Genomic DNA, 72,089 nt, shown 5'->3' with positions numbered 1-72,089 from the left:
TATAATATGTTTTTGATGTACTTTTATATTTTATATACAGTATAAAATATATATTTGGTGTACTTTGATATTTTATGTTCAGTATGAAATATTAATTGTAATTTGATATTTTATGTCCGGTACATAATATACATTTGTGCTACTTTTATATTTTAGGTACTGTGTATAATATATATTTGGTATACATTGATATTTTATGTACAGTATATAATATACATTTGGTGTACTTTGATATTTTATTTACAGTGTATAATATATATTTGGTGTACTTTGATATTTTATGTACAGTGTAGAAAATATATTTGGTGAAATTTGATATTTTATGTTCAGTATATAATATTTATTTGGTGTACTTTGATATTGTATGTACAGTCTTTAATATATATTTGGAGTACTTTGATATTTTATGTACTGTATAAAATATTCATTTGGTGTAATTTGATATTTTATGTGCAGTATATAATATATATTTCACGTTCTTTGATATTTTATGTACAATATATAATATGTATTTGCTGTATTTTGATATTTTATGTAAAGTATATAACATATATTTGGTGAATTTTGATATTTTACGTGCAGTATATAATATATATTTAGTGTATTTTGATATTTTATGTACAGTATATATTTGGTGTACTTTGTTTTTTGTACAGTATAAAATACATGTTTGGTGTACTTAGACATTTTATGTACATTAAGTAATATATATTTGGTGTACTTTGATATTTTATTTTCAGTACATACTGTATATTTGCTGTTCTGTGATATGTGTACAGTATATAATACATATTTGGTGTCCTTTGATATTTTATATAGAGTATGTAATATATATTTTGTGTACTTTGAGATTTTATGTACAGTCTTTAATATATATTTGGAGTACTTTGATATTTTATGTAAGTATATACATTTGGGGTAATTTGATGTTTTATCTACAGTATATAATATATATTTGGTGTACTTTGATATATGATGTGCAGTGTATATTATATATTTGGTGTACTGTGATATTATATGTACCGTATATATCTTTGGTGTAGTCTGATATTTTATGTGCAGTATATTGTATACATTTGGTGTAATTTGATAATTTATGTAAAGTATATAATATATATTTGGTGTACTTTGATATTTTATGTACAGTATATAAATTTGGTGTACTTTGATATTTTATGTACCGTATATTATATATATTTGGTGTACTGTTATATTTAAAGTACATTACATAATATATATTTGGTGTACTTTGATATTTCATGTACAGTAATATAATATACATTTGGGGTACTTTTTTTTTAGGTACTGTATATAATATATATTTGGTATACTTAGATATTTTATGTACAGTATAAAATATACATTTGGTGTAATTTGATATTTTATATACAGTGTATAATATATATTTGGTGTTGATATTTTATGTACAGTATATAATATATATTAGTTGTACTTTGATATTTTACAAATAGTATATAGTATTCATTTGGTGTGCTTTGATATTTCATGTACAGTCTTAAATATATATTTGGAGTACTTTGATATTTTATGTCAGTATATAATATTCATTTGGTGTACTTTGATATTTTATCTACAGTATTTAATATATATTTGGTGTACTGTGATATTTTATGTGCAGTATATAATATATATTTGGTGTACTTTTTTATTTTAAGTACAATGTATAATACATGTTTTTTGTACTTTCATATTTTATGAACAGTATTTAATATATATTTTGTATACTTTGATATTTTATGTACAGTATATAATACATATTTGGTGTATTTTGTTATTATAAGTTCAGTATATAATATATATTTGTTGTACTTTCATATTTTATGTACAGTATTTAATATATATTTCGTGTATTTTGATATTTTATGTAGAGTATTTAATATTCATTTGGTGTACTATAACATTTTATCTACAGTATACAATATATATTTGGTGAAGTTTGATATTTTATGTGGAATATTTAATATATATCGTGTATTTTTATATTTTATGCAAAGTATATAATATATATTTGTGTACTTTGATATTTTATGAACAATACATAAGATATAATTTGTGTATTTTTAAATTTTAAATACTATATGTAATATATATTTTGTGAAATTTCATGTTTTATGTAAAATATATAATATATATTGTGTGTATTTTGATATTTTATGTACAATATATAATACATATTTTGTGAACTTTTTGATATTTTATGTAAAATACATAATATATATTTTGTGTACTTTGATAGTTGATGTACAATATATAATATATATTTTGGGTAATTTTTGATTCTTTATGTAAACTATATAATATATACTTTGTGTATTTTCATATTTTATGTTCAATATATAATACATATTTTGTGTACTTTCATATTTTATCTACAATATATATCATAATTTGTGTTCTTTAATATTTTATGTACAATATATAATATATATTTTGTGTACTTTGATATTTTATGTACAATATATAATATACATTTTGTGTGCTTTCATATTTTATTTACAATATATAATATACATTTTGTGTATTTGATATTTTATGTACAATATATAACATATATTTTTTGTTCTTTGATATTTTATGTAGAATACATAATATATATTTTGTGTACTTTGATATTTTATGTACAATATTTAACAAGCATTTCGTGTGCTTTGATATTTTATATACAATATACAATATCTCTTTTGTGTACTTTGATATTTTATGTAAAATATAAAATATATATTTTGTCTACTTTGATATTTTATATACCATATATAATCTATAATTAGTGTACTTTGATATTTTGTGTACAGTATATAAAACATATTTTGTGTACTTTGATATTTTGTGTACAATATATAATATATATTTTGTGTACTTTGATATTTTATGTACAATATATAATATACATTTTGTGTGCTTTCATATTTTATTTACAATATATAATATACATTTTGTGTATTTGATATTTTATGTACAATATATAACATATATTTTTTGTTCTTTGATATTTTATGTAGAATACATAATATATATTTTGTGTACTTTGATATTTTATGTACAATATTTAACAAGTATTTCGTGTGCTTTGATATTTTATATACAATATACAATATCTCTTTTGTGTACTTTGATATTTTATGTAAAATATAAAATATATATTTTGTCTACTTTGATATTTTATGTACCATATATAATCTATAATTAGTGTACTTTGATATTTTGTGTACAGTATATAAAACATATTTTGTGTACTTTGATATTTTGTGTACAATATATAATATATATTTTGTGTACTTTGATATTTTATGAACAATATATATTTTTTGTGTAAATTCATATTTTATGTACAATATAAAATATACATATTGAGTAGTCTGATATTTTGTGTACAATATATAATATATATTTTGTGTACTTTGATATTTTATGTACAATATATATGTTTTCTGTACTTTTATATATTATGTACAATATATAAAAATATTGTGTATCTTGATATTTTATGTATGATATGCTATCATATATTACATAATAATATGTATCATATATTACTTATATCATACATTTTATGTTATACATATCATATATTATGGGTTATATATCATAAATATATATTATATGTTATATATCATATATATCATATATAGTGTACTTTGATATTTTATGTAGAATATATAAGATACATTTTGTGTAGTTTGATATTTTATGTACAATATGTAAGATATAATTTGTGTACTTTGGTATTTTAGGTAGAATATATAAGATATATATTGTGTACTTTGATATTTTATGTACCATATATAAGATGTATTTTGTGTACTTTTTTATTTTATGGACAATATATAAGATATATTTTGTGTACTTTTATATTTTATGTACAGTATATAAAATATAGTTTGTGTACTTTGATGTTTTATGTACAATATAGTAGATATAGTTTGTGTACTTTGATATTTTATGTACAATATATAAGTTATAGCTTGTGTACTTTGATATTTTATGTACAACTAGATATAGTTTGTGTACTGTCATATTTTATGTACACTATATAAGATATAGTTTCTTTACTTTGATATTTTATGTACAATATAGACGATATAATTTGTGTACTTTGATATTTTATTTACAATATATGAGATATGGTTTGTGTACTTTCATATTTTACGTACAATATATAAGAAATATTGTGTGTACTTCCGTATTTTATGTACTATATATAAGATATAGTTTGTGTACTTTGATATTTTATGTAAAATATATAAGATATAGTTTGTGTACTTTGATATTTTATGTAAAATATGTAACCTATGGTTTGTGTACTTTCATAATTTATGCACAACATATAATATATATTTTTTATTTGATATTTTATGTACAATATAATACCTATTTTGTGTACTTTGATATTTTATGTACACTATATAACATATATTTTGTGTAATTTGATAAGTTATGTACAATATATAATATATGTTTTGTGTACATTGATATTTTATTTATGATATATAAATATCATGTTATATGTAATATGTATCATATATTACATATATCTTACATTTTTTGTAATATCTATGATATACTATATATTATATATCATATATTATCAATAATATATATGATATGTTCAAGGTAATATATATCATACATTATATAATATATAGCTTATGTTATAAAATATATTATATATTATATAGCATATATTACATAATATATATTATATATCATATTATATACCACATATCATATAATAGACATCATATATTAAATTATATATATCTTATGTAATATAATATATGTGATATATTATATTATAGCCAGTATATATTACCTATAATATATTATTTACTTATCATATAATGTATAATTTGAATATTATATATTATATATTTTGTTTAACATATAATATATAAAGAGTATATTTTATTTTTTTATATGATATATTAATATATCATATATACAATATATGATATATATGTAAAATATATATAATATATATCTTATATAAATAATATATATTATATCATATATAATATAATATATATATAAATATACATGTCATAAAATATATTTTTTAGATCATTATATTATACACATTATATATTAGTTAAAATATATAACATATATTCTATATATTATATATAATATAAATAATATATATTATACGTGATATATAATGTCATACAATATATATTATACATTATATGTTATAAATAATATATATAATATATAATATAGGTAATATGACATGATATTTTTATGTATATTGTGACATATTATTTATTATATATTACAGATATATTATATAATATATAATGCATATATATTATATATATTATATATATAACTGTTTTTATACAGAGTCTTGTTCTGTTGCACAGACTGGGGTGCATTGGCACCATCTTGGCTGACTGCAACCTCTGCCTCATGGGTTCAAACGATTGTCCTGCCTCAGCCTCCCAGGTAGCTGGGACTACACCATACTGGGACTACTCCAGCTGCCACCATGCCTGGCTGATTTTTTTTAGTTTTAGTAGAGACAGGATTTCACTGTATTGCCCAGGATGGTCTTGATCTCCTCACGTTGTGATCCTCTTGCCTTGGCCCCCCAAAGTGCTGGGATTAGAGGCCTGAGCCAAGATACATATTTTTTAAATGAAGAAAAATTTCAACGGTACTCTGCTTGGTACAACAATCAAACATATAAATAGAGGAATAAAAAGTTAACCTTGAAACATATTGATAACTGCATATGGAAAATACAGAAGATAATGTTTTAAATAACATATTTGGAAAGCTCTAATAATTTGTAGAGTTTGCATTTGACAGGCCAGCTTGAACATACCTTGAATTCAGCAACACAGGTTCCACATGAGAAAAATCAAAATCAAGGAAAATGAAACCAAAAAAGGTTCTATCTGCTCTGAGCTTTGAAAAACTCAGCACAGACAGAGGCACTTAGGACTAAGGGCAGGAGATCCCTAATCCCATTACCATGGTGATAGGACACAAACATTCCAGGGTGAAGGCACAGTCCACATTATGAGGTCCAACTGCTGCCAGGCAGTCAGGAGTGCTTTTACATGTACAGGAAGGTCATTGAAGTCTCAGTGTTTTGTTTAAAAACTGAATCCCAAGCCCACACATTACTAGGCTGTACTTCTTCAAATAAGTTATGAGGTGGGAAATAGGGCACCCCCAAATGTATATATATATGTGTGTGTATATATATACATTATTTACATAATGTAATATATATAACTTATATAATATGTATAACATATATATAATTATATTTTACATCCTGCATCCTTATATTTAATATGTGTAATATAATATATAATGACATGTTATTATTATATACTATATAATGCACATAATAATACATAATTATTTCATATAACATAATACATAATTATATATAATTTTACAATTATATATATAATTATATATACCATAATAATATATAATATATAATATATTATAAAATGAAGAATATCATATGTATAATATATTATATAATATAAAATCTTTATAATATATATAATGTATTATATATTACATATAATATGTAATATATTATACATAATATATAATATATTATATATTATATAATATATAATATACTATATATTATATTTTATACATTATATAACATATTACATATTATATATCACAGTATTATATATTATAATAATATATATGACACATATTAGATAAAATATTATATAATATAATACATTATGTTTAATAATATAATATAATATATAATACATTCTGTTTAATAATATAATATAATATATAATACATTCTATGTTATATGTAATATATTATAATATATATCATTTATTAAGTTATTTTATATATAACATAAAATATAATCTTATATAATAGAATATTATATATAATATATAACATATATATTTCATAAATCATATATAATATGTATCATGTATTATGTATCATATATTATATATAAAAAGTATCATATATTACATATATCTTACATTTCATGTAATATATATCATATATTATGTTATATATCATATATTATATTTTACATATCATTTATTATCAATAATATATGTCATATGTTCAATGTAATATATATCATACATTATATAGTATATAGCATATGTTATAAAATATATATAGTATATCATATAATATATTGCATATACTATATAATATATATCATATATATTATATACCTTGTATCATACAATATACATCATGCATTATATTATATATATAATATGTTATATAATATATGTCATATATTATATTTATTAAAGATGGTATATATTACCTCTAATACATTATTTACATATCATATATTTTATAATTTAAATATTATATGACATATCACATATTTTAACATATAATATATACTATGTATATACTATATATTTTATATATGATAAATTTAATATAATATATATAATCTATTATATATTATATATAATATACTGTATATAATATATACATGTCATAAAATATAATATATATTATAGATCATTATATAATTCACCTATTATATATTAGATTATATATAATACATATAATATATATCTTATATATAAAACATATATTATATATTATAATGTAAATAATATATGTTATGTGTTATATACAAGTCATATATATTATATATTATATGTAATATATAATGTATATAATATGTATTATAAATAATATGACATATTTTTATGTATATTATGTGATATTATATATTATATACTATATATTACACTTATAACATATTATATAATATATAATGCATATATATAATACATATTATATATGTAATTGTTTTTAGACAGAGTCTTCTTCTGTTGCACAGACTGGGGTGCAATGGCACCATGTTGGCTCACTGCAACCTCTGCCCCACGGGTTCAAGCGATTGTCCTGCCTCAGCCTCCAGGTAGCGGGGACTACACCATACTGGGACTTCTCCAGCTGTCACCATGCCTGGCTGAATTTTTTGAGTTTTAGTAGAGACAGGATTTCACTGTACTGGCCAGGAAGGTCTTGATCTCCTCACCTTGTGATCCTCTTGCCTTGGCCTCCCAAAGTGCTGGGATTAGAGGCCTGAGCCAAGATACATATTTTTTCAATGAAGAAAAATTTCAAAGCTACTCTGCTTGGTACGATAATCAAACATATAAATTGAGGGATAAAACATAACCATGAAACATATCGATAACTGCATATGGAAAATACAGAGGATAATGTTTTAAATAACATATTTGGAAAGCACTAACTAATAATTTGAAGAGTTTGCATTTGACAGGCCAGTATGAACATACCTTGAATGCAGCAACACAGGTTCCACATGAGAAAAATCGAAATCAGGGAAAATGAAACCACAAAGGTTCAATCTGCTCTGAGCTTTGAAAAACTCAGCACAGACAGTGGCACTTAGGACCAAGGGCAGGAGATCCCTAATCCCATCACAACGGCGATAGGGCATAAACATTCCAGGGTGAAGGCACAATCCACATTGTGAGGTCCAACTGCTGCCAGGCAGTCAGGAGTGCTTTCACATGTACAGGACGGTCATTGAAGGCTCAGTGTTTTGTTTCAAAAACTGAATCCCAAGCCCACACATTACCATGCTGTACTTCTTAAAGTAAGTTATGAGACGGGAAATGGGGCACAACCAAATATATGTATATGTGTGTATATATATATAATTATATATTATGTAATATATATAAAATATACAATATGTATAACATATATATAATTTCCTTTTACATCCAGCACACTTATATTATTTATAATATATTATGTATAATATAATATATAATGATACATATTTATTATTCTCATTATAAAACATAAAAATATGTAATTTTTATATATAATATAATATATAATTATATATATTATATAATTAGATGTATAAATATATTTAACATAATTATGTATATTATAAATATTATAATTATATGTAATATATATAATATATAATATCTATTATATAACATATTTTATAATGTAGAATATCATATGTATAATATATGATAAATTATATGATATTTAATATATAATATAATATAAGATGTATTATATATTACATATAATATGTAATATATTATACATAATATTTAATATATTAGATATTATAAATTATTCAATGTATTACATATTATATATTATGAATGGTATAACATATCATATTATATAATAATATAATATATATTATAATATATACGTGACATATTGGATTAAATATTATATAATATATTACATTATGTACAGTAATAATATAATAAAATATATAATATATTATGATATATATATAATATATTATGATATATTACATATATATTAAGTTATATTACATATAATATACAAAAAAATCATTTATGATAGAATATTATATAATTATATATAATATATAACATATGTAATATATATCATATATAATACATATTTTATTTACAGTATAGAATATATATTTTCTGTACATTGACATTTTAAGTACAGTATAGAATATGTATTTCCTGTACTTTGATATTTTATGTATAGTATAGAACATATATTTTGGGTACTTTGATATTTTCTGTGCAGTATAGAATATATATTTGGTGTACTTTGATATTTTATGTACAGTGTAGAATATATATTTGACATACATTGATATTTTAAGTACAGTGTAGAATATATATTTGGGGTACTTTGATATTTAATGTACAGAATAAAATATATATTTGGGGTACTGTGACATTTTAGGTACAGGACAGAATACATATTTTGTGAACTTTTATATTTTATGTCCAGTACAAAATATATATTTGGTGTACTTTCATATTTTATGTACAGTATACAATATATATTTGGTGTATTTTGGTATATTGTGTAGAGTATGGAATATATATTTGGAATACTTTGATATTTTATGTACAGTATAGAATATATATGTCGTGTACTTTGATATTTTATGTACAGTATACAATATATATTTGGTGTAGTTTGATATTTTATGTACAGTATTGAATATATATTTGGTGTACTTTGATATTTTATGTACAGTATATTATATATATGGTGTTCTTTGATATTTTATGTACAGTATAGAATATATATTTTGTGTAGTTTGATATTTTATGTACACTGTGGAATGTATATTTGTTATACTATGATATTTTATGTATAGTATATAATATATATTTGGTGCACTTTGATATTGTATGCACAGTAAAGAATATATATTTTGGGGACTTTGATATTTTATGCACAGTATAGATAACATAATTTGGGTACTTTGAAATTTTATGTCCAGTATAGAATACATATTTTGGGTATTTTGATATTTTCTGTAGAGTATAGAATATAGATTGTGTACTTTGATATTTTATGTACAGTACATAATATATAGTTTGGGTACTTTGATATTTTATGTACAGTATGGAATATATATTTTGGGTAGTTTGTTATTTTATGTACAGTATTGAATATATATTTTGGGTACTTTGATATTTTATTATTATATATATAATTGTTTTTAGACAGGGTCTTGTTCTGTTGCACAGACTGTTGTGCAATGGCACCGTCTTGACTCACTGCAATCTCTGCCTCACGGGTTCAAGCGATTGCCCTGCCTCAGCATCCCAGGCTGGGACTATTAGGACTACTGGGACATACTGGGACTACTCCAGCTGCCACCATGCCTGGCTAATTTTTTTAGTGTTAGTAGAGACAGGATTTCACTGTATTGGCCAGGATGGTCTTGATCTCCTCACGTTGTGATCCTCTTGCCTTGGCCTTCCAAAGTGCTTGGATTAGAGTCCTGAGCCAAGATACATATTTTTTAAATGAAGAAAAATTTCAAAGGTACTCTGCTTGGTACAATAATCAAATATATAAATTGAGGAATAAAACATAATCATGAAACATATTGATAACTGCATATGGAAAATACAGAGGATAATGTTTTAAAAAACATATTTGGAAAGCACTAACTAATAATTTGAAGAGTTTGCATTTGACAGGCCAGTATGAACGTACCTTGAATGCAGCAACACAGATTCCACATGAGAAAAATCAAAATCAGGGAAAATGAAACCACAAAGGTTCAATCTGCTCTGAGCTTTGAAAAACTCAGCACAGACAGTGGCACTTAGGACCAAGGTCGGGAGATCCCTAATCCCATCACCACGGCGATAGGGCATAAACATTCCAGGGTGAAGGCACAATCCACATTGTGAGGTCCAACTGCTGCCAGGCAGTCAGGAGTGCTTTCACATGTACAGGAAGGTCATTGAAGGCTCAGTGTTTTGTTTCAAAAACTGAATCCCAAGCCCACATTTTACTATGCCGTACTTCTTAAAATAAGTTATGAGATGGGAAATAGGGCACCCCAAAAACATATATATATATATGTCTGTATATATATATAATTTATATAATGTAATATATATAACTTATGTAGTATGTATAACATATATATAATTTTCTTTTACATCCTGCATCCTTATATTATATACGATGTCTTATGTATAATATAAAATATAATGATGTGTTATTATTATATACAATATAATACATGTAATAATATCTAATTTTTACATATAACAAAATATATAATTAGATACATATACAGTTATATATAATTATATAGAATATAATAATATACAGTATATATAATATATATCTAATATATCATGTTATATAATATAGCATATCATATGTATAACACAGTATATATTTATGATATGATATAATATATAATGTATTATATATTACATATAATATATAATGTATTATGTATTACATATAATATATAATGTATTATATATTACATGTAATATATAATATTCATAATAGATACTATATTAGATATAAATTATACAGTATATTGTACATTATATATTATGTGTTATATAACATATCATATATTATATAGGAATATATTATATATTATATTATATACATGACATATATTACATAAAATATTATATAATATATTACATTATGTACAGTAATATAATAAAATATATAATATATTATGATATGTTATATATAATATATCGTGATATATTATATATTATATTATATATTATATTATATATTATATATAATATATTATGATATAATATATATTATATATTAAGACATATTATATATAATATACAGTATAATCATATATAATAGATTATATAATTATATATAATATATAACATATGTAATATGTCATATAACATATATAATATTTTATGTACAGTATAGAATATATATTTTCTCTATATTGATATTTTATGTACAGTGTAGAATATATATTTCGTGTACTTGGATATTTTATGTACATTATAGAACATATATTTGGTGTACACTTGTATTTTATGTACAGTATAGAATATATATTTGGTGGACTTTGATATTTTCTGTACAGTATAGGATATATATTTGGTGTAATTTGATATTTTATGTACAGCATACAGAATATATTTGTTGTACTTTGATATTTTATGTACAGTATAGAATATATATTTGGGGTATTTTAATATTTATTGTACAGTATAAAACACATATTTGCGGTACTGTGATATTTTATGTACAGGATAGAATATATATTTTGTGTGCTTTTATATTTTATGTACAGTATAGAATATATATTTGGTGTAATTTGATATTTTATGTACAGTATAGAATATATATTTGGAGTACATTGATATTTTATGCACAGTATAGAATATATGTGGTGTATATTGATATTTTATGTACAGTATAGAATATATATTTGTTGTACTTTGACATTTTATGTACAGTATAGAATACATATTTGGTGTACTTTGATATTTTATGTACAGTATAAAATATGTATTTGATGTACTTTGATACTTTATGTACAGTATAGAATATATATTAGGTATAGTTTGATATTTTATGTACAGTATTGAATATATAGTTTGGGTAATTTGATGTTTTATGTACAGTTCATAACATATAGTTTGGCTACTTTGATATTTTATATACAGTACAAAATATATACATTGTGTACTTTGAAATTTTATGTACAGTACATAATATATATTTTGGGTGCTTTGATATTTATGTACAGTACATAATATATAGTTTGGGAACTTTGATTTTTTATGTACAGTAGATAATATATAGGATGGGTACTTTGATATTTTATGTGCAGTATAGTATATATATTTTGTGTACTTTGATATTTTATGTACAGTATAGTATGTATATTTTGGGTACTTTGACATTTTATGTACAGTATAGAATATATACTTTGCATAATTTGATATTATATGTACAGTATATAGTATACATGTGGTGTACTTTGATATTTTATGTACAGCATAGACTATATATTTGATGTAGTTTGATATATTATGTACAGTATAGAATATATATTTGGTGTACTTTGATATTTTATGTGCAGTATTGGATACACATTTGTTGTAGTTTGATATTTTATGTACAGTATATGATACATGTTTGCTGTACTTTGATATTTTATGTACAGTATATGATACATATGTGGTGTATTTTGATATTTCATCTACAGTATGTGATACATATTTGGTGTATTTTGATATTTTATGTACAGTATATGATACATATTTGTTGTACTTTGATATTTTATGTACAGTATATGATACATATTTGCTGTACTTTGATATTTTATGTAAAGTATATGATACATATTTGGTGTATTTCGATATTTTATCTACAGTATGTGATACATATTTGGTGTATTTTGATATTTTACGTACCGTATATAATATATATTTGGTGTAATTTGACATTTTAATTACAGTATATAATATATATTTGGTTTACTTTGATATTTTATATACAGTATATAATATATGTATTGTGTACTTTGATACTTTATGTTCTGTGTATAATATTTATACAGTGTAGTTTGATATTTTATGTACGGTATATAGTGCGTGTTTGGTGAAATTTGGTATTTTATGTATAGTATATATGTTTGGTGTACTTTGATATTTTATATACAGTATACGATACATATTTGGTGTAATTTGACATTTTAGGTACAATATATTGTACGTATTTTGTGTATTTTGTTATTTGTACGGTATATGATACATATTTGGTGTACTTTGATATTTTTTGTACAGTATATGATACATATTTGGCATACTTTGTTATTTTATGTACAGTATATGATACATATTTTGGGTACTTTGATAGTTTATGTACAGTATATGATACATATTTGGTGTACTTTGACATTTTATGCGCACTCTACGATATTTGATGTACTTTGATATTTTATGTACAGAGTATAATATAAATATTGTGTAGTTTGATATTTTATGTACTGTATATATTAGGAGTACTTTGATATTTTCTGTACAGTATATGATATATATTTGGTGTACATTGATATTTTATGTACAGAGTATAATATATATGTGGTGTACTTTGATATTTTATGTACAGTATATAATACATATTTTGTGTACTTTGATATTTTATGTACAGTATATGATACATATTTGGTGTACTTTGATATTTTATATCCAGTATATGATACATATTTGGTGTACCTTTGTATTTTATGTACACTACATGATTCCTTTTTGGTGTACTTTGATATTTTTTCTACATTTATGATACATATTTGCTGTACTTTGATATTTTATGTACAGTACATGATACATATTTGGTGAAATTTGATATTTTATGTACGGTATATGATACATATTTGGTGCACTTTGATATTTTATGTACAGTATGACACATATGTGGTGTACTTTCAGAGTTTAGGTACAGTGTATAATACATATTTGGTGTGCTTTGATATTTTATGTAGAGAATATGACACATATTTGGTGTACTTTGATATTTTATGTACAATATATGATTCATGTTTGGTGTAGTTTGATATTTTATGTATAATATATGATACATATTTCTTGTACTTTGATATTTTATGTACAGTATATAAAACATATTTCTTGCACTTTGATATTTTATGTTCAGTATAAAATATATGTTTGGTGTTATTTGATATTTTATGTATAGCATATAATATATGCTTGTTGTACTTTGATATTTTATGTATAGTATACAATACATGTTTGGTGTACTTTGATATTTTATGTACAGTCTATGATACATATTTGGTGTACTGTGATATTTTATGTACAGTATATAAAATGTATTTGGTGTATTTTGATATTTTATGTACAGTATATAATATATATTTCGTTTACTTTGATATTTTATGTACAGTACATAATATATATTTGGTGTTCTTTGATGTTTCATGTAAAGTAAATAATACATGTTTGTTGTGCTTTGATATTTTATGTATGGTATATTATATATATTTGGTGTGATTTGATATTTTATATACAGTATATAATCTATTTTTGGTGTGCTTTGATATTTTATATTCAGTATATAATATATATTTGGTGTGCTTTGATTTTTTTTACAGTTTATATGTTTGGTGTGCTTTGATATTTTATGTACAGTATATTATATATATTTGGTGTTCCTTGATATTTTAGGAACAGTATATGATAAACATTTGGTGTGCTTTGGTATTTTACATACAGTAAATGATTCATATATGCTGTGCATTGATATTTTATGTACAGAGTATGATACACTTTTGGTGTACTTTTATATTTTACATACAGTATATGATACATATTTGGTGTAATTTGATATTTCATATGCAGTTTATAATACATATTTTGTATACTTTGATATTTCATGTACAGTACATGATACATATTTGGTGTAGGTTGATATTACCTGTAAAATATATGATACATATTTGGTGTACTTTGATATTTTATGTACAGTGTATAATATATATTTTGTGTACTTTTTTATTTTATGTACAGTATATGATACATATTTTGTGTACTTTGATATTTTATGTACATTATATAATATATATTTTATGTACTGTGATATGTGTACAGTATACAATTTATATTTGGTGTACTTTGATATTTTATGTGCAGTATATATGTTTGGTGTACTTTGACCTTTTATGTACAGTGTATAATATACATTTGGTGTACTTTGATATTTTATGTACAGTATATGATACATATTTGGTGTATTTTGATATTTTATGTTCAGTGTATGATACATATTTGGTGTACTTTTATAATTTATGTACAGTATATGATACATATTTGGTGTACTTTGTTATTTTATGTATAGTATATGATACATATTTGGTGTAATTTATTATTTTATGTACAGTATATATTTTTGGTGTATTTTAATATTTTATGTACAGCATATGATACAAATTTGGCATACTTTGATATTTTATGTACAATATACAATACATATCTGGTGTATTTTGATATTTTATGTATAGTATAAGATACATATTTGCTGTAGTTTGATATTTTATATACAGCCTATAAATTTGGTGTACTTTGATATTTCATGTACAGTATATAGTATATATTTGGTGTACTTTGATATTTTATGTACAGTATATAATATACATTTGGTGTACTTTGATATTTTATGTACAGTATATAATATATATTTGGTGTACTTTGACATTTTACATACAGTGTATAATATATATTTGTTGTACTTTGAAATTTTATGTACAGTATATATTTGCTATACTTTGATATTTTATGTACAATATATATTATATATGGTGTACTTTGATATTTTATGTACAGTATATATGTTTGCTGTATTTTGATATTTTATGTACAGTGCATAATATATATTTGGTGTACTTTGATACTTTATGTACACTATATATTATAGATTTGTTGTACTTTGATATTTTATGTACAGTAATATAATATATATTATGTATACTTTGATATTTTATGTACAGTATATAATATATATTTGGTCTACTTTGATATCTTCTATGCAGTATAAAATATATATTATTTTGTATTTTGCTATTTTCTGTACACTATATAAGATATATTTGGTGTACACACACACACACACACTCACTCCTTCATTCTGCTGGTTAGGAACTTAGTAGGGGTCTCTGGGAGCTGCAGGTTTCCTAATCATGTCTGCACCTAAGAACATAAGGTCTTGTCTGGCTCTTCTTATGAACGGTCCCCCAGCCCGGACTCCGTAAGATCCATGCTAGCCTCACCCAGCTTCTCCCTCTTCCCTCTCAGAAACTCAGACTTAAGTGGAAGCTCCTCACCAGGGATCCGGAGCTACCATTCACCATCCCCTAGGGCTCCACCACACTCACCTCTGTCATCGCCCGTATCCCACAATCTCCCATTTCCCTGTCCTCTCCGTGATGGGCAATCAATGAAGCCATTGGTCTCTCCCGTGTCCTCCTCTGAGGATTCTTCAGAGTCACCACGTTCATCAGTAATATACCACATGTTCCTACTGCCATCACCCAGCAGCTCACCCCCAGCTCTCGGGAAGTCTCCTGGGTCTCCCAGCTACTCTCCAAACAACCCCAGATTTCAGCTGGAGTCAGCCCCCCACACCCAGGAGTCACCTACAAACTCACGAGCCTCACGGTGCTCCTCCCCTGTGTCTTTCATCTCTTCACCCCCAGACCTCAGGGACTCTCCTGTGGCTCCCAGTTACTCTCAAGCCATCCCCAGGTTCCTGCGGGAATCAGCAACATGCACCCAGGAGTCCCCCAGAGACTCACAGGTTTCGGGAGCATATGAGCGGTCCCCCAGCCCTGACTCCTCAAGATTCATGCCTGCCTCACCCAGCATCTACCTCTCCCCTACCAGGATCTCAGACCCAAGGGGCAGCTCCTCACAAGGGATGTGGAAGTACTCTACATCATCCCGCAGGGCTTCACCACTCTCACATCCGTCATCGACAGAATTCCACAACTTTACATTTCCCTTTCCTAACCAAGAAGGACAATCACTCATGTCATTGTGTTCTCCCGTGTCCTCCTCGGGAGATTCCTCACAGTCACCCCATTCATTAATAATATACCATATGTTCTTACTGCCATCATCCAGCAGCCCACCCCAGCCACCAATGACTCTTCTGTCTGTCCCAGCTACGCCAAGATTTCAGCGGGCATCGGTATCCCACACCCAAGAAACACCTACAAACTCAGAGACCTCAGTGAGATCCTCGCCAGTCTCTCTCACGTCTTCACCCCCAGCCCTTACGGACCCTCCAGTCTCTACCAGCTACTCTCCAACCACCCCCACATTTCAGCTGGAGTCAGTTCCTGGCACCCCGGAGTCACCACCAAACTCACCAGTTTCACTGAGTTACTCCCCGGTCTGTCTCATGTCTTCACTTCCAACCCTCAGGGATTCTCCTGTCTGTCCCAGCTACTCTCCAACCACGCCCACATTTCAGCGGGAGTCCGTTGCAGGCACCCAGAAATCACCACCAAACTCACCAATTTCACTGCGTTACTCCCCAGTCTCTCTCATGTCTTCACCAGCCCTCAGGGACTCTCCTGTCTGTCCCAGCTACTCTCCAACAACGCCCAGATTTCAGCTGGAAGCAGTTCCTTGCACCCCGGAATCAACACCAAACTCACCAATTTCACTCAATTACTCTCCAGTCTCTCTCATGTCTTCAGCAGCCCTCAGGGACTCTCCTGTCTGTCCCAGCTACTCTCCAACCACCCCCACATTTCAGCTGGAGTCAGTTCCTGGCACCCCGGAGTCACCACCAAACTCACCAGTTTCACTGAGTTACTCCCCGGTCTGTCTCATGTCTTCACCTCCAGCCCTCAGGGACTCTAGTGTGTGTCCCAGCTACTCTCCAACCACGCCCACAGTTCAGCAGGAGTCCGTTCCAGGCACCCAGGAATTACATACAAACTCAGCAGTTTCACTGCGTTACTCCCCAGTCTCTCTCATGTCTTCATCCCCAGCCCCCTGGGACTCTCATGTCTGTCCCAGCTACTCTACCACCACGCCCAGATTTCAGAGGGAGTCAGCCTCCCACACTCCGGAATCACCTACAGACTCACAGACTTCACTGAGGTCCTCCCTGGTCTCTCTCAGGTCTTTGCCCTCAGCCCACAGGGACTCTTGTGTCTCTTTCAGCTACTCTCAAAACTTCTCTAGATTCCAGCTTTCCAGCTGGACTCAGTTCCAGGCACCCACGACACACCACCGAACTCACGAATTTCGCTGACTTACTCCCCAGTCTCTCTCATGTTCTCACCCCCAGCCCTCAGGGACTCTTCTGTCTCTCTCAGCTACTCTTCAACCATCTCCACATTACACCTGGGGTCAGCTTCCCACACCCAGGTATCACCTACAAACTCACGGACCTTGCTGCAACCCTCCCCCATTTCTTTCACCTCTTCACCCCCTGCCTTCAGGGACTCTCCTGTGTCTCCCAGATTCTCTCCAGCCTTCCCCAGATTTCTGCCACAGTCAGCCCCAGGCACCCAGGGGAACCCTGGACACTCACAGGCCTCACCAGGCTACCTCCCAATGACCTGTATCTATACAGGGATGGCTCCCACGCTTCCCTCAGGGACCCCAAACCCATCTCCACTTACACTCAGACACTCCCAGGGCCTGACAGCTACTCCCCGTTATTGTCCTTCAGTTCGAAGCCCTGGCCAATCTACTAGCCAACATGATGCAGCTACCTGGCCATGTCTCCACATTTCTGGGGAGGGACCCACACCCAGCCGCAGAAGAGCCCCTCCTGCATTCCGTCCTCACACACAGGCCTTTCCATCCACTTGCTACTGTCACACTGTTGCCAGAAGAAGAGGCCCCTGTAATGGCCGATATCACCGCACAGTCTATCCTCACCCCACAGCTGTGCAGCGGGACCCTCCTGCTGCCCCACGTGGCTGCCAGAGCCCATGCTGGCACGACACTCCAGCATGTCGGCGTCCCTGAGGGCCACGCTACCGGTGACATGGCTCGCATGACCCTCCTTCCTGGCAGTGACACTGCTGATGTGAACCCCAGTTTCACAGCTGTCATTTGTAAATAGGACCATTTTCCCTTTTCTCTCTCCCTTCCATTCACAGGGCTTCTCATTCTCTCTGTTTCTGCCTCTGTTTCAGAGATTTACTCACCTTTTTCTCTCTCACTATGTCTGCCGTGGTCTCCAGAAGAGTGTGCCAGATAAAATTGCCCCATTAAAAGTCATGAATTGAGTGGATTTTAGTATATTTGTGCTTGTGCACATTCAATTTTAATTCGCAATCCATTTTAGAAGGTTTTATCACCCCCGACCAGAGAAAAACCCTGTGGACATTAGTCACTCCTCATTCTGTCTCAAACCCTCTCCCTGACCCTCAGCCCTAGGTAACAACTGCATAGAGCGATCAACCCCATATGCATAGATTTCCACATTGTGGACATTTCCTATAAACGGAATTGCACAATACGTGAGCTTTTATGACTGACATAACACTTTTAGCACAATATTTTCAAGATTCATCCACATTGCAGTCTTACCCACAGGGGGAAACCGCATTTTGTGGTTTCAGTAACACCGGGTGTTTTCTCCTTCCTTCCGTCTTTCTTTCCGTCTTTCCTTCCTTCCTTCCTTCCTTCCTTCCTTCCTTTCCTTCCTCCTATTTCTCTCTTATTCCCTCTGCCCTCTCTCTTTCATATGCCTTAGGTGCATCCTACGTCCTGCGTCCTTTGGGGGAATCCTCAACAGGTGCTGGAAAATTGTGTTATTGTGATTATTTACCGCTATCTCTCTTTCATGGTTCTCCATCAGTTGTAAGAATCTATTGGTTTATCCCAGGTCACTAAGTATATTTTAATTAGGTACACCTGTTTTTCTTTATACACCTGTTTCTGGAGTATAGGGTCGCATACTCATAAACCCAGTGTATCTCAGAAACGCATATAATATTCCAATAAACACATCATAACGTTGAAAAACCATAAATCAAACCAACATAAGTCACGGTTTGTCAGTGGATATGGGCTCCATCAATTCCATTGTCTTCAATAATGCTGTACACCATTAAGAATCGCAGACTGATTGGGCGTGGATGTGGATAACATTATAAAAATCAGTTATTAGAGGGATACTTTAACCTGACTGAAGAGCTGATCTAATGGTATTAGTACAGTGCATGCTTATGTGAGATGTTTTGAGACAGAGTAGTACATTTGTGTATGAAATTCTGTGGCTTTTTTCACTTAGTAGGAACCATTGTGTGTGGAAAACTGAGAAAATTGCTTTCTGCTGTAGAATCTGACATTCACTGTAGATTAAAGCTTATTTTTCTGGAAGTAAATCTTATTCAATAAAATACTACTCTTTATAATAAAAAACAGAGACACTGGTGATGTGAAGTCATTATCCTCAGCAAACCAATCCAGGAACAGAAAACCAAACGCCACATTCTCACTTATAATGGGAGCTGAAAAATGGGATCACATGGACACAGGAAGGGGAACAACACACACTGGGGCCTTTTGGGAGGCAGAGCGTTAAGAAAAACAGCTACTGCATGCTGGCCTTAATACCTAGGTGATGAGTTGCCAGGTGCAGCAAACCACCATGGCACACGTTTGTTTACCTTAGTAACAAATCTGCACACCCTGCCCATATATCTCAGAACTTAGAAACAAAACGAAAGCAAAGAAAACGAGAAAGCAATAGCAAAACGCTAACGGGAAAACAAAGTTTCAAACTCAGAAAGTGACAGACCAATTTTTGATTCAAATCATGGTTCTCGACCCAGGTGCCTTAAGGTCAGGATAAAGAATTTGATTACGTATTGTAAAGAAGACATGCAGCGGATGACCAGAAAAGTTGTTCTCAACATACGTGTGGCTTCGAGTTCAACGGTGACGCTATCTACCGGGACATAGCATTAGATTCCAAAGGGCCGAGTCCCGCAAGACTGGCCTCCCACACTAATAACAATGGGAAGCCCTACGTTGTTTTACCTGTGCTTCTCAGCAACTGGCTGTAAATCAGGTTTCCACCACTCCCAGTTTTAGTTGCATTCATTTGCTGGAAGAGCTCACAGCACGCAGGGAAACACTGACATTTCCCATTTTCTGTATTTTAGCGGATATTGCAAAAACTTCAGAAAAAACTTTTGGGCCCGGCATGTGGGGAGGGGCGCACTGCCTTCCAGGAAGTGTTATCCAGAAGCTCTCTAAACCCAGTCCTTTTAGGTTTTTATGGAGACCTCATTCTATAGGCATGATGGGTTAAACCATAGGCTATTGGTCATCAACCCCACCTGAGGCTCTCAACCCTCCCTGGAAATTGGGGTTGAGGCTTTGCCATTCTCAGTCTGAGTAAAAGAATTTACACAAACGGAATTTTAAAACAGATTAGCATAACTGGAAACTTAACTAGATGATGGAATTATCTGGAGCCACACCTTGATATTCCTAACCCGAGCACCCTCATCCAACGAATGCTCCACCCAACTGGCTCCCAAGCCTCTACGGGGTTCCAGAGCAAAAGGATGTTTCTACAACGCCTATCTCCACCTCTTCTTCAAAGTCTTTTCGCTTACACGGGTAATTCTTCAACTGCCATGCATCAGGGTCAGGGGGAGGGCTTGTTACCACACAGATCTGTGGATCTCCGGGGTTTGAGGGTGACAAGGATGCTGCTGGTGTCAAAACCACAACGTGGGAACCACAGAACCCCTAGTTGGTTTTCAGTGTTTCCGTGCATTTAATTCATCATACCTTTGGTCAAGAAAACTTGTAAGCTCTCAGATTGTCCCAAAGGTGGCGCATGAAATCAAATCAGGAGAACAGTTTCCTACGAGGTGTAGCCTGGGAAAGTTGGGGGTGACTGATGGAAAGGAGGAGTGAAGCTCCGCCCTTTCCGCTGCGAGGTTGTGCCCGAGGCTATTTAAACCCACCCTGGCTGGCCTGTACTCAGATCTTCGCAGAGCGGAGCAGCGGCCGGAGCGTTTGGCGGACTCTGCGTGGACTTGGAGCTCACAGCGTCTGGTGACTTGGAAGCGGATTCAGAGGACAGGACAGAACACTTGGGCAAGTGAATCTCTGTCTGTCTGTCTGTCTGTCTCATTGGTTGGTTTATTTCCATTTTCTTAAGGAGCACATACCTCACACCCCACACACACAAACACACACACACACGCACGCACACACACACACACACACACACACACTCACACACACACACACACACACACACACACACACACACACACACACTCCTTCATTCTGCGGGTTTGGAAATTAGTAGGGGTCTCTGGGAGCTGCAGGTTTCCTAATCATGTCTGCACCTAAGAGCACTAGGGTCTTGTCTGGCTCTTCTTATGAACGGTCCCCCAGCCCGGACTCCCCAAGATCCATGCTAGCCTCACCCAGCTTCTCCCTCTCCCCTCTCAGAAACTCAGACTTAAGAGGAAGCTCCTCACCAGGGATCCGGAGCTACCATTCACCATCCCCTAGGGCTTCACCACACTCACCTCTGTCATCACCAGTATCCCACAATCTCCCATGTCATGTCCCTGTGGCTCACATCTGTAATCCCAGCACTTTGGGAGGCCAAGGCAGGCAGATCACTTGAGGTCAGCAGTTCAAGACCAGCCTGGCCAACACAGTGAAACTCCGTCTTTACTAAAAATACAAAAATTAGCCGGGCATGGTGGTGCACACCTGTAATCCCAGTGACTCAGAAGGCTGAGGCAGGAGAATCGCTTGAACCCAGGAGGCGGAGGTTGCAGTGACCGAGATTACACCACTGCATTCCAGCCTGGGTGACAGAGCAAGACTCCATCTCAAAAACAAACAAACAAAAAATAGGCTGGGCGCGGTGGCTCATGCCTATAATCCCAGCATTTTGGGAGGCTGAGGTGGGTGGATCACCTGAGGTCAGGAGTTCGAGAGCAGCCTGGCCAACTTGGTGAAACCCTATCTCTACTAAAAATACAAAAATTAGCTGGGTGTGGTGGCAGGTGCTTGTAATCCCAGCTACTTGGGAGGCTGAGCCAGGAGAATCGCTTGAACCTGGGAGGTGGATGTTGCAGTGAGCCAAGACTGCACCATTGCACTCCAGCATGGGCAACAAGAGTGAAACTCCCTCTCAAAAAAAAAAAAAAAAAAAAGAAAAGAAATCATTTCCTTTGCAGCATCATGGACGCAGCTGGAAGTCATTATCCTGAGCAAATTAATGCAGGAACAAAAAACCAAATACCATATGTTCTCACTCATAAGTGAAAGCTAAACAATGGGTGCTCATGGACATCAAGGTGGCAATAATGGACCCTGGGGAGTTCTAGAAGGGTCACAGCAGAAAAGGGCACAGGTTGAAAAACTAACTATTGGGTCCTGTGCTCAGTACCTGGGTGATGCAATCAATCATACCCCAAACCTCAGCATCACACAATATTACCAATAAACCTGTATATGCACTTCCAAATCTAAAAGTTAATTTATACCAAAAATCTAAGCTCAAAAAGAAAAACAAAGTCTTTTGCCCATTAAAAAACAAATAATAACAAATACAAGAATCATCCTACATCAGAAATCTATATTAATGCAATTTATCATATTCATTAATTAAAGAAGACACACCTTACAATTATCTCAATTAATGCAGGAAAAAAGCATTCACTAAAATTCAGCCTGCACCTGTGACTTTAAAAATTAACAACTAGGAAACTTCCTTAACTCAGCAAAGAGAATCTACCAAAATACCTACCAGGAACATCACATTAATGACATAATATTGACAGCATTTTCTTTAAAGCCTGGAATTAAACAAAAATGCCCTCTCTTCACTTCTTCCATTTAACAGTATACTACAGAGCCTAACCAGTGTAGAAAGTCAGTGTAGTAAGTAAATCTTTAGAATAACTCCATAATCTAATGAGAGAATTCAGGAAGATTTCTAGATGCAGGCTCAACATAAAAATTAATAGCTAAATCAAGGATGCAGGTTGAAATCTTTACAGTAATTACTAAAAACATAGAAAAAGAGTATATGACTTCCAAGGTAATGACAGACGGTGAGAAGGAAAGAATTATATTATTAAAATTCAATCGAATGGAAACAGAATGTCAGTAGGAAAACAGAAGAGTTAAATAAAATAGATGTACATAGAACACTGTTCTCAACAATGCATAATACATGTTCTTTTCAAATGTACAGAAAACATTTGACAATATCGACCAAATTCTGGGCCATTAAGCAAGTCTAAACAAATTTCAAAGAACTAAAAAAAAAAAAAAAATACATAGTATGTTCTGTGTCCACCACACAATATAATCAGAAATCAAAAATTTAAAGATAAATACAAAATTCTCATATGTTTGGAAATAAGGAAGTATACTTCTACATAACTCATGGGTCAAAAAAAAACAAGCACAAAGTTGGAACATAGTTTGAACTAAGTAAAATAAAAACACTAAAAATAAAAATTTATGGGACGAAACTAAAGCAATTCTTAGAGGAAAACTTGTAGCCTTAAATGGTAAATAGAAAAGATAGTGGTTGACACTCTAAGAATTATCCATGTCAAGAAGTCAGGAAAAGAACAAATTAATCCAAGGAGTACAGAAGAAAGTACTAAATATAATAGTAATTGATGAAATAAAAAATAAGTAAAAAATAGAGACCACAAATAGGCCAAAAACTTGGTTCGTTTAAAAGACTAGTAAAATTGATAAATCCCTGGTGCGACTACTCAGAAGAAAAAAGGGGAGAAGGCACCGAGAAAGCAAAGTCAGGAATAAAAAAGGGAACATCTCTGCAGACACTAAAATGGTAAAATGATATTGTGAACAATTTGATGTCAAGACAATTTGCAAAGTTAGATTAAATGGACAAATGCTGGGAAAACTATAATCTACCAAAATGGGCAAAAGAAATAAAATTATAAAAACATTCTATATAGGGAATTGAGCCATAATTTAAAGACCTCTCCAGAGAAAACTCTAGGCCAATGTGCGTTCACTGGTGAATTTCACTTTACACTTAGGAAGGAAAAAAATCAGCATACATAAATTTACCCAGAGAATAAAAACAGAGAAAATGAAATTTAACTCACTTTACGAAGCCAAGATTTGAAAAAACTATGAGAAAGGAAAATTATAACCAGTCGCTCAGACGACATGAATTTGAAAATCCTAAACAAAATATTAACGGACAGAATCCAGCAACTTAATAATAAAATAATTTAATAAGTATTTAACAAAATAATACAGCACAGCTAAATTACATTTATTCCAGAAACATGTTGGTTTACCATTTAATCAATGTAATTAACCACATTTATTTATAGGATAAAGTAGAAAAATTATCATCTCAAAGATTCAGAAAAATCTTTAAGAATTCAACATCCATTCATGATTTAAAAAAACTCTTAGCAAGCTAAACGAATTTCTTTTTTCCTTCTTTCTTTTTTTTTTTTTTTGTTTCATTTTTTGAGACAGAGTCTTACTCTGTCATCCAGGCTGGAGAGCAGTGGTGCGATCTTGGCTCACTGGAACCTCTGCCTCCTGGTTTCAAGTGATTCTCGTGCCTCAGCCGGAGTAGCTGGCATTACAGGCATGTGCCACCACACCTGGCAAATTTTTGTATTTTTTAGTAGAGACAGGGTTTCACCATGTTGCCTAGGCTGGTCTTAAACTCCTGGCCTCAAGTGATCTGCCCCCACTGGGCCTCCCAAAGTGCTGGGATTACAGGTGTAAGCCAAGGCGCCCAGCCAAGGAATTTCTTAATTGATAAATGGTCACTAATACACACACACACACACACACACACACACACTCGCAAAGCATTTGGAGAGATGTTGAAAGCTTTTCCTTTGATAATGGAACTGTATGTTGATGGCTGCTATTGCCACTTCTAATTCTACACTGTACTGAATGTTCTAGCCAGTGATAGGGGAGATGAATGACGGAAATGGAAAAAGTATAATTTATTATTTTCATATGATGTAATCATGTACCATAAAATCCAAAAGAATCTATAGATAAATTAGTAGAACTAATAAGTGAGTTTAAGCTGGGCACGGTGGCTCAGGCCTGCAGTCCTAGCACTTTGGGAGGCTGAGGCTGGCAGATCACTTGAGCACAGAAGTTTGAGACCAACCTGGGCAACATAGCGAAACCCCATCTCTACAAAAAAATGAAAAAATTAGCTGGGCATGGTGGCACCTGCCTGCAGTGCTAGCTACTCAAGAGGCTGATATAGGAGGATCACCTGAGCCCAGGGAGGTTGAGGCTGTAGTGAGCCATGATCATGCCACTGCATTCCAGCCTGGGTGACAGAATGAGACTGCTTCAAAAAAAAAAAAAAGTGAGTTTAGGAAAGTTGCTAACTGCAAGATTAATAAATAAAATGAAGTGCATTTAAAACAACAAAAAACATTTAGAAAATAAACATTTTAAAGGGATATCATTTAAATAACCACAAAAAAAATCTAAGAATAAATCTCACCAAAAATATGCAAGCTTTCTATACAGAAAATGAGAAAGCATTGTAAAGAGAAATTGAAGAGGACCTAATTAAATGAGAGAATACCTCTGTTCATGGGTTGGATGAGTCAATATTGTAAAGATTCAATTCTCCCCAGTCTATAAATTCAATGCAATTCCAAACAAATTTCTACCCAGTGTGTGTAACTTGACTAGTTGATTCTCAAATTTATATGGAAATATAGATGACCTAAAATACCCAAACAATTGTGAAGAATAAGAAGAAGATGATGAGGATATATTAGAAAGCTACAGTAAGATAGTTGTGCTATTGGCACACAGATGAAAAATCAATGAACAGAAGAGAAAGGTCAGAAACAGATTCATGTTCCTCAGGTTAGTAAACAAATGAAAATCTTCTGAACCAGTGTGCTGGAATAACTGGATAGCCATACACGAAAAAAGATGAAACCTGACGCCTTCCTCACACCACACACATAGATCAATTTTAAAAGGAATGAACCTTCCCGAAGAAAATACAGTAGTAAAATGTCCTTTAAACTCAAGGAAAATTTTCTTAATCAGGACACAAAAACACAAACTTTATAAAGGGAAAGCATTATACATATGATGGTAATACAACTAAGAACTTCTGTTAACCAAAAGCTACTCCTGAGAGACAGAAAAGGCAAATCACAGAGCAGAAAAGCTTTCTTGAAATACATTTATGACCAATAACAGAATTGAAATCAGAATACACAAAGAACTACAATCAGGAGAAAAAAGATGAATAATCCAGGAGAAAAGTGGTTAAGAAAATTAAAAAGTTACTTTACAAAAAAGGATATCCAGATACTTAATCTTAAAAAAACTTCCTCAATCTTATTAATTACAGAAATGCAAATGATCACCACCACAAGATGCCATCACACAAACACCCAAAGGCTAAAGATAAAAATACTCAGAATTGCAAGTATTGGGGAAGATATGGAATGCTTGAAGTCTACAACACCAGTGGAGTAAAAATTGGTACAACTGTTTTAGAAAACAGGTGACATTATCAAATAAAGTTCAAGATTCATTACCCTAAGACAGAACAATTTTAGTCTGAGGTATACATTCAACAAAAATGTGGCCACATGTGCAACAAGAAACGTGTATTTTTAAAAGCAGTATTATTGGGCTAGGCATGGTGGCTCATGCCTGTAATCCCAGCAATTTGGGAGGCAGAGGCAGGCACATCACTTGAGGTCAGGAATTTGAGACCAGCCTGGACAACATGGCAAAACCCCATCTCTACTAAAAATACAAAATTAGCTGGGTGTGGTGGTGGACGCCTGTAATCCCAGCTACTCTGGAGGCTCAGGCATGAGAATTGCTTGAACCCAGGAGGCGGAGGTTGCAATGAACTGAGATCATGTCACTGCACTCCAGCCTGGGTGACAGAGTGAGACTTAATCTCAAAACAAAAAAACAAAAAACATAATTTATCACAATAAAAATTGGAAACAACCCAAATGTAATAGAAAGAAAGAGATTCCATTTTCAGTCACAATTTGTGCAAGAATGAATATTTGAAAAGATGTGCAAAGACATGATTAAAAAAGTATAAAATATTATTAAAGAATGAACAAGATGACTCACATGTACAACTCAATATCGCAAAGTTGTCACTTCTCTCAAGTTAATCTATAAATTCAATGTAGTTCCAATAAAAATCCTAAAAATGTTTTATTATGGCGCTTCACAAAATGATTTTAAAATTGAATGTAACAATAAAGTTCCAAGAAGAGCAAGACAATTATGCCTTTATCAAACCACATTATAAAGCTACAATAATTACAAAAGTGTGGTAGAGAGAACTTAGGAGCAGTTTTGAATATTTATAGAAACTTGGTATATTACTGAGAGGGATTACAAATTAATGGAGAACAAAACAGCACGCAATTGATGGTGTTAGGACAATTGGCTATCTATATGAAAAAAACACTTCCCCCAACTTCCAATTAGATTAAAGACCCAAATATTGAAAATGGAACTTGAATATTTTTGAAGAAATGTGGAATATCTTTACTACATCAGTATAGGGGGGTGAATTTCATAAACATGACAGAAAAGCGTGAAATATATACACACACATAGAAAAACAAATTTTACTATATTCAAAATTACAAACTTCTCTCCAGGCATGATGGCTCATGCCTGTAATCCCGGCACTTTGGGAAGCTGAGGTGGGTGGATCACTTGAGTCTAGGAGTTCGAGACCAGTTTGGACAACACAGTGAGACCCTGTCTCTATAAAAAAATACAAAAATTAGCCAGGCATGGTGACGCTCACCTGTAGTCCCACTTACTCAGAGCGGCTGAGATGGGAGGATCGCTTGAACCCCGGGAGGTTCAGGCTGCAATGAGCCGAGATCGTGCCACTGCACTCCAGCCTGAGTGACACAGTGAGATCATGTCTCAAAACAAAACAAAAATTTACAAACTTTTGTACAACAAAATAAATCACAATCAAATTTAAAAGGCAACATGTGGGGAGAATATAATTATAATACTAAGAAAAATTGGCATTCAGATTCTTTAAAGAACTCCTATAAATCAATATAAAATATTTTTACTATCATGATACTACTGGTAACCTGCAGGCAGCAACCAACCAGAAGATAGCAAGACTAATATGAATGAACACATAAAAAAGAGGCTGCTCTCGTACATACCAGCTGAATATTAGCCCTCTAAACAACCTCTAACAAAATCAACAAAATATTATGTGAACACAGAATAATGTAAACCCCCTCTCAGCAAAAAAGAAAAAAAGTCAAATTTGAAATGATTGTTTTCCTTCAAGCAAGGAATTAGCATTAGTTAATAGAAAACTGATGCTGACTTCTTTAATAATAACATTTTAGGTTGGACAATGTGAAATGGCCATTTTTAAAGCAAAAGATGGTTAAAAACTGGCAATTTCAAATGATTCAACCTCTATATTCTTAACTATGGTACTGTAAATTGCCAGTTTATATACAATATTCCAACCTGTAGAGCTAAACCCAGAACCTGTATATTAACTAATATACAGCTAAACACAGAACCTGTATTTTAACTGATGGGCTTGAAACTAGTCAATAAGACTAAAACTTGATTTTACTGAATTATATAAGTCAGTTGATGGTGCTATGTTTTCCTGGAATTTGATATAAAAATTGATTTACAGCCCACTAAAAATGTAATTATTTATGTTTGTCAAAATTTGTGAAATATGCTTAGATGATTATTTAAAGCCTAAACCTGAATGAGAGAAAATCTAACTAAACTTAAATTGGTTGGATTTACAAATGGCTTTTTTTCCCCATTTTCACCCCACCAATGTCAACTTCTTCGTATCATTACACTATAAAAATTCCAGTATAATTTTTGATATAGCATCTCTGTTGGCTCCCTTAATCTAAAATGTTCTCACAAAGTTTAAGAACAACCTTAAATATTACTGGAACAAAAACAGACATATAGACCAATGGAACAGAATACAAAGCCGAGAAAAAATCCATGCATTTATACTCAGCTGATATTCAACAAAGGTGCCAAGAATCCAAGATGGGGAAAGGACAGTCTCTTCAATGAACAATACTGGGGAAACTGAATATCCACTTGCAGAAAAATGAAATTGCAACCTATCTCACCCAATATACAAAAATCATCTCAAAGTAAATGCTTAACTGTGAAACATGAAATTGGAAAACTACTAGAAGAAAAGATAGGTGAAAATCTTCTTGACATTGGTCTGGGCCAAGATGTTTTTGGATATGACTGAAAAGCATAGGCAACGAAAGAAAAAGTAGACAAATGATACTGTATCAAACTAAAACGCTTTTGCACAGCAAAGGAAATATTTATAGAGTAAAGAGACAACCTACAGAATGGGAGAAATATCTACAAAGCATACATTCGATAATAGGTTAACAGATTTTTTAAAAAAGGAATTCAGACAACACAATAGCAAGAGAATAAGTTACTTCTCTAGAAAATGGGCAAAGAACCTGAAAAGATATTTCTCAACAGAAGACACACAAATGGCCAAGAGGTATAATGAGAAAATGCTAAACATCATTAATCATCAGGGAAAAGCAAATTAAAACCACAAAGAGATATCCTCACACCTGTTAGGATGGTCATTAACAAAAAGACAAAAGAAGAGTTGGTGAGGATGAAGAGAAAAGGGAACCCCCTTGTACACTGTTGGTGTCAATGTAAATTAGTAGTTATTGTGGAAAACAGCACTGAGATTCCTCAAAAAACCAAAAATAGAACTACCATATGATTTGGAGATTCCACTTCTGGGTATATATCCAAAGGAAATGAAATCTGCACTCCCATGTTCACTGCAGCATTATTCATAATACCCAAGCTATGGAGTCGATCTAAATGTCATCAGTGGATAAATGGATAAATAATATATGGTACATATAATTAAAGGCACACTATTCAGCCTTAGGGGAGATCCTGTCACTCGAGATAATATGGACGAACCTGGAGAACATTATGCTAAGTGAAATAAGCCAGGCGTAGAAAGACAAATACTGCATGTCTCACTTATTTGTGGAATCTAAAAAAGTCAAATTCATAGAAGCAGAGAGTAGAATGGTGGTTACCAGGGGCTGGGGAGACAAAACTTGGGGGATTGTGAAGATGTTGGTTTTTACTTTATGATTATTGTTATTTTTTTAGATGGAGTTTTGTTCTTGTTGCTCGGGCTGGAGTGCAATGGTGCGATCTCAGCTCACTGCAACCTCTGCCTCCCAGGTTCAAGCGATTCTTCTGCCTCAGCCTCCCGAGTAGCTGGGATTACAGGTGCATGCCACCACACCTGGCTAATGTTTTGTAATTTTTAGTAGAGATGGGGCTTCACCATGTGATCCACCTGCCTCAACCTCCCAAAGTGCTGGGATTACAGGTGTGAGCCACTGTGCCCAGCCTGAGATGTTGATTAAAGGATGCAAAATTTCAGTTAGACAGGAAGAATAAGTTCAGGAAATTTATTGTACAACATAGTGACCACAGTTAATAATCATGTATACTTGAAAATTGCTGAGACAGTAGATTTTAAATGTTCTCACACAAAAATATGTGGAGTAATGCATATGTTAATTAGCTTGATTTAGCCATTTCACAATGTTTACGTATATCAAAACATCATGTTGTACACCATAAATATATTGGTTCTTTATTTGTTAATTTAAAAATAAAAAAGATCAGCCTTAAATAAAAGTACTCTGATATTCTAAAATTAAAGACTGTTTGTATTTTGAGAGATATAAACTGGCAAACCAAAAATAAAGAAATCCAAATACTAGTAAAACAAGGGAAAATATGCTCAACCTTCCTTAGTTCTTTTTTCCTACTTTCTTCCCTTCCTTATCCTCTCCCTATCTCCTACCCTTCCTCCTCTCCTCTTTCCTTTCTCCTTCCATTCTTTCAGTCTTGGAGCTAATATTTAAAAATGCTAACAATTATTAATACATATTAATAGCAATACGTATCTTGTTCTTGTACTTTATGTATATTTACATATCTTTAGAAATGGAGAAATAAAAAGGAAAATGCTATTACCTGTGCCTCCTTTACAGTGAATCGCTACGATGTTTTCAAGATCTTGAGCCATCCACTCATTTACTTCCTTGGTGAAAACCACCATCTGACTGATTTCAAGTTTAAGATTTTTAGTTAAAATATTTTCAAAAAATCAAGCCCAATATATGAGTAATGTACATACTGCATAGATTGTAGACTCGATAGTGGTTTCGGTGTTTCTTATCTAGAAACCGCACAACTTCCTAAAAAAGACAAACACATATCTTACATATTTACATGGCACCAACATAAGCTATTTCCTAGGGGGAACCTAAAATGGTTATTACATTTATTAGTTTGTCTCTCACTAGCATCTTCTAGGGGAGATTCAGGGAATAAGAGGGTATGCAAATTTCAAGTTCTAATCCACTGTGATTTTTCAAATAGTCCACAAGTATGTTTGCCTACTCAGATGAGTCTCTATTGTAAATACACACTGTTTAAAGCTATCAGATAAGTAAATTAGCTGGTTAACTAACTTTAAGTAATTTGTTCTAAATCATTAATTCACAGTTAATATGGTTCTTGTTTAAATCTAATTCATATTCGTTCTTATTTAAATTTAATTCTGAATAGATACATCTTTAGAGAGTGATCTGCATATTACAGTCTATCTAAGCACCATGTAAACAAATAAATGCAAAAAGTATATAGTATGATTGTGTGTATGTGTGATAGAAAAAGATAAACATATCAAATTTTAAATAACTGGTAACAATATGGAGACTTTTTTGGCTCATTTGTTCTCTTTATTTTTTTAAATGAAGATATATGTGTACCTATAAGTGTGTGTGTATATATATATATATGTATATATGTATAACCTTTAAAATGAAAAACAAATAGTAGTTATAATTTAAAATACAATCAATACCACTATATGAATCCAACTTTCAGTAAATACATATTTCTGAAACATACACACACATACGTATATATCTCTGTGCAACAACAAAAATGACACAAAATTTTAAAACTGATTAGTATGGTACCCTCAGAGCAATGTTTACTGGCTTAATATTGAGAAAAATAAAATGAAGGTATCAAAGTCATCCATTTATTAAACTGGCTATCTCTGTTAAGAGGAAATAATAAGTCAAAAAGATGAACACTCTGAATCTGCATAGTGGGGGAGGCAAGGATAAATAGTTTTATATACTTCAGGTGTATCCTCCCCCCAGGTGATGGCTTTGTTCTTATCAATCTCTATGTTAAGATAATCCAATGGCCTGACCTGTCTTCCACCTGAAGAGACCATGGAGATTAGGCTCAGTCTTGTGCTTGCTTCCCTTTTCCACGGTGTGGCACTGGGCACGCTTCTGAACAAAAATTTTCTTGCCTTTCTCAGCATCACCCATATTTAATTCTCTCTTTCATCACTGGCACTACAAAGGTTCCCGCTCAGAAGCCAGATGTCCCGCTCTATGTACCATATTTTCTTTATCTAATCTATCATCGACTGGCATTTAGGTTGATTCCATGTCTTTGCTCTTGTGAATACTGCTGCAATGAACATATGTGTGCATGCATGTATTTTTATAAGACAATGATTTATATTCCTTTGGGTATATACCCCATAATGGGATTGCTGGGTCTGATGGTATTTCTGCCTCTAGGTCTTTGAGGAATTGCCACACTGTCTTCCACATGGCTTGAACTAATTTACACACCCACCAACAGCATTTCTTTTTCTCTGCAACCTTCCCAGCATCTGTTATTTTTTGGCTTTTTAATAGTAGCCATTCTGACTGGCATGAGATGGTATCTCATTGTGGTTTTGTTTGCATTTCTTTAATGATCAGTGATGTTGAGTTTTTTTTCATATTTTTGTTGACTGCATGCATGTCTCTTTTGGGAAGTGTCTGTTCAGATCCTCTGCCCACTTTTTAATGGGGTTGTGTTTTTCTTGTAAATTTAGGTTCCTCATAGACTCTGAAGGAGATATTACCAGTGAAGCCTGAGAAACAGCAAAGATGGCAGCCAGCTCCTTCCTTTGGAAGCTCCATCCCAGGGGGATACTGACCTGTAGCCAGCCCGCACATACCTGCAAGAGGTGGCTGGAGACCCCTGTTGGGCATTCTCACCCAGTCAGGAGGCATGGGATCAGGGACCCAGCCAAAAAAACAGTCTGGCTGCTTTGGGGTAGAGCAGGTGTGCTGCACTGTGAGGGATCCTTCCTCCTCCGGACCACCTGTATTCTCCAAAGCCAGCAGGTTGGAGTGGCTGAGTTGACCAAACTGCAGAGGTGGCAGCTGCCCCTCCCACCAGGAGCTCCATTTCAGGGAGAGATCAAAGCTCTGTCCATAGAACTGTTGCTGGAGTGGTTAAAGCCCCTACAGGGATTCCTGCCCAGTGAAGAGGAATGGATTGGGGTCCTGCTTAAAGAGGTAGTCTGGTCATGATCTGGCAAGCCAGCTGTGCTGTGTCGTGGGGAACTCTTCCTTGTCCAGACTGTCTGTATTCTCCATAGCTGGCAGGCTGGAGTGGCTGAGTCTATGAACCACAGTGATGCTGGCTGCCTCTCCCCACCTCCCCGGGAACTCAGACCCATCTGAGGTGATTCCAACCTGCTGCTGTTGGCAGGCTAGGATTCCAAGCCAGTGGGTCTTAACTTGTGAGGTGTCAAGGAAATGGGGCCTGCAGAATGATGCTGCCTGGCTCCCTGGATTCAGCCCCCTTTCCAGAGATACGTATGGACAGATTTCCCACTGTGCTGAAGATCCCCGGGGCTAGAGTGTGTAAAACTCCTGGGTTTCTGTGTGTGCCTGAGCAGCTGATGTGCCCAGACTCCATACAGGTCTGTGTATCAGACCCACAGCCCTGGTGGCATGGGCTCACAAGGGGATCTCTTGATCCACGGCTTGCAAAGATCCATGAGAGAAACACGGTTTCCCGGGCAGGACTGCACACTCACTCACAGCTTCCCTTGGCTGGGAGTGGGGGTTCCTTTGGCTCCGTGCCGCCCCCGGCTGGGCCATCGCACTCCCTGCCTGCTTGTCTTCATTCTCCATTGGTCAACCTGTTCATCCAGTCAGTCCCAATGTGAGAACCTGGTTATCTCAGTTGAAGGTGCTGAATTTCCTCGCCCCTTTTCATTCTTCGTGAGCACTGCAGACTGCAGCTGCTTCTAATTGGCCATCTTGCATCACTCTAAACATTTCTTTTTTAGCCCTAGTTCTTAATTCCTATAGCCCTTGGTTTATCACTAGTTTCTTGATAAAACAATCCATCCACGTTCTCTAGTCATGGGATGATGACTCAGGCCAGGTATCCAGGACATTTTCTGGGAAGTAGCTAAACTTGCAGCCCTGTCCTGTTCAGAACTGAGCTAACACACTGCAGAGAGGTACTCCTTCCACCTCTCGGCAACTGATACCAGCCCTAGATAGTTATACTTTTATTGAGGTATAATAAGTATTGTAAATTACATAAAATTAAACAATGATCCTTTCAAGCTGGCATTTCACAGTAAACAGCATTATATGTTTGAAATTAATTTAGTCATCCACAGAGCCTAAAGCAATATGCCCCGACTATAATTTAGGATCTCAACCTAAGAAAACACATTTTGGGTTATGGCATCCCCATCTTTCTTCCCTATGGTAGACTATCAAAAACGGCCACAATTCTTTATAATTCCTTCCATCAAGAGTTGGAGTTTATTTTCTACTCCTTGAATCCAGACTGGTAGTGTAATTTGCATTGTCCAATAAAATGGGGTAGAATTAATATATAATTTTGAGCCTGGGCCTGAAGAGGATTTGCATTGTTTTGTTGCCGCTCCTCAGACTCTTGCCTCTGCCATCATGTGAACAGGCCTGAAGTAGCCTACTGGAGAACGAGAGACCACATGGGGCCATTCAGCCAAGTCAGGTAATATTCTTTCCTTTCATTTAAAAAATCTGTTTCCGTCATTCTTTAAAAATATTTTTAATTGACACATAATACTTGTTCATATTTATAAGGTAGAGACGGATATCTCAATACTTGTATACAATGTGTAATGATCAAATCAGGATAATCAGCATATCTATCACCTCAAATATTTATCATTCTTTGTGTTGGGAACACTTAACATCCTCTCTATTTAAAAATATACAATAAATTATAGTTAACTGTAGTCACCCTACAGCACTACAGAACACCAGAACTTATTCCTATCTGTAAGCTTAAATCTGATATTTCTTTGTTGATTTTCTGTCTAGATGATCTGTCCAGTGGTTAAGAGTGGGGTGCTAAAGGCCCCAACTGTTACTGCATTGGAGTCTATCTTTCCCTTTAGACCTAAAAATATTTGCCTTGTTTATCTGAGTGCTCTAGTGTAGGGTACATACATATTTACAATTATTCTATCTTATTGCTAAGTTGATCTCTTTATTATTATACAATGACCTTCTTTGTCTCTTCATACAGTTGGACTTAAAGTCTGTTTTTATCTGATAAGTATGGCTACCTCTGCTCGCTTTTGTTTTCTGTTTGCCTGGAATATCTTCTTCTATCCCTTCACTTCCAGTCTGTATGATCCTTTACAGGTGAAGTTAGTTTCTTGTAGGCAGCATACAGTTTGGTCTTTTTTTTTTTTTTTTTTAAATCTTGGCAGGCAACTCTGTATCTTTTAATTGGGAATTTGATCTGTTTACATTACATTCAAGGTTACTATTAATAGATTAGGTTTTATCCTGTCATTTTGTTCATTTTTTTCTGGTTGTTTTGTATATCCTTTGTTCTTTTCTTCACCTTTTTTTTTTTAAATCTTTGTGATTTGGTCACTTTCTGTAGTGACAAAGTTTGATTCTTTTCTCTTTCTCATGTGTATATCTGCACTACAGGTGAGTTTTACACGTTTGTGTGTTTTGACAATGGTAATCATCCTCTTGCTTCCAGATGTAGAACCACCTTAAGCAGTCCTTGTAAGTTCAGTCTAGTGGGAATGAATTCCTTCAGTTTTTGCTTGTATAGGAAATACTTTATTTCTCCCTCATTTCTAGGGGATAGCTCTACTAGGTATAGTATTCTTGGTTGACAGTTGTTTTTTTTTTTTCCTTCAGTACTTTGGATATATCATCCCATCTTATTGTCTACTGACCTGTAAAGTTTCCACTGGGAAATCCACTGCTAATCAAATGGAGTTTCCCTTATATGTGACTTGATGCTTTTTTCTTGCTGTTTTTAACATTTCCTTTTTTTTTTTTTTTTTTTTTTGGATACAGTCTTGCTCTGTCACCCAGGCAGTAGTGCAGTGGTGTGATCTTGGCCCACTGCAACCTCCACCTCTTGGGTTTAAGCAATTCTCGTGATTCAGCCTCCCAAGTAACTGGAACTACAGGTTCACACCACCACACCCAGGTAATTTTTTTGTATTATTAGTAGAAATGCGGTTTCTTCATGTTGGCCATGCTCACCTTGAACTCCTGGCCTCAAGTGATCCACCAGCCTCAGCCTCCCAAAGTGCTGGGATTACAGGTGTGAGACACCTCACCTGATGAATATTCCCTCTTTTTGACTTTTGACTACTATGCACCTCAGAGAAGACCTTTGTGGGTTGAATCTATTTGAGAACCTTTGAGCTTCCTAGATTTTGGCCATATCTCTCCCACGTCTGTTTTTAAAGCTCTTTATTGTTTTTTTTTTTTTTTTTTTGAGACAGGGTATCACTCTGCCACCCAGGCTGGAGTGCAGTGGCACAATCTTGGCTCACTGCAACCTCCACCTCCTGGATTCAAGCAATTCTTGTGTCTCAGCCTCCCAAGTAGCTTGGATGGCAGGCATGCACCACCAAACCCAACTAATTTTTGTATTTTTTAGAGACAGGATTTCGCCATGTTAATCAGGCTTGTCTTGAACTGCTGGCCTCAAGTGATCCACTGCCTTGGCCTCCCAAAGTGCTGGGATAACAGGTGTGAACCACTTCACCTGGACTCTTGATTGTATTTTTATTTTATTCCTTAAATTCTTCAGCTCCACAATCTGTGTCTGGTTTTTAATGATATATATATCCTTGTTGAATTTCTCATAAGATCATAAATTGTTTTTCTAATTTCATTGATTTGTCTATCTGTATTCTCTGTATCTCATAGTTTCGTTAAGATCATTATTTTGAATTCCTTCTTAGCCATTTGATATACTCTTTAAATTTAGGGTCTGTTAATGGGGAATTATGGTGTTTCTTTGGAGGTGTAATGTTTCCTTGCTTTTCACGTTTCTTGTGGCCCTAAACTGATTTTTGCACATCTGGGGGAACAGTTGCCTCTTCCAATGTTAGGGAGTTTTCACAGAGAAATACTTTTTCCAATAGTTGTCTCCTATAGTGTTCATTGAGTAGGGTGCTTTGACTTTGGATCTGGGTGGGTACAGTAATATAGTCTTCAGGTGACTTTTTTGGCTGTAATCAGCATTCAGTGGTGTCTGTGAGTGCCTCAGTGGCCTGATGGTGAGTGTTTGTGGAGACAGTGGTATGGCTTTTCTTGGTGTGAGAGCCATCATTCAGATTAGTTCTCAGGCCTTAGGCATATGCATGCTAGCTGCAGTGGCTTTGCTAGTTGTGGGGTACTGCCAACAGCAGGGCAGGCACCAGGCAGGCCAGTCCTCAGTGCCTTAGAAGTGCATGCGGCAAATGGGGGCTCTGCTAGTGAAGGGGGTGGGGCTGTTGGCAGCAGTGGGTGCCAGATGGGATGGGCCTTGGGCCTTGGGGGGTGCATTTAGCATGCAGTGGCTCTGTCAGTCGAAGGCAGCCAAGTCATTTTAGACTAGCCAGTCCTCAGATGACCCAGTAGCTGCCCACAGATACATGAATGAGCTTAGTTGAGACAGGAAATCCTTTCTGCAAGCACCTAAATTGGACAGTTAAGCCCATACCAAATTCACAAACCACAGTATCATGAGCCAAATAAATAGTTGCTGTTATAAGCCAGTAAGTTTTGGGGTGGTTTGTAACCACTGGCACAATTGTAACTGGTATCAATCCATTATGATTTTTTTCCTTGAAAGAGTACATTTTTCAAAGAATACTGCCATATCTGGGTCAGTATTAAACTTATGACTACACAGTCTACATTCACCAAGAAATGAGTATTTGTCAGATAAAGACCCTTACCTCGATTGGATTTCTATAGAAAGACTGCCTTCCAGAAGATGGAAATGACATAGCAATAATACGTTCTAAAAGTCAAAATCATCACTATTACAAACATTATTATAGATTTCATATAACATACAAAAAAATTAACTTATACATGATCAGACTCCATTTTCACAGAAAAAAACCTTTTAAGATTGAGGTTGACAGAAAAGAGCTAATACTCAGGATAATCAAATAACAAATTATACAACACAATGACCATTAAACTGCCATGGAGTTCTTAAGTCTCCACTAGTTCTAACTGTATGCCATGTATTTATGATGGCCTCAGTCTGAAGTTCCCCCTGTTCTTCGAATTTATTTCTTATCTTAAATACCACAGAAAATCCAAGATTTCTGGGCACCAGTGATGGTGGGAACTCCCAAGGTGCTTTGCAGCCCTCTGACTCAGAAAACCTGAGATCTACAAAGCACTGACCTCATTCTCTGGGATTCTAGGATAAGAAGAGGTCTCTGTGGGATCCTTGGGACTCAGAAATAACTACTAGAGGTTAATAAATTGAAACTCAAATGGAGTCAGCTGAAAATCCATTCGAGTTCCTATGCTGCAACTGAGTAGTCCTGAATGGAGAAGACATGCAGATCTTCCATTGCCAGGGCTAAACCACAAATATGTCACACTATCACAGTAGCATATATCCTCATGAATAAAGAATATTTTGAATGAATGTGTCTTAGATGAGGCAAAAAAATACAATTACAAGAAAAAGTGAAGTAATACAAGTAAATCAACGGTTAAGTGTCACAAACCTGTAACGTAAGTGAGGTCTAGGTCAAATCCATCCCTTGTGTATCGCCTTTTGTTTTCTGAAACCTGACAGTTTAAAATCATCATTAGTTTGTGAAACACTCATCAACATAAAAATAAAAAACATTATATAGTATAGATATCAACCCTTGTCAATGGGTCCCAAAACACAAAATATTTTTGCGAATCATAAGCATGTTTTGCCCACTTACCCGCCTTCTTAACAGCTTTTCAAGTTGTCTTTTTTGATGAAACAGATGAAAAATTCTTAACAGAATAATAAGTCGTAGAAGTCGAAGTAAAGGTGTCCATCTAAGAATAAATTTAAAAGATCCATTTTTGCTTCAGAAACAGAATTTTATCAATATAAACTATGTCTAGAGCAGCAGTTGTTAACCAGAGGCAATTTTCCCTCCTCTCCCCAATTACCTACCTGGGGGATATTTGGCAATGTCTGGAGGCATTTAGGTTTTCACCACTGGCGTGCGTGCGTGTGTGTGTCTGTGTGTTACTTACATCTAGTGAATAGAGGCCAGGGATTTTGCTAAACACCCTACAATTAATATAACTGCTCACCACCCTCTTATGACAATGATCTGGCCCAAAATGTCAGTAATGCTGAGGCTGAGAAATTCTGGTCTAGAGAAATAGTGATACAATAGACTCTTAGCATCTGTAAATTTAATTTTGGGATTTAAGACTAGCATTTTCAATTTTTCCACATCAAAACAAATCGATTATTCTTGTTCATCTTTGTTATTCCCATGAGTAACAGATGTTCACTACAGCTGCTACTACACATCAGGGAGGCAACAGATTGAGATACTTCTGAAGTGTGCTAGCTGGAATCTCCCCTACCATCAGAACCACCAAAGCAGAGAACTGATGGTCCGGACTGGTGCTTCTCTGATTTGGGCACACATCAATAAGAGCCACCTGGAAAAGCTTGTTAAGCTGCAGATTGCTGGGTCCCAGAGATACTGATTCAGTGGGTCCAGGGTGGGGCCTAAGGTATTTTTCTTCTTATATTTCTAGCAAACTGTCAAGTGATGCTGACGTTTCTAATCAGAGGACCACATTGGCTGAGGTTATTTTCAAATAACTCCAAAAGCCTATCACTTAACATGCTTTTAGTTAGGGCCTGAGCTGTAGTCCAGGGAAGCTAGGGTACAAAAAGAAACCAGCTATTTGACCCATGAACAAGCTTAGGAAGCCACAGTCTACATCCCAGTATACATTTGCTCTTTCATTTTCCTCATTGTCACAGTAAAAAAAGAGTCACCAGGGCTTCATATACTCTTTAGTTTCCCAATCCCTAACACTTCTAACTTTGCCTAAGCTTTCTTTGTTTCTACCACAACTATACTGCAAAACTCTACTATTGTGTTGCCACGTGTTATCTCCTAGTTTCTGTTCTGTTTGCTATTTTTTAGAAACTCATGATTGAAGTCACTCTAATTTTGCGTATGCTCAAATAAATTCCCTCTTGGCTGTAGGAAAAATCCAGACAGAACATTATGTGTAAGGGATTTGTAGTTGAAGCACAGAGGGGAATTGTTTTCAATATAAATTTTTTTGATATAGCAGATATTAAACTGATAATAATATTATGCTTGATCTTAGCCAAAAGGCCAAAAAATGATACAAATGGGAATTTGACGAGAACTTCAAAATGTAGAGAAGTTAAAGTTAGTACAAGAGTAAAAGTCCTTCTTTGGGGTACTGCATCTTCTTTATTCCATTAATGGTACTTAGCCTGTATACTCTTCACCGGTCCCTAAATATCACAATCTTTTAGTTTCAAAGTATGTGGGAATTTACCTAAACATTTCATTTTAAAGCAATGTATTTGGTATAGAATGAGAACATTTGAAGTTGAAAAGATTATATAGAATAAAAGGCACAGAAAATGCTAAAATTAATGAAAAACTTTAAGAGAGGTAAGTCTTATGTTTCATACCTGGGAATATTCCTAAGCAACTTAATGTCAAAAAAAAATGTAAACGACATCAACCAGCAGAAGAATCACAATAATGGCAGTATCTAAAATGTTAAATAAGTCAGAAAAATACTGCTGTCTCCTGTAATATAAAACAAAAAAATAAGTTCATTCCCCCCTGCAAGAAGAGATAGGAATATTTAAAGACCACAAACTATTGACTCATCCCCATTAAGAATTCTACTATCAAGAATTATTTAAAATGTATTTTCTAGAGTAGACTAAGGGAAAAATATAACATTCATGGGAAGTTTTCAAACAATAAAATTATATTCATCATTTGACACTTATATGTGACTAAAACACCAGCATGGCAATTCAAACATAATAAGAGATATAACTAAATGCGTAATAATCACACTCATTGTGGACAATGGGGTATCTATCCCCTCAAGCATTTATCATTCATGTTACAAACAATCCAATTACACTCTTTCAGTCATTTAAAAATATACAATCAAGTTATTGTTGACTATGGTCAATCTGTTGTGCTATCAAATAGTAGGCGTTACTCATTCTATTTTTTTGTACCCATTAACCATCCCCACCTCCCCACCCCCAAGCCCCTACTACCATTCCCAGCCTCTGATGACCAGCCGTCTACTCTCTAGGTCTATGAGTTCAATTTTTTTTTTTTTTTTTTTTAGAGCCACATAATAAGTGAGAACATGTGATGTTTATCCTTCTGTGCCTGGCTTATTTCACTTAACGAACATAGTGATCTCCAGTTCCATCCATGTTGTTCCAAATGACAGGATCTCTTTTTTTTTTTTTTTTTTTTTGAGATGGAGTTTCACTCTTGTTGCCCAGGCTGGAGTGCAATGGCGTGATTTCGGCTCACTGCAACCTCCACCTCCTGGGTTCAAGCGATTCTCCTGCCTCAGCCTCACGAGTAGCTGGGATTACAGGCGCCCGGCACCACACCCAGCTAATTTTTGTATTTTTAGTAGAGATGGGGTTTCTCCATGTTGGTCAGGCTGGTCTCGATCTCCCGACTTCAGGTGATCTGCCCATCTCAGCCTCCCAAAGTGCTGGGATTAGAGGCATGAGCCAGTGCACTTGGCCAGGATCTTATTGTTTTTTATGGCTAAATAATACTCTCCTGTGTATATGTACTATATTTTCTTTACCCATTCATCTGTTGATGGGCACTTAGGTTGCTTCCAAATCTTAGCCATTATGAACAGTGCTGCAACAAACAGGGAATGCAGATATCTCTTCTATATACTGATTTCCTTTTTTGTGGGTATCTACCCAGCAGTGGGATTGCTGGATCATATGGTAGTTCTATTTTTAGTTTTTTGAGTAACCCCCAAACTGTTCTCCAATTGGTTCCACTAATTTACATTTCCCTGAACAGTGTATGAGGGTTCTCTTATCTTCACATCTTTGTCAGGATTTGTTATTGCCTGACTTTTGGATATAAACCATTTTAGCTGGGGTGAGATGATATCTCATGGTAGTTTTCTACACTGAGAATTTCTCTAATGATCAATCATGTCAAGCATCTCTTGATATGCCTGTTTACCATCTGTATGTTTTGAGAAATGCCTATTCAAATCTTATCCTCATTTAAAAAATTAGATTATTACATTTTTTCCTAGAGAGTTGTTTGAGCTCCTTACATATTCTGGTTATTAATCCCTTTTCAGGTGGGTAGTTTGCAAGTATTTTCTCCCATTCTGTGGGCTGTCTCTTCACTTTGCTAATTGTTTCCTCTGCTATGAAGCAGTTTTTTAACTTGATGTGATCCCATTTGCCCATTTTTGCTTTGGTTGCCTGTGCTTGTCAGGTATAGCCCAAGTAATTTTTGCTCAGACCAATGTCCTGGAGATTCTTCCCAATGTTCTCTTGTAGTATAGTAGTTTCATTGAGGTCTTAGATTTAAGTCTTTAATTCATGTTGATTTGATTTTTGTATATGGTGAGAGGTAGGGGTCTAGGTGCATTCTTCTGTATGTGTATATCCAGTTTTCCCAGAACCATTTGTTGAAGAGATGTCTTTTGTTCAATGTATGTTCTTGGCACATTTATGAAAAATGAGTTCACTGTAAGTGTGTGTGGATTTGTTTCTGGGTTCTCTATTCTATTCCAGTGGTCTGTGTGTCTGTTTTTATGCCAGTGCCATGGTGTTTTCGTTATATAGTTCTGTAGTATAATTTGAAGTCAGGTAATGTGATTCCTCCAGCTTTGTTCTTTTTGCTTAGAATAGCTTTGGCTATTCTGGGTCTTTTGTGGCTCCATATAAATTTTAAGATTGTTTCTTCTATTTCTGTGAAGAATGTCATCCATATTTTGACAGGGAGTGCATTGAATCTGTAAATTGCTTTGGATAGTATGGACATTTTAACAATATTGATTCTTCCAATCCATGAACATGGAATCTCTTTCCATTTTTTGGTGTCCTCTTCAATTTCTTTCATCAGTGTTTTATCATTTTCATTATAAAGATCTTACACTTCTTTGGTTAGGTTAATTTCTAGGTATTTAATTTTATTTGTGGCTATTGTATATAGGACCACTTTTTAAATGTCCTTTCCAAATGGTTCACTGTTGACATATAGAAATGCTACTGATTTTTGTATATTGATTTTGTATCCTGCAACTTTACTGAATTTATCAATTCTAATAGTTTTTTTGGTGGAGTCTTTAGTATTTTCCAAATAAAATGTATCATCTGCAAACACAAGGATAATTTTACTTCTTCCATCCCAATTTGGATTTCTTTTTTTATTCCCTTTCTTTCTCTTCTATAATGGCTCTAGCTAGGACTTCCGGTACTATGTTGAACAACGGTGGTAAAAGTGGGCATCCTCACTGTGTTCTAGATCGCAGAGAAAAGCTTTTCATTTTTTCCCCATTCAGTACGGTAATGACTGTGGGTCTGTCATATACGGTTTTTATTAAGTTGAGGTATGTTACTTCTATACCCAGTTTTTTTAGGGTGTTTACCATGAAGGGATGTTGAATTTTATCAAATGCTTTTTCAGCATCAACTGAAATGATCTTATGGTTTTTATCCTTTACTGTGTGGATATAATGTATCGCATTGATTGATTTACAAATGTTGAACCATCCTTGCATCCCAGAGACACATCCCACTTGTCATGATGAATGATCTTTCCCATATATTGTTGAATTCAGTTTTCTAGTATCTTGTTGAGTATTTTCGCATCAATATTTATCAGATATATTAGCATGTTTTTGGTTTTGGTTTTGGTTTTTGGGTTTTTTGTTCTTATTTTTATTCTTTTTGAGACTGAATCTCACTCTGTCACCCAGGCTAGAGTGCAGTGGTGTGATCTCAGCTCATTGCAACCTCTGCCTCCCAGGTTCAAGTGATTCTCTGGCCTCGGCCTCATGAGTAGCTGAAATTACAGGTGCCCGGCACCACACCCAGCTAATTTTTGTATTTTTAGTAGAGACAGGGTTTCACCATATTAGCCAGGCTGGTCTCGAACTCCTGACCTCCAGTAAACCACCCGCCTCTGCCTCCCAAAGTGCTGGGATTATGGGAGCGAGCCACCACTTCCAGCCTACATGTGTCTTTATGGGAGAAGAGTGTTTCCTGTAGGCAACAGAGCAATGGGTTTTTTTATTTTATTTATTTTTGAGCTGGAGTCTTGCTCTGTCACCAGACTGGAGTGCAGTGGCACCATCTCGGCTCACTGCAACCTCTGCCTCCCGGGTTCAAGTGATTCTCCTGCCTCAGCCTCCTGAGTAGCTGGGACTACAGGTGCGCACCACCACACCCTGCTAATTTTTGTATTTTTAGTAGAGACAGGGTTTCACCATGTTTGCCAGGATGGTCTGTAGCTCTTGACCTCATGATCTGCCTGCCTTGGGCTCCCAAACTGCTGGGATTACAGGCGTGAGCCACCACACCTGGATGGGTCTTGTTCTTTCATCCATTCATCCACTCTATCTTTTGATTGAAAAGTTTAGTCCACTGACATTCAATGTTATTATTGATAAGTAAGGACTTACTCCTGCCATTTTGTTATTTGTTTTCTGGTTGTTTTGGGGTCTTCTCTTCCTTCTTTCCTTCCTGTCTTTCATTAGTGAAGGTAATTTTCTCTGGTGATATGATTTAGTTTCTTGTTTTTTATTTTTCGTGTATCCATTGTTATATTTTTTGGTTTGAGGTTACCATGAGGCTTGTAAATACTATCTTATAATCCATTATTTTAATCTTATAAGTTTTCATAAACAAGTAAAAAGAAAACTAATAAAAACTCTACAACTTAGTCTCCCTATTTTTTAACTTTTTGTTATTTCTATTTATATCTTATTATACCATCTATGTCTTGAAAAGTTGTAGTTAATATTTTTGATTGGCTCATAGTTTAGTCTCTCTACTTAGAGTAAGAGTAGTTTATACATCATAGTTACAGTGTTATAACATTCTGCATTTTTCTGTATACCTACTATTACCAGTGAGTTTTATACCTTCAGGTTGTTACTTATTGCTCACTAATGTCCTTATCTTTCTGATTGAAATACTCCCTTTAGCATTTCTTCTAGGACAGGTCTGGTGTTGACAAAATCCCTCAGCTTTTGTGTGGAAAAGTCTTTATTTCCCCTTCACTTTGAAGGATATTTTCACTGGATACACTGTTCTAGGGTAAATGTTTTTTTCCTTCAGCACTTTCAATATGTCATGCCACTCTCTCCTGGCCTGAAACGTTTCTACTAAAGAGTCTGCTGCCAGATATATTGTAGCGCCATTGTATATTATTGGTTTCTTTTCTCTTGCTGCTTTTAAGATCCTCTTTTTATCCTTGATCTTTGGGACTGTGATTATTAAATGCCTTGAGGTAGTCTTCTTTGAGTTACATCTGCTTCGTGTTTTATAGCTTTCTTGTACTTGGATATTGATATCTTTCTGTAGGTTTGGGACGTTCTGTTACCATCCCTTTGAATAAACTTTCTACACTCCCCACCTCCTCTTTAAGGCCAATACCACTTATATTTGTCCTTTTGAGGCTATTTTCTAGATCCTGTAGGCAGGCGTCATTGTTTTTTATTCTTTCCTTTGTCTCCTCTATGTATTTTGAAATAGCCTGTCTTCAAGCTCATTAATTCTTTCTTCTGGTTTATCAATTCTGCTATTAAAAGACTAATGCATTCTTCGGCATGCCAATTACATTTTTTGGCTTCAGAATTTCTGCTTGATTCTTTTAAATTATTTCAGTCTCTTTGTTAAACTTATCTAATAGAATTATGAATTCCTTCCCTGTGTTATCTTGAATTTCTTTGAGTTTCCTTCCTCAACACAGCTATTTTGATTTCTTTGTCTGAAAGGTCACATATCTCTGTTTCTACAGGATTGGCCCCTGGTGCCTTATTTAGTTCATTTGGTGAGGTCATGTTTTCCTGGATAGTGTTGATGCTAGCAGATATTCTTTGGTGTCTGGGCACTGAAGAGTTAGGTATTGATTGTAGTTTTCACTGTATTTATTGTAGTTTTCACTGTCAGGGCTTGTTTGTACCCATCTTTCTTGGGAAGGCTTTCCAGATATTTGAAAGAACTTGGATACTGTGATCTAATCTCTATCTGCTTTAGGGGGCACCCCAAGCCTCCTAAACTCTGGTTCTTGCAGACTCATAGTGGTACTGCCTTAATGGTCTTGGACAAGATCCAGGATAATTCTCTGCATTACCAAAAAGAGACTCTTGTTTTCTTCCCTTACTTTCTCCCAAACAAACAGAGTCTCTCTCTCTGTTCTGAGGCATCTAAAGCTTGGGGTTGAGTGACATAAGCATATCTGTGGCCACCACTACTGTGACAGCATTGGGTCAGACCTGAGGCCAGCACAGCACGGGGTCTTGCCCAAGACCTGCTGTAACCACTCCTTAGGTATTGCAGGAGTTTACTGAAGGCCCTGGGGCTCTACAGTCATCACATGGTAAAAACAGCCAGGCCTGTGTCCTTGCCTTCAGGATGGCAAGTTCTCCTAGCCTCCAGGTGAATCCACAGGTGCTGTCTGGGAATCAGGGCCTAGATCAAAAACTGTAAAAGTCTACCTAGTGTTTTATTGTGCTATGGCTGAGCTGTCACTCAAACCACAAGATGCAGTTCCTCCCACTCTTTCCACCCCTGTCCAAAGGCAGAGGAACATCAATCCATGGCCACCTCAAACACAGGACATGGGGGGGTACTGCCAGACTACCACCAATGTTCTCATAAGGCCCAAATGCTCTTAAGTCAGTTTGTAGTGAATGCTCCTGTTAATTATTTTAAAAATTTTTTTTTTTTTTGAGATGGAGTCACCCTGTCACCCAGGCTAGAGTGCAATGGCATGATCTCAGCTCAGTGCAACTTCTGCCTCCCAGGTTCAAACGATTCTCCTGCCTCAGCCTCCCAAGCAGCTGGGATTACAGGCAACCACCACCACATCCAGCTAATTTTTGTACTTTTAGTAGAGACGGGGTTTCACCATGTTGGCCAGGATTGTCTCGAACTCCTGACCTTGGGATCCTCCCACCTCAGCCTCCGAAAGTGCTTCTTATAAAACTACAAAGTAGCTTAATGCATTATAAAAATAATCAAACTTACCCTTCTACAAGTACTCGAAGAAGAACATCCATGAGAAAAAATAAGGCAATAGCTAGAGAAATAGAACGATACTCCAAAGGAATATAAAGTTTGCTGTCAGTGAAAATTAGGTCAGCAAGGACGAGAGTGACATCCAGTAAGACCAGGAAAACTCCAAATAGTCTAAAATAAACAAATAAATAAATAAATAAATGCAAAGATAAAGGGGCATTTGTCCCTGTAGCTATACTATATTTAAGCCACTGATCAGGTACCAAAATGTTATTATTTAGTATTAAGCTGCCCAGTGGCAGGAAAAACTGTAATGCCTTAGAATCTCAGAAAAATCACTGTTTTCACCCAATAGAAGCAGTTCTTAATAAACAAAATTCTCACCAAACCACTTCACAAGATATTATTGTGGCCTTTTACAGTAAACACACCAGGCCAACACCTCAAGAGAGAAAAGTAAAACTGAATTAAAATCACCTGTGTGTTTACAAACTCTTCTTAAAATTTGCGAATTTCATAAGAAGTTTATACCAATTTCTCATAAAAAATAAACCCTCATTAATCTGGATAATTCTAAAGAATTTATTAATAAAAACCAAATGAAAGCATGAGTAACATAAGCTCTTAAAAGACCAAGATTTTTCATCAGTGACATTTTCAACAAGCACATGATTTCATATTTATGGGTGCTTCTAGCAGAGTGATGGGCACATGAGTCTTGAACTCTAAAGTACCTCCTGCCACTTGCTGTTACATATTCTAAATATATTCTCCATAAATTGATTAGACTATTTGCCTAGTCTATGAAGGTGAATTCATCTTTGAAGTACTTTTTTAAAAACTTGCAGCTCAAATTCAAATATTATTAATTCAAAAGGAAACAATTATATTGCATAAATCTATATCATAGTATGAAATCTTACTCTTATGTAGAGAAGAGTCTAAGTAAATTGTTCCCAGAATTAAAGAGTAATTCCTGATGTATAAGGTACTAATAAAACACTTTACTAATAATTATAGAATTTTAACATTTGATTTTCATTAATGTTACTTTTGCAGATGGAAGAAATACAATATTAATATATTACTATTAATCTTAGGCAAAAGCCATTTATTTGCAATTCTTAATGTCCAGCTTAAACCAAAATTCCATGATAAATTAGATTACATTAGATGGGGCACATGGCTACTTAGCAACTGATGGACAGTGGAAATGCTTTTTTGTTATTTTATTTCAGTGTTTCTCATTGAAGTATTAAGTCTCATATATATATATATGTATGTATAGATATATATGAGACTCATATATTTTCTTTTCTTTTCTTTTTTTTTTTTTTTTTACATGGAGTCTTGCTGTGTCACCAAGGCTGTGGTGCAATGGTGCAATTTCAGCTCATTGCAACCTATGCCTCCTCGGTTCAAGCGATTCTTCTGCCTCAGCCTCCTGAGTAGCTGGGATTATAGGCACCCACCATTATGCTTGGCTAACTTTTGTATTTTTAGTAGAGATGGGGTTTCACCATGTTAGCCAGGCTGGTCTTGAACTCCTGACTTCATGTGATCCACCCGCCTCGGCCTCTCAGAGTGCTTGGATTACAGGCGTGAGCCACCGTGCCCAGCCAAGTCTCAGATATATTTAATACATGGTGTTTTCTATGTCTCACATACCCAAATGCAAAGGATGATACAATTGAATGCACAATTTTCTTAATCTTGCTGCTGCAAAAAGAAGTAAAAATAAAATTAATCAGGTTTCTTCTAACATATATTGTAAATTTAACCAAAAAACAAAGGGCCTTATAAATATAATTTCAAAAGAAAATTATTCAGAAGTTGTATAACAAAATGCTTTTTACTAATAGCTAAAATTTTATTCTTCCTGCTCCATGAGTATTTTACTTGTTTACTATGCTATCCAGAATATATGCAAATAAGACAGTAAACTTTGGATGTTTAGTAACATTTCCATTGCATGCAAAGCTCCAACCCCAACTTTATGGCAATACTAAACTTAAACTTGTGGTCATCATCTCAAGGAGTATAGCATGAAGACAGAAAAGGGTGGTAGAAGAGAACTGTATTTTAATGCCAGCCTGGGCAAATCATCAAACTTTGGCCAGATCTCAGTTTCCACTGCAATAAAATAAGGTGTTTCAGGAATGAGCATAGGGAGTAAATGGTGCTCTTGTCATCTCCTCAAACTAGACACCTAGTGAACAGATACACATTAGCAAGAGTCGCATATGAGGTTGCAAACGAACTTCAGAGGTAAGACGTTTTAGTAAGATATACTTCAAAGGAGAAACACCTGAAAGACTGGGTTCCTTCCATTAATCAAAGGAAGAAGAACCTGTTTGATGGAGCCTCCAATAATGCCTCATTTTACCTTATGGCTGGAGACAAGGTAGCTCATGAGGAACAATTTTTTTTTGTCCTACTGAAGCCTCCTGTGTTGGAGGCTCTTCAGGAGGAGAAGCCTCCAACACAGGAAGCTTCAGTAGGAGAAGACTTCAGGAAGTTTCTGTCATACTGAAGCCTCCAACACAGGACTCAAATTCCACCCCAAGAGCCATGAATCCTAAGACAATTCTCACAGCCTGTGCCTAAGATGGGAGAACAAAGAGGGCAGATACTGAGCAGAACTGGGGCACTGACAATTGGCCTTTGACATGAACAGACATTTCTCAAAAGAAGACATGCTTGTGGCCAACAAACATGTGAAGAAAAGCTCAATATCACAGATTAGAGAAATGCAAATCAAAACCACAATGAAATACCATTTCACACCAGTCAGAATGGCTATTACTAAAAAGTCAAAAAATAACAGATGCGGGCAAGGTTGCAGAGAAAAAGGAACACATATACATTGTTGGTGGGAGTGTAAATTAGTTCAATCACTGTAAAAAGCACTATGGCAATACCTTGAAGAGCTAAAAGCAGAACTATTTGACTGAGCAATCCCAATACTGAGTAGATACCCAGAGGAATATAAATCATTCTACTATAAAGATACATGCATATGAATGTTCACTGCAGCACTATTTACAATAGCAAAGACATGGAATCAACCTAGGTACCCATCAATGACAGATTGGATAAAGAAAATGTGGTACATATATACCATGGAATACTATGCAGCCATAAAAAAGAATGAGATCATGTATTTTGTGGGAACATCGATGGAGCTGGAGGCTCTTATCCTTAGAAAACTAGTGCAGAAACAGACAACCAAATACTGAATGTTCTCACCTATCAGTGGTAGCTAAATCATAAGGACTTATGAACACAAAGAAGGAAATAGACACTGGGGTCTACTTAAGTGGGGAGGGCAGGAGGAGAGAGAGGAGCAGAAAAGATAACTATTTGGGTACTGAGCTTAATACCTGGATGATGAAATAATATGTAAAAAATAAAAAAAATCCTCCCTGACACAAGTTTACCTACGTAGCAAATCTCACGTGTACCTCCAAACCTAAAATAAAAGTTAAAAAAAAAAAAACATTGGTCTTTGATGAATGATGTTAGGTTAACCTGAGATAAAGGAAATCCCCAATCCTTCTAATCTTCCCCTCTCCACCTGGACCCACCACCTCCACCCAGGCTTGGAGAGTTAAGGCTGATGTAGATGGAGGATCAATTGGCCAAAAGAGGTGAACTCTCTCCTCAAGTTGCCATTCCCTTACTACAAGAACCTCTGATCCCACACAGTCTACTAGATCTCTGGGTATCAAGGAAATGTCATAAATCTGAACTCACTTGACAATGTCACCATACAGAACCAAGTCTGACAGATTACGAAGGCATGAAGAAGTGGCTTGGGTGGCTTTAGCCCCTTAATCTGTTTCAGTGTATCCTGAAACTATACCAAGTAAATACACAATTGAGACTTTTTTGCTTAAAAAAAGAGTACTATGTAAATGAAGCTTCAAGCAGTTATGTGCAGAGTTTGCAGGGAAATAACTATGACTCAGTAAATCCATATCCAGGAAAAGTACTGTTCACACTCGGGAGCAACAGACAGACACTCCAACATGAAGCAACACGAAGCATAGCCTCCATGTACCTTTCCTAAAAACAATTACTCAAAGTGCTTGAGTCAGCTGAGCAATGAATCAAAATGAAGAACAAAAATGTAGCAGGTGACCAAAAGCAATGGCGACAAAAGCCAAAATTGACAAACAGGATCTAATTAAACTAAAGAGCTTCTGCACAGCAAAAGAAACTACCATCAGAGTGAACAGGCAACCTACGGAATGGGAGAAAATTTTTGGAATCTACTCATCTGAGAAAGGGCTAATATCCAGAATCTACAAAGAACTCAAACAAATTTACAAGAAAAAAATCAAACAACCCCATCAAAAAGTGGGCAAAGGATATGAACAGACACTTCTCAAAAGAAGACATTTATGCGGCCAACAGACACATGAAAAAATGCTCATCATCACTGGCCATCAGAGAAATGCAAATCAAAACCACAATGACATACCATCTCACACCAGTTAGAATGGTGATTATTAAAAAGTCAAGAAACAACAGGTGCTGGAGAGGATGTGGAGAAACTGAACACTTTTACACTGTTGGTGGGACTGTAAACTAGTTCAACCATTGTGGAAGACAGTGTGGCGATTCCTCAAGAATCTAAAACTAGAAATACCATTTGACCCAGCCATCCCATTACTGGGTATATACCCAAAGGATTATAAATCATGCTGCTATAAAGACACATGCACACGTATGTTTATTGCGACACTATTCACAAAAGCAAAGACTTGGAACCAACCCAAATGTCCAACAATGATAGACTGGATTAAGAAAATGTGGCACATATACACCATGGAATATTAAGCAGCCATAAAAAAGGATGAGTTCATGTCCCTTGTAGGGACATGGATGAAGCTGGAAACCATCATTCTCAGCAAACTATCGCAAGGTCAGAAAACCAAACACTGCATGTTATCACTCATAGGTGGGAATTGAACAATGAGAACCCTTGGACACAGGAAGGGGAACATCACACACCAGGGCCTGTCATGGGGTGGGGGGATGGGGGAGGGATAGCATTAGGAGATACACCTAATGTAAATGATGAATTAATGGGTACAGCACACCAACATGGCACATGCATGAATATGTAACAAACCTGCACATTGTGCACATGTACCCTAGAACTTACAGTATAATAATAAAAAAAAAGTAGCAGGTGAAAATGTAAATAAATGATCCTAAAAGTAAAGATAAATGATATAAAATCATGAATAATAGTATCGATTTGAATTTTTAGGCATTCTTACACTAGGATTCAAGGTGTGGAAGAAGATAGAAGTAAAGGCAGGTTGCATTTCTTATCTTTCACAGGTACAAGTCCAGTTTTATTCTCGATATTGATGGAAAAATGGTATAATTATGTTTTCTAAACATTTAAATATAAACATTGATAGACTAGAAATGGGCTTCTGACTTGCATATCAACAAAAAATGCAAGGGATAAAAACAAATCAATTAATAGCAAAACATAGACAAATTTACAAAGAAAATATCAAAGTATTTTTAATAAAGAAAAAGATGATAAATAAAACCAAACGTACCAGAAATCATAAATACAAACATATTACTCTCATATTGCATATTGAGAAATACTCTCAGATAACTTTGAAATTAAAGGCATTACATGCTATACACGAGAGACAAAAACTAAATTTAAATGGCAATTCAAAAATAAAGAGATAGAGGCCAGGCGCGGTGGCTCACGCCTGTAATCCCAGCACTTTGGGTGGCCAAGGTGGGTGGATCATGAGGTCAAGAGATCGAGACCATCCTGGCCAACATGGTGAAACTCCATCTCTACTAAAAATACAAAAAATTAGCTGGGCGTGGTGGTGCATGCCTGTATTCCCAGCTACTCAGGAGGCTGAGGCAGGAGAATCGCTTGAACCTGGGAAGCGGAGGTTGCAGTGAGCTGAGTGGAGCCACTGCACTCCAGCCTGGTGACAGAGCAAGACTCCGGCTCAAAAAAAAAAAAGAGAGAAAAAAAGATATGAGATACTAAACCTTAATACACTGAAAGTTCCAATAATATCAAAGTTGAATTAAAAGCACAAATATTAACTATGAACATGACTCATTTTTTATCAATAGAAGGTGGAAGCTACATGACACTAACAAGACCGTGTTTAATGAAATGGGATTTGTATTGAAGGCAGGTGCTATCTCCCCCACTGGACACATTTTTCTCTTGTGCAGACTCTGGGGGTAGGGAGGTGGCCATGATGCAAAGCACGAAAAACACTGTAGTGACTCTGGTCTTCCTGCTCACTCTAGATCACTAAAACAGGGTAAGGACAATACAGAGGGATGACATGTTCATGCTGAAAAAATTATGAGTCACTTAGGAGAAAAGTAAATTTCTACACTTTATACCTTAAGACAAAGTAAATTCAGGGCAGATATTTTATTTAAATGAAGAAAATAAATTCAAAACAGAAATTTTGGTGGATATATTTAAAATCTTGGGGTGAGAAGGACTTTCTGAGAATAACATTAAAGGCAAAATCACAAAGAAAAGTACAGATACATTTGATTACATGAGGATTAAATGCTTTTATGTAGTGAAAAGCAAGACAACCTGGGAGAAATTGCTTATATTACATAAAATAGAAAAAGGATCAATAGATTTAACTTTTCAGTCCAAAGACAGAAAAGGATAAATGAAGGTGTGTCAAAGAACGTGCATTAGAACAAATATATTTACTAATATCAGAGAAATCAATGATGGCTAGTGTTAAGTGTGGGAGGGGAGAAATGTACACTTTGCATCTTGATGTTAAAGCATATATCAATATCAATAGCGTCACAATCATTCCCTTTGACACAGAATTTCCACTTCTGAGAATTTATGACAAGCAAATAACCAACAATATACGGAGATTTAGCCTCAAATATATTCATTTTTGTAAGTTAAAAACTTGTAAAAAACTGAATTGTTCAGCAATATCTGACTATTAAATGAATTATAGCACATCTACACCATGAAATATCACACAACTGTTACAAATAATGTTGTAAGTGCACATGAATATATATTAACAAAAAATATAGCTATGATGTCATTAATAAGGTTATTTGCAAAAGAATAAGTATGGTCTCATATCTGTAAACAAAAAAAGTGTATGCTTAAAGAACTTAGAAGTGCATGCATCAAAGTTTAAGAATGACTAAATGTGGGTAGATTTGTTGATTGTATTTTCAGATTTTCCTTAATGAACTCTTACGTTATTTTTAGCTTTTAGAATAAAACCTATTTACAGAACTACAGAGTTTTCAAAGTATTTTTGCATGTTATTTTCATTTTATTACTAATTTTTTAAATACAATATCCAATACATGGATTGCATAATAGCCAGTTTACATTTGAATAATCTGAAAGTTAAAGAGGGTTAGTGACTTGCTGAGTATCAGGTGAATGAATATATGATGGCAAAGCCAAGCACTGATTCCAGCTTTTACTATAAATCCAATATCATTCCCCTGTTATGAAACACCAGCATTTCTCACAGGGACTACTGCAAATTCCTCCTATATCTATGTAATGAGACTTTGTAATTTAAAAATAAAATAAAATGAAAACCTGCTTTATTTTGTTTGGAGTGGGGAAAGAAGGAAATGCTTGCCTTGCTTAATCGGTCTAATTTTGTTTCAGCCCTGGGCAGCTCCATTACAGAAAACGTATAGCTAATCTGCAGACACACAGTTTAATTCAGTGGCAAATTCAGGGTAATTTGAAGAACTATTTTTATTTGCCCTCTTTGTTTCCAATCTTTGTTTAGTCACCAACAGCTTACAACCATGGTGAGTTAACTTCCTCTATGGCAGTACTTCCTCTCCAGCATTGACACAAGCTGGTGAATGGTTATACAACTGGGCAAGAAAGAAGCAGAAGAAAAATCTCCTGAATATGTCTGCAGTTCAGACACAAGCCAGTTTAAGAATGTATTGTTTCATTACAGTGAGTACATGATAAAATGCCTTCAGGTCAGTGCAACAGGAAGTACTCTAGTGAGATTAGAAACAAATAAGAATAAAATCCCAATGAGCATAAAGAGGTCTTAGTCAGCAAAATATGTTTGCTTTTGCTATCAATACTATTTGCTCATAGGCAAAATGTACAAAATTGGGAATCACACCATATCCAGTAAAAATGAGAAACGTTCACTATTGATGAGTTAAGTAGCATTCTGCATTCCTGTTTTTTTTAAAAAAACTTTTAATGGAATTAATTTCCTCTAAGAATACTTTTTACATTTTCAAGCTAGAAGAACATTTATTTCTGAATGGATGGAATTTTTTTTTCAAAATAATACTTGTCTAAGAATTCAACTGGAGTAAATACGGTGTACCCTCCCACCCATACATTTTGATATCTTTCCATAGTTTCCCTTTTTCCTTCTTGCCTCAGCGGAAGCCCTGTTTAACTAAAGGTAAGAGATCCATCAATGGCTCCCTCCTTTCAAACTTCAAACTGACTTACTCGTATGAAGCAACATTTTCAGCATCTTCAACTTCAAACTTGGAAAGTCGTGCTAACACACTTTAGCCACCAAAAAAAAAAAAAGCAAAAATATATCATTAGATATTTGCTACACAAAATAGTGATGAAAAATATATTTGAATAACAAGAATCCCATGAATCTAAAGGATATAGTAAACATGACTTAGCTCACTGGAAGACCTAATATTTAAGAAAGAAAATTACAATCATTAACCAGAAACTCTTTCCTCATGGATACTCCCAACACTGAATTTTGCATATTTTTATCTTCTTTTCTCTTTCTGTCTCTTTCTATATATATGTATATAAAGATATATAAAAGAATATGTATATGGATATATAATATATAAATAATATGTGTATAGACATATCTCAAAGACATTGTGGGTTTCATTCCAGACCACTGCAATGAAGCAAAAACTGCATTAAGCAACTCACACAAATGTTTTGGGTTCCCTGTGCATATAAAAGTTATGTTTACCCTACACTGTAGCCTGTTAAGTTTACAATGGCATTATGTTCAAAAAACTTATGTGTATATCTTAATTAAAAACTACTTTATTGGTTAAAAAATGCTAATGATCACCTTTTGCTGGTGGAGGGCGTTGCCTCCATGTTCATGGCTGCTGACTGATCAGAGTGGTGGTTGCCAATGGTCGGAGTGGCTGAGACAATTTCTTAAAATAGGACAACAATGAAGTTAGCTGTAGCAAATGGCTCTTCCTTTCACAAGTGAGGATTAAGTGGTGAAGCCATCAGGTCCTGGACTTTGTTGAAAGCCTTTTTATTACTGATTTAATCTCATTACTTGTTTTTGGTCTGTTCAGGTTTTCTATTTCTTCTTGGTTTAGTCTTGGTAGGTCGTATGGGTCAAGGATTTTGTCCACCTCCTCTAGGTTTTCAAATTTATTGTAGAGTTGCTCATAATAGTCTCTAATAATTATTTTTATTTCTGTCATTATCTGTTATGCGGTCTCTTTTTTTGTTTCTGATTTTACTTATTTGGGTCTTCCCTTTTTCTTAATTAGTCTAGATAATGGTTTGTTGATATTTTTTAAACCTTTTCGTTGTTAACCTTTTGTAATTTTTGCCTCAAATTTGTTTATTTCTGTTTGGTCTTCATTATTTATTTCCTTTTAATAATTTGGGGTTTGGTTTGTTCTTACTATTCTAGTTTCTTGAGGTAGAATTTTTCAGTGGTTTATTTGAAAGTTTTCTAGTTTTTTTGATCCAGGCATTTATTGCTAAAAATATACTTTTTTTTTTATACTTTAAGTTCTAGGGTACATGTGCACAATGTGCAGGTTTGTTACACATGTATACATGTGCCATGTTGGTGTGCTGCGCCCATTAACTCGTCATTTACATTAGGTATATCTCCTAATGCTATCCCTCCCCCCTCTCCCTACCCAACAACAGGCCCCAGTGTGTGATGTCCCCCTTCCTGTGTCCGAGTGTTCTCATTGTTCAATTCCCACCTATGAGTGAGAACATGTGATGTTTGGTGTTTTGTCCTTGCGACAGTTTGCTGAAAAAATGATGAGTTCATGTCCTTTGTAGGGACACGGATGAAGCTAAAAACATATTTCTTAATAACTGCTTTTGCTGCGTCCCCTGTTTTGGTATACTGTGTTTCTAGTTACATTTGTTTCAAGGAATTCTTAAATTTCATTCTTAATTTCTTTCTTCACTCACTGTAACTCAAGGGCATGTTGTTTAATTTCCATATGTCTGTATAGTTTTGAATGTTCCTCTTGTTATGAATGTCTAGTTTTATTCCATTGTGGTAAGATAAGATACCTGATAGAATTTCAATTTTTAAAAATTTCTTGAGACTTGTTTTGTAGCCTAACATACGGTCTATCTTGGATAATGTTTCATGTGCTGATGAAAAGAATGTGTATTCTGGAGCTGTTAGGTGAGATGTTCTGTATATGTTTGTTATTTATGTCCATTTGGTCTATGGTGGAGTTTAAGTCTGATGTTTCTTTGTTGATTTTCTGTCTAGATGATTTGTCCAATGCTGAGAGTGGGATACGGAAGTGCCCAACTCTTATTGTAATGGGGTCTATCTCCCTCTTTAGATCTAGTAATATTCGCTTTATATATCTAGGTGCTCTGGTGTTTGAGTGCATACATATTTACAATTATACACATATTACAATTATATTTCTTGCTGAATTGAACCCTTTATTATTACATAATACTCTTGTTTGTCAATTTTTATGGTTTTTAACTTGAACTCTGTTTTGTCTGATACAAGTATAGCTATCCCTGCTCACTTTGGGCTTCCATTTGCATAGGATATCTTTTTCCATCCCTTTATTATCAGTCTATGTGTTTCTATACCGGTAAAGTGAGTTTCTTTTAGATAAAATATAGTTGGGTCTTATTTTTTAATCCACTCAGTAAGTCTATATCCTTCATGGGGTATTTAATCTATTAACATTCAAAGTTATTATTGGTAGGTGAGGAGTTACTTCCAACGTTTTATTGTTTTCTGGTTGTTTTGTATATGTTTTATTCCTTTCTTCCTGTTTACTTTTGAAGTTGGGTAGTTTTCTGTAGTGATAAGGTTTCATTCCTTTCTCTTTCTCCTTTATGTATTGACTCTAACAGTGACTTTTAAAGTTTTGCATGTTTTCATGATGGTGGTTATCATCTTTTTACTTCCAGATGTAAGACTCCCTTGGGCATTTCTTGTAATGTTGGTCTAGTGGTGATGAATTATCTTGGTTTTTGTTTATCTATGACAGATTTTATGTCTTCTTCATTTGTAAAGGATAGCTGTGCTGGCTATAATATTATTGGCTGAAAGATTTTTTTCTTTCAGAACTTTGAATGTATCATCCCATTCTCTTCTAGCCTAAGGTTTTCCACTGGGAAATCAGCTGTTAGTCTAATGGGGATTTCATTATAAGTGTGTTACTTTTCTTTTGCTATTTTAAAAAATCTTTGTCTTTTGATTTTTCACAATTTGCCTATAATGTCTGGGTTGAATGTATTTGGGGTTCTTTGATCTTCCTGGAAATAGATGTCTAGCTCTCTCTCAAGAGTTAGGAAGTTTTATGCTATTTTATTAAATATGTTTTCCTCATATTTTCTCTACACTTTTCCTTCTGGAATGCCCATAATATGAATATTTGATCAAATTAATGGTGTCCCATAAATCCTGTAGGCTTTTTTCATTCTTTTTTATCCTTTTTTGCCTGTCTGTGTTATTTCAAAAGACTTGTCTTCAAGTTCAGAAATTATTTCTTCTGCTTGTTCTTGTCTGTAAAGCCATTGATTGTATTTTTTCATTTCATCCATTGAACTGTTTAGCTTTTAGGGCTTCTGTTTGGTTATTTTTATGATATCTGTATCTTTACTGAATTTCTCTTTCACCTGATTTCATTGACTTGCCTATCTGTATTACCTTACATCTCACTGAGTTTCCTTAAGATTATTCTTTTTTCTGTCACATCATATGTTTATGATTGGGTTCTATTACTGGATAATTATTATTTCCCTTTGTAGGTGACATGTTTTCTTGCATTTTCATGGTTGCTGTGTTTCTAAATTGATTTCTATGCATCTGGTGAAAAAGTCACCTTTTCCAATTTTATGGAGTAGGTTTACTTGTATGAATTAATTTGTATGAACGGGTCTTGGATGTCAGTTCATTGGGGGTATACCGGCCTTGGTTCTACATGGATGCAGTAAGTGTAGTCTCCATGTAGTTTATTCAGCTGTGATCCACACTAGTAACATTTGCAAGTTACTCAGTGGCCTAGGTTAAGGAAGTTTGTAGTGATGGTGGTGCAGCCTTGCCAGGGGTGGGCTCACTGGGCTGTTTCTCAGGGTAAGGGTGTGTGCAGGCATACAGTGGGTCAGAAAACTTGGAGTATGGCTTTATGCCGCTGGCCATGGTGCCATCACTCTAGCCAGGAGCATGGGGATGCAGTTGCTCAACCAGGGCATGACTTCCAGATGTGCTTTGCAGGACAGTTTCTCAGGCCCAGGATGCAGGCACACAGCTGTTTGCCTGGCCTGGAAGCATGCACTCCAGGAGTGGCCTGAAGGGCTGTTTCCCATAACTGGTATGTGGGTACACAGCTGCTCATCTGGCCTGGGGGCAGTATGCTGGGGGAAACTCATGGGCCAAATATATAGGTGCATAGCTGCTAAGCTGGACTGAAGGTATCTTTGCCAGGGCTGGCCAAGAGGGGTGTTTCTCAGGCCTGGGATACAGTCAAATGACTTCTCAGCTGTCCTAGATGTGTGTCTGCTGGGGGTAGTCCATAGAGCTATTCTAGCTCAGGATGTGGGCACACTGCTGCTCAGCTGGCCTGGGTGGTGCCTGCCAGGGGAAGCCCTGGGGACTGCTTCTATGAGCCAGGATGTGGACACGAGGCTGCTCAGCTGGCGTAAGGGCATGTCTTCTGGGAGTAGCCCATGGAGCTCTTTCTTAGGTCCAGGACATGGGCATTCATGGCTGATTGGCTGGTCTGGAGGTGCATCTGCTGGGAATGGATACAGGAGTATTTCTCAGGCTCATCCAAGGTTGCACAGCTGCTTAGTTGGCCTGGGAGTGTTTCTGTGGGCGGTGGCCTAAAGGGCTGTTCCTCAAGCTGGGACATAGGTATGTGGCTGCTTAGTTGGCCTGAGTAAGCTCCCAGGGTTGCTTCTCAGCCCTGAGACTTGGGCATACACAGTTGCTTGTCTCTCAGGTATGAGACACAGGTGCAAGGCCCACTTGGTGGTGTGCCTGCTGGGGGCAGCCTGTAGGACTGTTTCTCAGGCCCTTATTAAAAGCAGAGGGCTACTGGGCACGCCAGGAGCATGTCTGTGGTTGATGGGGCCCGCAAGGCTGTTTCTCAGGTCCTGAGCATGGGCTCATAGTCACTTTGTTGACCTGCGGGTGTATCAGCTGCTCAGAGGCTTAGGGGCCTCTCCCACTTGGGAGAGGGCATGTAGTGGTTTGGCTGTCTTAAGAGTGAATTTACCCTGGATGGGACTGCAGATTATTCCTCTGTCTGGAAGTGTGGTGGTGGGGGTTGATTTCCCTACTCTGCATTACTTGAGTTACAGCCAGTCCTGGGACCAACCTCCACACAGCTGGGATTGTGGCTTTAACCCACCCATGTGGGCTTGGTGTACTGAAGATAAAGCTCCAGTGCTGGAGAGGCACAGTGACTACTGGCCCCCAGAGGAGGGCACACTCAAGAGATGACTCTGTTCTCAAGATGGTGCTGTGTTGCTGCAGCTTAAGTCTCTGGGGGTGGGAAGTCTTCACCTTGTACTCCTAGTCCAGGACATGCAGCTGTGTGAATCCTTGGCAATACTCCAAACTGGCCTGAGGGCTTGCAAAGACTGTGAGATTCTCTTGTTGTAAAGACTTTGTGTTTGTGATGGCAGTGGGGCTGGTGGGGATCTTCTGCCTACCTTCACCCTGCAATGAGAAGTCCCTCCTGTCTCTGGGCCAATTCAATCCAGATGGGACAGAAGGGGCTGCACAGGCTGAGTGCTTCCGTACTATGGCAACTTTCAGTCACCACAGATGTGTCTCCACTCCTTTGCTGCACTCCAGGACTATCCCTTTGATACTCTAATCAAATCTTAGATGTGTATTTCTTGCCTCGGTTCTTTCTTGTAGGGGAGATGAGCACCAGACATCTCTAGTCACCCATCTTGCTTGATTTAGCATAATTCGTAAGGGCCCCAGGATTTTCAGAATAGTCAATGATTGTTGGCTTCAACTTAAAGTCACCAGCTTCATTAGCCCCTAACAAGAGAATTGGCCTGTGCTTTGAAGATTTGAAACCATGCATTGACTTCTCCTCTCTAAATATAAAAGTCCTAGATGGCATCTTCTTCCAATTAAACGCTATCTTGTCTACATTGAAAATGTGTTGTTTAGTTTGGCCACATTCATCAGTTATCTCACCTAGATCTTCTGGATAACTTGCTGCTGCTTCTGCATCGGCACTGGCTGTTTACTTTGCACTTCTATGTGATAGAGATGGCTTCTTTCCTTAAACCTCATGAACAAACCTTTTAGCGTCAAGCTTTTCTTCTGCAGCTTCCTTACCTCTCCCAGGCTTCACTGAATCAAAGAGAGTGAGGGCCTTGTCCTGGATTACGCTTTGGCTTAAGGGAATGCTGTGGCTGGTTTGATCCTTTATCCAGACCACTACAACATTCTCCATATTAGCAATCAGACTGTTTTGCTTTCTCAACATTTGTATGTTCACTGGAGTAGCAGTCTTAATTTTCTTCAAGAAGTTTTTTGGCTTTTCTGTTTTGTTTTGTTTTTGTTTTTGTTTTACATTCACAACTTGGCTGAAGTGGTGCAAGAAGTCTAGCCTTCCTCACAATCATTTCTAGCTTTTGGTTTAAAGTGAGAGACATGTGACTCTTCCCTTCACTAGGACACTCAGAGACCATCATAGGCTTATTAAATGGCCTACTTTCAATATTGTTGTGTCTCAGGGAATAGGGAGGCCCAAGGAGAAGGAGAGAGATGGGGGAATGGCTAGTCAGTGGAGCAGTCACAACAAACATGTCATTGATTAGGCTTGTCATCTTAATATGGACATGGTTCGTGTTGCCCCAAAACAATTACAATAGTAACATCAAAGATCACTGATCACAGATCATAACAGATATGATAATAAAAAGTTTGGAATATTGCAAGAATTATTAAAATGTGACAAGAGACACAAAGTGAGAACACGCTGTTGGAAAAATGAAACCAGGAGACTTGCTCAATGTAGGGTTGCTACAAACCTTCAGTTTACAAAAAGTAATATCTGAGGGGCAATAAAATAAAGCACAATAAAACAAGATATACCTGCATATACACACACATATGTATATATAAACTATATATGTGTATATATACATATATATGCTAAAGGATATATACATATATGTTTACATATATATACACACACATGCTTATATGTATATTAAACGATATATATGACTACTGATGTTATTAATTTGGGTCAGTGCTAAAGAATATATCTATATATAGATATGTATATATAGATATATATACACACATTTAAATATGCACATATGTAGACATGTATATAGATATGTGTATCTATATACATATGTAGACATATGTATATAGATATATGTATATCTATATACACACAAATACATATTTATATATCTATATATATTACATATATAGCTAAAAGATATATCTGTATATATACACACACACACATACATGTGTGTTATATGTGTGTGTGTGTAGATAGATCCTTTAGCACTGACCCAAATTAATAATGTCAGTAGTTTTCAATGACACCACCATTGAAAGGTGAGTTATAACAAATATATATCAAATTAGTGAAAGACTACTGATGTCATTTTATCCGGGCCAGTGCTAACGATTAAAAATGTACACTTCAGGTCAAGTGACTTCAGAGACATACTTTTCTGGCTGAAATTATGTACAATTGCTCTACATTTATAAACTGGCTGAACTCTGAAAATGTATATGTCAATGCGTATATCATTTTTTCCTAGAAGAAAACCTTATATTATGTAAAGGTGCTCTTGGGCCTTAAAAAACAAACTAATGAATCACAATTTAAGTGCAGTTCTTTATTACTTCATTTGTGAGTGAATTTTACCAATCTTAATATATGCCTCTCTTCTTTCTCTCCGTATTTTGAAATCTCACCCATCATTGATGACTCTACCACACATTACTCTTTTTAATTCAATGAGGTAATAGCTAAAGGATTAAAAATGAACATAGCAAGACTCCACATGTTATCCTAGACTTAATTTTCTGATACAAATTAGTAATAATTATTCTTCAATTTATAATCTAGTTCCCCTGAAAAATGGACATTAATCAGTTATTTATTTGAAACACGGTATTTAATTTTTCTCTGGAAATGAGGTTTTAGATGTTTGTAATGAAATTTTTCAGCCTGTGAAAAAAACTTAATGAATCAAGTTTATATACATTTCTTTACTCCTAAACCTAATCCCCAAGTTACTGTTTCTGGCAAAATTTACATAAAATCAACTTTAGTTTGTAAACACCCACCTTGCTCGCCCTTGTAATTTTCTGCCTTCTCACGTTCAAATACCACCAGTAACTCTTCACCAATCATGGATGTCTTTCCTGCCCCTCAGATAGGGTTAAGTAACTACAGACCCAAGGCAGGGCCTCCATACAATCTGATGGCTCATGACTGTAAACCCAGCAGTTTGGGAGGCTGAGGCGGGTAGATCACGAGGGCAGGAGTTCAAGACCAGCCTGGCCAATATAGTGAAAACCTGCCCCTACCAAAAATACAAAAAATTTGTCTGGCATGGTAGCACATGACTGCAGTTCCAGCTACTCAGGAGGCTGAGGCAGGAAAATCGCTTGAACCCAGGAGAAGGAGGTTACAGTGAGCCGAGATCACGCCGCTGCATGCCAGCTTGGGCAACAGCGAGACTTCATCTCAAAAAATAATAATAATAATAGAAATACGTTTTAATTTGCCCATGCCTCCAATGTCTTATAAAATAAATTCTTTTAAAAATTTATTTATTGGCTTAAAAATCAATACTACATACAAAACTCACATGCTATTGCTTAATGAGCAGCTAAGAATTCTCACCTAGATGTTTCCTTAATCAGCCACTGATTAAACACAATCCTTTTATTCCTTCTGTAAAATCTCATTCATTTTGCAAGGTTTCTTGAGCATTACACTATAATTAACTTGAATCAGGTTTTCCATATTACTTACAACTTTATGATTTATTTCCAGGAGAGGTTTTCACATGATTGGGAAAACCCTCCACCACCTCCTTCCTTTCACTGATCATGCTAGTCTCTCCTGCCCATAAGACACAGTGAAGTACCCGCACACCTGAGGAAAGCGGCATCCAATGAGGTGGTGGGTTTGGGTTGGGTCTAGGCACCAACCTCACATGTGGACAGAGCTCTCGAGTGTGTGGGACAAGTCCACGTTCCATTAGCTCCGTTCTTTTTTTCCCAGGGCTTCACTACTCCTTATTGGCTGCTATCTCCTCCATGTTGCAAATAGGATTCTCTCCTTTCTTGGAACACTGTGGTAGGGTCTCAAACTCAGGAAACCTGAATCCCTTAAAAAATTGCCTAGCAGAAATTGAGGGTGACAAAGACACTAACAGGAAGAAGCAGCTCTCCTACGAACTGACCTCCTTATACAACTCCATCAAAAAAAGGTGCAAAGTTATCTACAAATGCTACAATGAGAAGAATTGGAAACCCTGTTAAAAAACACTCTGTATGGCCATGCAGGCTCCTGAGAGTAAATTCCACAAATGTCCATCTGTCTCCGTGTTTTGTGTTTCCATTTTTTGCATGGGTTTGTTTGTGTAAATGTGTTGACAAAAGTGTGTATGGATGAAGATGGATGGATATATTTGTGTATGTGCTTCGTGTGTGTATAGCTCTATGCACTCTTATGCATACGTGTGTCTTCATGTATTTATAACTCACCTTTCACTGATAGGTGACACCAGGGCTGCTCCTTTAAATTCACTTGTGTGTGGGCTAGAGGATGATAAAAGAATACAGTCAGATAGGAGATGCAATTCTAAATTTACTTTTTTGGAAAATTAGCTTTTATTACTCTAGACAGAAACCAATGAATTCCTGTCAGAAATCTGAGTCCCATAAAAAAACTGCTTAGTAGGAACTAAGGGTGGCAAATACATCACAGGGAGAAGCAAATCTCCTATGACCTGCTCCTTTTTATAGAACTCCACCAAAGAAGGATGCAAAGTTACTAACAAATGCTACAATGAGACGAATTGGAAACTCTGTTAAAAAAAAAAAAAATCTCTATGGCCATGCAGGCTCCTGAGAGTAAATTCCACAAATGTCCACCAGTCTCCTTTCTCTTTGGTCTATGTTTCCATCATGTGCATGGATTAGTTTGTGTAAGTGTGTTGAAGAGACGTGTGGATGGATGGATGAATGGATGGATGGATGGGGTATACTTGCTCATGTGCCTGTGTGTGTATAGTTCTATGCACACTTATGCTGACAGGTGACTTTAACTATTTATTACTCACCTTTCTTTCGCAGGTGCCTCCTTGGTTGCTCCTTTAAATTCACTTGTCTGTGGACTAGTGGATGATAAGAGAAAACAGTCAGAGAAGAGACATAATTCTGAATTTATATTTTGGAAAAATTACCTTTCATTACTCTAGACAGAAACCAATTAATTTCTGACTATTCATGTGTATAGCACTACTGGAACCTGGAATGTCTTTTCCTCTTTATTAGAAATGAGGATTTATATGGCGACAACCAAAATCTTAGGCGAGGGAAAATAGTAATGCTTCCCGATTTAAGTAAACCTCTTTATTATGACCTCAGTCCCAATGTGTGACAGCTTTGTGGTGGCAGTTATTTCAAACTCAACTCCAATTTGTAGGTAGTCAGCCCTCTTATTCCATTCACTGTCCTGCTTAAAAGGCCCTCCATTAGCTCCTTATGTTCACCCAGCATGGTGGTTTCTCATGTCCCACAAAAAGGGTCAGGTAACTAGAGGTCTGACACAGGGGCACAATCCAATAGGATGGTGATTTAAGGTTTGGAGCACCAGCCTCTGTGGTGGCAGGGTTCTGGAGGGTGGAGAACACCTCTAAGGCTCATACCTCTGTTGCTTTCTGCTGAAGGCTTCACAGTTCCCCAAGTACTCCTACCTCCTCCTCACTCCAAACAGGATTCTCTCTTCCCTGGGCCTACTCTGGTATGTCTGGTACACAAAAAATCTGCTTTTCCAAAGCATTTGCCCGCTACTTACTAAGGGTGACAAGACAGTAACAGATGGAAGCCTCTATCTATAGTCAGTTTCTTTTTTTCTAAACAATGTAAAAATGTGGAAGTTATCTATACATGATACAGTGAGATGATAAAGAACCTGTGTGAAAGAAACACTGTATTATCATGAACACATCTGAGAGTTAATCCCACTAATCTCGGTCTCTTTCTCTGTCACTGTTTTGTGTGTGTGTGTACATCTTTTTTTTTTTCTTTTTTTCTTTTTTGCAACAGTTTCGCTCCTGCTGCCCAGGGTGGAATGCAGCGGCATGTTCTCAGCTCACTGCAAACTCCACTTCCCCAGGTTCAATCGATTCTCCTGCCTCAGCCTCCTGAGTAGCTGGGATTAGAGGCACCTGCCACCACACCTGGCTAGTTCTTGTAGTTTTAGTAGAGACAGGGTTTCACGATGTTTGCCAGCCTGGTCTCAAACACCCGACCTCAGGGTATCTGCCTGCTTCAGCCTCCCAAAGTGCTCAGATTACAGGTGTGAACCATTGCACCTGGTCATGTGTACATCTTTTATAACTCACCTGTCATTGGGGCTGAGCCAATGATGACTCCCGCCAGGTCAGTCGGATCGGGACTAAAGGACAAATATGGTCAGAGTCAGACACAATGCGTAATTCTAATGTTTTGCAACAAATAGCTACAGTTAGTCTATGTGTCATTCCCCAGTTACACTTTTATTATTCGCATGTATGTATATCACTAAATTGACCTGGGATGGCATTTGTCTTTTTATTAGAAATGAGGTTTCATATGCCAACAGTGAGCATTTTAGGCTGTGACCATAGCGATGCATGCAGATTAAGTAAGGGTATCTACACCTCAAGGTGTAACAGCATTTTTGGAGAGCATTTAATTCTAGTTCAAATTTAGTTCCTGAGTCTCCCTTCTTATAATCCCATTTGAGTTCCTCATTCTCTATCACCTCCAATCACCTCCTCACTTTTCACCCATCCTAGTTTTCTTTGCTGCCCAAGAGTTGCGGCCAAGTAGCTGGAGGCCTCAAGCAAGGGCTCCATCCCATGTGAGAGTGGGTATGGGCAAAGGCAGTCAGCCTCGCATAACGGTAGAGCTCTGGAGGGGGTGAAATAATTCCAGGGTTATTAGCTCTGTTCTTTGTTTTGGCTGGGATTTCTCTGATCTTTGTCCACTCCTATCTCCTTCTCCCTGCAAGCAGGATTCGCTTCTCCCTTGGTTCATGCTACTAGGAAAGTCTCATTCTCACAGAAAGGTAATGTGACAAACACTAACATAAAAAGTCTCCCTCTATGAGTTCCTCCCCATTTTCCTACCTCCATCCAAAAAACAAAACAATATTGCATACAAAGCTCATTCTGAGAGGACTCTAGAAATAGTTTCAAGGGAACTCCTTGTTCCCATGGATGCCTGTCACACTCAATAGCCCTACTCAGTCTCTCTTGTGTGTATGAATGCATGTATGTATGTGTTTGTATATGCATAGATACATGTATAACTGTATTCCTTGATATCACATGGTGCATTGGCCAGCCTACTAGAAGGTACTCTCAATTCACACACAGGGCCATGCCAAAGAAGTTAACATGTACATACTAAGACAACATGTAACTTCCTAGACTTAAGGTTTTCAGTTCAAAATAATTCCAACTGCTTTTGTTTTGGTTTTTTGTTTTTGTTTTTTGTTGTTGTTTTTGGTTTTTTTGAGACAGAGTCTCACTCAGTCACCCAAGCTGGAGTGCAGTGGCATGATCTCGGCTCACTGCAACATCTGCCTCCCGGGTTCAAGCAATTCTCCTGCCTCAGCCTCCCGAGTAGCAGGGACTACAGGTGCCCGCCACCACACCCGGCTAATTTTGTATTTTTAGTAGAGATGGGGTTTCACCATGTTGGCCAGGCTGGCCTTGAACTACTGATCTCGTTATCCACCCGCCCTGGCCTCCCAAAGTGCTAGGACTACAGGCCTGAGCCACCGCACCCGACCTTCCAACTACTTTTCAACCTGTAAATTGCCTTACCCTTACAGAAGTCATGTGTGTATTTGGTTCTTTGGAATCTACCATGCCATTTACCCTACACATCATACTTTATATGATTGCAGCACATCTATCTAAGACTCACTGACTCAAGAGTTCACCAAAACTCTACCACTGGAGCTGGCCAATGCACGACAGACAGCCTTTTGTGGGTGAATTTCTTTTAAATTCAACTCCACTGTGTAGGCATTCCTCCTCCTAATCCCATCTATGGCCCACTTCCTGGATCTCTCCATCACGTCTTTCCTTTCACCCATCATGCTAGTCTTTCCTGTCCATGGGACACAGGCAAGTAGCTGTGGGCCTAAGGAAGGGCTGCATCCAATGAGGTGGTGTGCTTGTGTTTGTGTTTTAGCACCAACCTCATATGTTGACAGAGCTCTGGAGTGTGAGGGACAAGTCCATGTTCCATTAGCTCTGTTCTTTTCTGCCCAGGGCTTCACTGCTCCTTGTCAGCTGCTATCTCCTCCGTGTTGCAAACAGGATTTTCTCCTCCTTTCTGTCAATCTGGTGGGCTCTCAAACTCAGGAAATCTGAGTCCTTTAAGAAGCTGCTTACTAGGAACTAACAGTGACAAATACACTAACATACGAAGCAGCAGCTCTCCTATGACCTGCTCCTTTTTATAACACTCCGTTAGAAAAGGAAGCAATGTTACCTACAAAGGCTACGAGGAGAAGAATTGGAAATCCTGTTAAAAACCACTCTCTATGGCCACGCAGGCTTCCCAGAATAAACTCCACAAATGTCCGGCCATCTGTCTCCTTGTTGTATGTTTCCACTGTATGCATGGATTTGTTAGTGGATGTGTTTGAGAGAAGTGTGCATGGATGGATGCATGGATGGATGGATGGATATATTTGTTTATGTGCCTGTGTGTGTGAATACTTCTATGCTCAGTTATAATTCGATAAATAAAGACACACATATGCATAACTCACCTTTCATTTATACGTGCCTCTGGGTTCACTCCTGATAATTCATTTGTGGGTGGACTAGAGGATGACAAAAGAATACAGTCAGACAGGAGACACAATTCAAAATTTACTTTTCTGGTAAAACTAACTTTCATTACTCTGCACATAAACCAGTTAAGTTCTGACTATTCATGTGTATAGCACTATTTGGTTCTAAAATGTCATTTTTTTATTAAAAAGGAGGATTTATATGATGGCAACCAACATCTTAGGCTGGGGAAAATAGTAATGCTTTCAGATTTAAATAAACCTCTTTATTATGACCTCAGTCCCAATGCGTGACAGCCTTTGTGGTGGCAGTTATTTCAAACTAAACTTTTGCGTGGAGGT

At 35.4% G+C, this 72,089-nt stretch overlaps 1 pseudogene; it reads right to left on the bottom strand.

Annotated features, from left to right (window-relative positions):
* Positions 1-30,772: 30,772 nt before the first annotated feature.
* Positions 30,773-71,866, bottom strand: LOC129528442 (phosphatidylinositol 3,4,5-trisphosphate 3-phosphatase TPTE2-like; annotated as a pseudogene).
* Positions 71,867-72,089: the final 223 nt, after the last annotated feature.

The sequence above is a fragment of the Gorilla gorilla genome, chromosome 17, assembly GCF_029281585.2.
Source record: "Gorilla gorilla gorilla isolate KB3781 chromosome 17, NHGRI_mGorGor1-v2.1_pri, whole genome shotgun sequence".
In the NCBI taxonomy this organism is placed as follows: Eukaryota; Metazoa; Chordata; class Mammalia; order Primates; family Hominidae; genus Gorilla; species Gorilla gorilla.
Note: the sequence above shows the minus strand (reverse complement) of the source record. Positions and strands in the feature narration are given on the sequence as shown.